General features: G+C 29.4%; 4 protein-coding genes, 1 long non-coding RNA gene, 1 other non-coding gene and 8 pseudogenes across 11 annotated transcripts in view; 5 read left to right on the forward strand and 9 right to left on the reverse strand.

Annotated features, from left to right (window-relative positions):
* Positions 1-542, reverse strand: part of LOC149878583 (uncharacterized) — a 4,499-nt pseudogene extending 3,957 nt beyond the window's left edge.
* A 4,078-nt stretch (positions 543-4,620) lies between these two features.
* LOC149878584 (uncharacterized) lies at positions 4,621-5,867 on the reverse strand (annotated as a pseudogene).
* A 2,309-nt stretch (positions 5,868-8,176) lies between these two features.
* LOC149878585 (uncharacterized) lies at positions 8,177-8,945 on the forward strand. Its single transcript, XR_016447611.1, has 3 exons — positions 8,177-8,282; positions 8,484-8,519; positions 8,813-8,945. It is a non-coding gene; the product is annotated as an uncharacterized LOC149878585 (long non-coding RNA).
* A 4,586-nt stretch (positions 8,946-13,531) lies between these two features.
* On the forward strand, positions 13,532-21,967 carry LOC149878586 (uncharacterized; annotated as a pseudogene).
* Positions 17,260-19,927, reverse strand: LOC149878587 (uncharacterized; annotated as a pseudogene).
* Positions 21,968-28,328: 6,361 nt separating the features above from the next.
* Positions 28,329-41,323, forward strand: LOC149878588 (uncharacterized). 2 transcript variants are annotated; one of them, XM_090072895.1, is made up of 11 exons: positions 28,329-28,527; positions 28,650-28,695; positions 33,734-34,234; positions 34,353-34,841; positions 39,079-39,139; positions 39,226-39,379; positions 39,628-39,847; positions 39,932-40,007; positions 40,668-40,717; positions 40,877-41,113; positions 41,201-41,323. In XM_090072895.1, exons 1-11 carry the CDS (start codon positions 28,525-28,527, stop codon positions 41,278-41,280), a joined length of 1,917 nt encoding a protein of 638 aa, XP_089929021.1. In that variant the 5' UTR covers positions 28,329-28,524; the 3' UTR covers positions 41,281-41,323. The 2 variants fall into 2 exon arrangements, with proteins under 2 accessions (XP_089929021.1, XP_089929022.1); XM_090072896.1 differs by lacking the exon at positions 41,201-41,323 and having other exon boundaries at positions 40,926-41,072.
* Positions 28,989-32,776, forward strand: LOC149878589 (uncharacterized; annotated as a pseudogene). Its single transcript, XR_016447606.1, has 2 exons — positions 28,989-32,484; positions 32,585-32,776. The product of XR_016447606.1 is annotated as an uncharacterized LOC149878589 (transcript).
* A 3,456-nt stretch (positions 41,324-44,779) lies between the features above and the next one.
* LOC149878590 (uncharacterized) lies at positions 44,780-48,872 on the reverse strand (annotated as a pseudogene).
* Positions 48,873-49,012: 140 nt separating this feature from the next.
* LOC149878591 (putative ATP-dependent RNA helicase DDX27) lies at positions 49,013-55,266 on the forward strand (annotated as a pseudogene). Its single transcript, XR_016447525.1, has 17 exons — positions 49,013-49,017; positions 49,391-49,452; positions 49,547-49,719; positions 49,805-49,865; positions 50,232-50,382; positions 50,573-50,674; positions 50,851-50,989; positions 51,363-51,499; positions 51,581-51,679; positions 51,804-51,886; positions 51,993-52,087; positions 52,430-52,515; positions 52,782-52,910; positions 54,608-54,634; positions 54,784-54,914; positions 54,995-55,133; positions 55,254-55,266. The product of XR_016447525.1 is annotated as a putative ATP-dependent RNA helicase DDX27 (transcript).
* Positions 54,652-54,729, reverse strand: Trnai-aau (transfer RNA isoleucine (anticodon AAU)). Its single transcript has one exon. It is a non-coding gene; the product is annotated as a tRNA-Ile (tRNA).
* A 2,384-nt stretch (positions 55,267-57,650) lies between the features above and the next one.
* On the reverse strand, positions 57,651-59,903 carry LOC149878593 (uncharacterized; annotated as a pseudogene). Its single transcript, XR_016447526.1, has 4 exons — positions 59,899-59,903; positions 58,382-58,431; positions 57,972-58,209; positions 57,651-57,884 (listed from the first exon to the last, which is right to left on the reverse strand). The product of XR_016447526.1 is annotated as an uncharacterized LOC149878593 (transcript).
* A 1,308-nt stretch (positions 59,904-61,211) lies between these two features.
* The window catches only part of LOC149878594 (uncharacterized), a 16,606-nt gene continuing 5,728 nt past the window's right edge, over positions 61,212-72,089 (reverse strand). The window contains exons 5-9 of one of the 2 annotated variants that reach the window (XM_090072901.1): positions 71,719-71,779; positions 71,478-71,631; positions 70,957-71,176; positions 70,804-70,879; positions 61,212-61,514 (exon numbers count right to left, since the gene is read on the reverse strand). In XM_090072901.1, coding sequence (XP_089929027.1) covers positions 61,466-61,514; positions 70,804-70,879; positions 70,957-71,176; positions 71,478-71,631; positions 71,719-71,779 — 560 coding nt within the window. In that variant the 3' untranslated portion in view covers positions 61,212-61,465. Of the gene's footprint in view, positions 61,515-70,803; positions 70,880-70,956; positions 71,177-71,477; positions 71,632-71,718; positions 71,780-72,089 lie in introns of those variants that run through there. The other variant, XR_016447605.1, reaches the window with a different exon arrangement.
* LOC145197970 (uncharacterized) lies at positions 63,661-65,542 on the reverse strand. The gene is made up of 2 exons (XM_080073978.2): positions 65,048-65,542; positions 63,661-64,934 (listed from the first exon to the last, which is right to left on the reverse strand). Exons 1-2 carry the CDS (start codon positions 65,196-65,198, stop codon positions 63,661-63,663), a joined length of 1,425 nt encoding a protein of 474 aa, XP_079930104.2. The 5' UTR covers positions 65,199-65,542.
* On the reverse strand, positions 65,980-68,975 carry LOC149878595 (uncharacterized). The gene has a single exon (XM_090073180.1). The coding sequence runs from the start codon at positions 68,428-68,430 to the stop codon at positions 65,980-65,982; it is 2,451 nt and encodes an 816-aa protein (XP_089929306.1). The 5' UTR covers positions 68,431-68,975.

The raw sequence follows: 72,089 nt of genomic DNA on the forward strand, positions 1-72,089 counted from the left end.
CCATAATAGCTTGAAATGAGATATGATTTACTTTCTTTCTTTTTGACTAAATTTCATTCACTCCAACTATAACAGAGAGAAGATGTAGACATCTTGAACTACTCTCCACTTACAATGCTTTCACGTTCCATTTTATGCTTTAACAAACCAGTTGCTACTTGTACTGCATGTTTATCTCCTAGTGATTCACTAGAAACTAAAACTAATAGTAAGTTAACAATCATGAGAAACTAAAAATAATAGTAAGAATTCTATAACAATTTTTGAAATAAGTAAAAACAATAAAAAATCTATTGAATCAAACTGTAAAATAACATAAAGAGAAAAAATGTTTTAACTAATCTTATTTTAACCTTATTTCTACATTATAAAATCATAGACAAAAACAATCTATACTAAGATTTAAATAGCTTAGTCCACAGATTTTTCAGCCACATTTAAAGTTTTTGACTCTGGCTCAACATTTGTCTGGATACATAGCAGTGAAGAGGTTTCCTAATACTCCTGTTTACCTGAAATATATTATTTTCTATCAAATACATTATTCTACCTGAAGTATATTATATAATATCAACATGTATGTATGTGTGTGCTATATATATATATATATATATATATATATATATATATATATATATATATATATATATATATATATATAAGTTATTCAAATTTAAAATTATCTTGCGAAATGCGGCCAGATATTTCATGTTTTCGTTTTTCATATTTCATATACATTTTCATTTATAAAAAATACATAATAACCCATTAGTTTTTGTCAAATAAAATTTAGTTTATATATAGCTGGTAAATCATATTATGTTAATATTAAGTACTTGGTAATTCTTGCAGCTCGCCATAAATTGGCTTTGATAAATTCTTTAAAACTGTGACAAATTATTTTTTCTTTCTTGTATTTATATTCATTTTATGTATAAGTTATTTATCCTTAACTGTATATATTTCTGTTGTTAAACATATATATATATATATATATATATATATATATATATATATATATATATATATATATATATTTTTTTTTTGTTCCGACAGACGTCTTGTTAAGAAGTCTTAAGTACGTCTTAAACTGGTTTTCGGAAGACGTCTTCATTAGGTGTGGAAAGGCTATCTTAAATACGTCTTCAACTAGTTTCAGATGTCTAGACGAGTTAAAGATAAGTTACATACGTCTTAAAGTCGTCTTATGTTGGGTGGGTATATTTTTGATCGTTTTTTGTTAATGCATGCTAACACACACACAAAAAAACTTTTATGAAAATTATTATTAAATATTCAAGTTGAGTATTCAATCTAGAATAAACGTTCAATCATACAACCAGTTTTTGAGCTAATTTAATGGACATTATACCTTAGCTAATTAACACCGTTCTCGTTTAAAATGTTTGTTTATTAATAATTACAACAATAGCCTCCCTGTAGTCATCCTATCTTGCATACAATCACTTTCTCCATAAATTCCAAGGAAGAATGCTTCAAAACTGATTTCAAATTCAAGACAAATATGACATTCATTATTTAATTTTTTTACTTAGTTGAAGACGCTGATATGCATAGTCCAGCGAAAAAATCAAAATTAAACTTTAGAACGAACAGACAAAATTTCCTTCATGTTTTTTTATATATTGTGATAAAATATGTAGCCTCATATAAAAGTACAAGATGTTAGTAATTTGAGGAGGGAAAATGAGAAAATTTATAAACATTATCCTTAAGTTTTACCCATTAGGTTTTATAATTATCTTTAAATTTTTTAAAATTTGTAAACACCTTTTAAGATGTTCGGGAAAACCGTAGGCCTTCCAAGTCTTAGTCCTTCCAAGTCTAAAAGAATTCTACATAAATCCAAAAGAAGTTCTTTAAGGTTCCAATAGATTACAAAACAGTTAAACTTCAATTATATGCCATTTACAACACCTAAAAGTTACTTTAATTTACATTATTATATTCAAAGTAATTATCTTGTTATACTATAATTGTTCTTGTACGGTCTAACAGAACTCCATTAGGAAATGACATTACCATAAAAATTTTTTTTGATGACAATAATAGCTTTCAAGATAATCAAAATATATGCCTTACTACCTTACAATTACTGCTGGAAGGTCTAACAAAAAAACCACCACCAAGATAAGATTAACGTAAAAATTATGATTAGTGACAATGATACCTTTCAAGATGTTCAACATGTTTATCTTATTAGCTTATAAACGCTGTTGGACGCAGGGCTGTGGAGTCGGTAAGCTGCTGTTCCGACTCCGACTCCGACTCCGACTCCTTGATTTTATCATGAACCGACTCCGACTCCGACTCCGACTCCCGACTCCGACTCCAACTCCGACTCCTTCATAAGTAACCAATTTGTAACAACAAATAGTTGTTTGTTTTACTACAGTTATTTGTTTGTAACAATAAATAACTGTAGTAAAATGTTAACATTGGCTATTTCATCACTATGATACAAACAATCCAACCACTTAGTGCTTTAAACAATATTTATAAGAAAACAATTTCTGAAGAAACAACTTTTCTGAACTCTTGTTATGCAATAAACTCTTATGCAGTCGCTAATAACATTATGAATTTGTCAAAATCATGTTTGAAATATTGTCAGTTGGACAATATTTCAAACATGAAAGAACTTGTTCTTCTTTAAGTTCATATTCTTTAAGAATCTTTTCTACTAAGACCTGGAGAAATTCGCTGGTGTGATTAGTTTTGGCGTCTTTTACTGCCAATGTCTTGGTAACTGCTTCATTTTTTTCAAAAAAGAATTAAACATTGATTGCAAAATAGTTCACTCTGTTAAGAAACACAAAGCGTCTCTTGAGAGATTCATTAAGTTCTTCTTTTTGTTTAACAGCTTCTTCAATCACTAATTTTCTAATATTCTCTCTCTCCAGAGAAACAAAGTTAATTGAATACTTACAGTCTTTTTGTTTGTGGAGCAACTCTTTGGTGCTTGGTGGTGGCACGCCTAGCTTTCTACTAAGAATATGTAGCACAGTGCCAGACAATTTAAGTCGGGAGTTAGGGGATCATGAAGTTATATAGTTTAAGGGAAGGTAGAGGAGAGCGCAAGGGAGGTGATATATGATTCTCAGTGATAAGCAGCAAAATACCCTATTGCTTATAAGAGTTTTAAAGGCCTAAAAATAACATGTCAAACTCCTTGTCTTCCAATTGTTGCAAACTACGATTCCCATTGTGTCTGGATATCCTACAGCTTTCAGACCATCCTGGGACTTGTAGTTTTGTAACATCTATAAAATCCTTATGAAAATTATGAAACTTTGAAAGATTTTTTTTAAACCGGAGTCGGAGTCGGTACAATTTTTCCGACTCCGACTCCGACTCCGACTCCAGCCAAAATGAGCTCCGACTCCGACTCCGACTCCACAACTCCGACTCCGACTCCACAGCCCTGGTTGGAGGGTCAAAAAAATCACCCACACCAAGAAATGATATAACAGAAAAATTTATCTTTGTTAAAAGTAATAGCTTTCTAGTTGTTTTTACGTCAGTGAAATTTGATTTTATTACGCACGGCTCGGAATAGACCTTTTCATAAATATCTGCGACGGAGAATGGAGATTTTTCAAAGCGAGGCAGTGTTTGTAACAATCAAAACAAACTTATCTTCTACCAAATATTTTGTAGGGTTTAGAGGTGATAAGTGGTGGTATTTTCTCTATTTAATTTCTAAAATTTAATTTTCATTTACTATGTTATTGTCTAAGGTTAACCCTCCATTTCTGGATTCTTTCCTTTTCTTGAGAGGCACTTTATGTATAGTATTAATGTTGTTGCCTAAAATTAGCCCTCCATTTTTGGATTCTTTCCTTTGCTTGTTAAGGCAGTTATGGAATAATTTTTAGTTTTTTATGTTTTTTTAAAATTTCTTAATAGATATAAGATAAACTTAAATATAAAATACACTAATATAGTCAAAATAAAAAGGTAGTTATTAAAGTAACATTAAGTAAAAAACACTAAATCAGACAAAGTATTTAAAACTCTTTCAACATCAGGAGTTATTTTTTGATATATAAGATATTTTTAAGTTTTTTCTCTCTGTTTTCTAAATTCTTAGCAAAATCGCTCTAAAGGTAGTATGCAGCATCTTTACATTTCTTCGCTTTACTTTACATGTCAGCTCTCTGGTCTTCCTATATATATATATATATATATATATATATATATATATATATATATATATATATATATATATATATATATATATAAGACTTTATTTAAGTATATTACAGTTATTAAAGATTTTTGATATACTTAACTGTGACAATTTTAAATGCTTTTAAATTAGCTTAGCTGTTCAATTTAATTTTTGATAATTGGATCTTGAAAATTTGACAGTAAAGCAGCTACTGAAATAATTTGATTTAAAGAACCCATTATATTCATAGGGATAACATAATCAAATATATGATAACACTTTAACCTCTGTATCATTCTCTCCACATGGATTCTTTCATTTGCAATTTGTTGACTTGAAACTGTTTCCTCAATAGTAAATTGTTCCCTACCCCTTAAAAATGATGGTAAAACAAGATTAGCACCAAGTGGTCTGAGGTATTCTGCTCATGTAAAGCCATGGTCACTCATTACACTTTCACCTGGATTCCATAATGGTTGACTTAAAAATCCACTTTTAATAACAATTTCTTTATCAGAAATACTCCCTGGGTAGGCATTTAAAATAAATGTAAATCCTCCCCCAGGTGCAATTTCTACTAAAACTTTAACTGCTGTGTGACTTTTGTAATCTGAATACATAATTGTGTGGATAAATAGTTTATATGGTGTTTCCACCTTAAACTCTACACAATCAATTATACACTTCACAGTTGGGAACTTTTCCTTCATTGATTGCAGCATTGTTTTCGTAATTTGCTCCATACTAGGCCATATGCAGATTGATCCAAGTCTTATATACATAAAATTTATCCATGTATTTACAGTATTCGAGACTGTTCCTTCTGAAATATTGTATAAAAACAATAAATGAGGAAGATCGAAATTCCTGTGTAAACAAGTCAATCTTAAAATAAATGCATCAAGTGGCTTTTATGCTTTTGGACGTCTGGTAGATGAACTTATTTTTGTTTTTTGGTTGTTGTATAAAATTATGTTTCTTCCATTTTCACCAGGATCTAAAAATTCTAAAACAACTTTTAAAATGTTAATTGATGGAAAACCAGTATAATGATTACAACTTTCATCATTTTCCATAATATGATCAGTGAAGCAAATGCAACGTACACCTAGAAATTCATTACTCCTTTCTAAATCAACCTTTAATGTGGTTCCCCTTTTCCATTTCATATATGAGCAATAAAGAAGAATCTACTTCTATAACTGGCATTAAAAATGATGTTGATAAAGAGGAATTTACTTCATTTAGCGGCGGTAACAATAATGTTGATGCAGACGAATCGTCATCGAAATTTTGAAGTTGAAGCCTGCATATTTTCTTTAAACATTGATTGAAAATTGGTGGTTTTCTAGATGTATCTGCTACTGAAAAGTTATTCCATGAGTGCAATATCGGCGTAGTACCTTTTATAAGCCTTATCCGTGTACCACCAGGGGTTCTATGGATCGTTTCTTGTAAGAAATGCTTTTGACATAATCAAGTAGATTTTGTTATTTTGAAATTATCTTTATTTTCTTGTCTTTATCAAGTTGCACCAAATATTCTTATCTCCAGTTTCGGCTGGAAATGTGAAAAAACTAATATTTGTTGGAACTCTAATTCCGTCTACAAAATCATAGCTATAAGAAAAACATTCGTAAGAAGCACATTGCAACCCAGATGATATTACCATTGTTAAATATCGTTGATTTGTTTTGATTGTTACAAACACTGCCTCGTTTGCACGGAATGCTTTATGAAAAGGTCTATTGTTCTATCACAAATAAAACTTGGTTTAGGGCCTGTTTATATGGACAAGGGCTAGCCCGTTTGCCGAGCTAGCCCGGAAAACGAGCCAGTTTTAAAATAGTGTTTATATGAATTTTTTGCCAAAAAAATAAAAAATGATATCGAGGTCAGCCTGGCTTTTTCTAGCAGGGCTGGCCTCTTTATCGGTAAAATAATAACTTTAAAGATGGCGGCTATTGACAAAAAAAAAGCATTGCATTTTAACAATATGTTTAACTGGTATTATAACACAAATAATGCTTCTTAAAAGCCTAATTGTGTTATATAAGCTTTACAAATTTAAATTTGATAATTTTTTAAATATTATTCTTTTACGAAAACGATCACAATCACTTCAAAAGATGAAACAAGCAAGAGAGAGATGCCTTAAAAGAAAAAATCGTTGTTGCTGGTTTAAAACTGGCAGAACTGATTTATGGTGGCATAATATAATAACTGGTGTAGCTCCCATTGATGTATGGAAAACAAATTTTAGCCTTTCACGGTTTCTTTTCATGAATTTGGCTTCAGAATTAAGCCCTTATTTATCTCCTGACCCTTTTTCGCCTAACTCTTGAGCTCTATCAGCAGATAAAAAAGTAGCTATTACTTTATATTACCTAAAAGATACTGGATCTTTGGTAAATGTAAAAGAAAAACTTTAAGTACACGGAAGTTGTCAGTTTTATTATTAAATTTATTATTTTACGCGGAAGCTTTCAAATTTAAAAAATCTAAGAGTTTATACGCATGCGTACAAATTTATATAAGAAAATAACCAGCTCGTTTGCCGAGATCTCGGCAAAAAATAGTGAGATCTCGCTATCCGGGCTAGCTCGTTTATTCATATAAACGCAAAATAAAATTAAGTTAAAATATTGATGACGTCGATATCTTGGCAAACGGGCTGGCTCGGCAATCGAGCCAGCCCGCTTTCCATATAAACAGGCCCTAAGGCATAGTCACAAGAATGTATAGTCTGGAAACAAAGGCCGTTTCCATTGTTCAACCGCTTTATGTTGAAACTTGTATCAACGACCCGGGGAAGGTGCACAAAACGAAAACTTTCACATTATTCTCCTTGTCATTCTAACTGAAAATTGGTTTTTGGATTTAATGTTAAGATCTTTTAAATAATTTTTATATACATAATTTCTCCGATATGTTAAGAAAGATTATCTAAGATTTAAAAACCTCTTTAAATAAATAGAATGCTTTATTTAAAGTTTATTTGACATAAATATTTACATATTTTTTGCTGATTCTTATTACTAATAACTGCTGTTTTGTACTGTTGTTGTAATGTACTTCTTGTGTTAGTGAATATGGTTGCATTTTAGTATATATATATATATATATATATATATATATATATATATATATATATATATATATATATATATATATATATATATATATATATTAGGTACGCGGAAATAGCGATTTACGGAACCGATTTTTATGCTAAAATTTTGGCTCTCACTTTTTTAACTTTTTTTTGAGGCAGACGTAGTTTTGTAAAGTTTCTTTTCAGAAACATATATACACATAGATACTTTTTGGAAAGAAGAAAGACTAATCTTCACTTTTTTAAAACTTTTATTATGGTTACTAAACTTTTTTATGTGATATTTTGCTCCTAAATATTACGTTGATGTTCTCTCTTGAATTTGGGGTCGAATAAATGTAGAGTCCGCTTTTTTTATTATTAAAATAGTTTCTTTCATGCATTTCCTACGCACATGCCAAATTTCAACGAAATATGAGGATAAGCAATTAGTTTAATTTGTGTTATACCAAGTATACCACTTTTTTCAGGTAGCTCTAGGCAAACGGTTTTTTGAGGTGGTTCTTTTTAGAAACATATGCAAACCTTGACAACTTTTGAAAAAAAGAAAGGTTAGGCTTGTTTTTTATATCACTATTGTGTATCGCTACCATACTTTTTTATGGAGTATTTTGCTGAGATTTTTGCATGAAAATTTGGTTGATGTTGTCACATGGACTTGTAGTCGAAGAAATGCAGAGTCCGCTTTTTTTATTATTAAAATAGTTTGCTTTATGCATTTTCTATGAACATGCCAAATTTCAACGAAAAATAAGGATAAGCAATTACTCTAATTAGTGTTGGACTTTAGGTACCTAATTTCGGTTTTTCTGTTATTTTTTTTTTAAGCGAAATCCGGGTGGGCCGAAATCTGGATAAGGGGGGGGGGGGATTCAAATGAAAATCTTACTTTGAATTATTTTGATTTATATTATTAGATTTAATTTAATATGGACAATGCCAACAAAAATCTTATGGCTACACTAGCAGATAGTAAGTTCAATTTTTTTTTTCTCATATCCAAAAATAATGATTAATGTAAAACCTTAATTGTTTTTTATGTAACATAAAAAAAGATTAATGTTTCAGATTAAAACTGTTGGCATTCAATAGGAACAGCTTTAATATTTTAATACACTAACATTAGTGTTTAAACCATTATACAAGCATGTCTAACATTTATTTCTTGTTTAGATCCTACCCAGCTTTTTGTAGATTTTTTAAGATTTCGTAAGTATAAGTCACATAAATATTGGGTTTATTAATTAAAAAAACATTTATATAATCACAAAGGGAAAATAGTTAAAATTAAGTAAATATCAATAAAACATTTATAATATCTTCCTATATATAGAAACACTTAAAAAACTTAAGTTAATGTTCTTTACTTATCGTATACTTATCTTTATCTGTGTTTATTGTTTACATAAGTTTATAACCATTCCTAATTTTAGCTTGTTGCTTATAAAAATGTCTTTATATTTGAATAGTTATATTTTCATTGTTTATTTTCATTTTTTTAGTATAGTTGTTGCACCTTAAGCAGAACAGCTTTAACGATTGTTACATTTGTAACTTGATGTTGACAATTTCAAATTATATTGTGTAAAATTTTTTTAACATTTTTAGTCGAATCTACACGGCCTACTACTGGTAAGTTTGTATCAGTTTTTATATGTTAATTATTATTGAATTAGTTTTTAATCTGTGAATAGATTTCAAAGAATACCAATTTCATAGTCATTATTTTGAAATATTTTTTATTACAAATTTTGAATTTTAGTTACATCCTCGTCTTCAACAAATGGTAAGTTTAATAACTATTACTATTTAATATGTGTATATATTTTTGACGATTGCAATATAAATTTTTTATTAAACAATTTTTAACCTTAGTTCCTTCTACATCTGCTATAAGTGGTATGTGTACAAATTTTTACCTTTCATTACGTTTATGCATATCTTGGCAATTACAGTATTTATTTTTAATTACAACTTTGATAACCTATAGTTACATCTTCATTGGCTACTACGACTAGTAAGTTTAAAAACTATTATTTGCAAATATGTACACACCTTTCCTCTAAATTGCAAACTTTTATAAAAACTTTTTTTATCTTTTGTTACATATGCACAACCTTCTGCTGGTAAATTTATGATTTAGAAATGTTTCTGAATAATTATTCAATTTATGTTTTTATTTATATACACTATTTAATGGATTAGTATTGTGTTATCCCTTAAAGTGCAGTAGAATGAAATGACCAATCTCATTAATATTTTTTGAGCTATCATTGATTAATATGCTGTTCATATTATTTATTCAGCCTATCACTTTCACAATTAATTTTTTTATGTTAAAATTTACATAATGCTTTTAAGTACTAATCCACTACAACGAGTAAGTTTAAAAACTATTATTTGCAAATATGGTACAGTAAGTTGTGTAGCTTGCAAAACATTTTTGATAGACAGCTCTGGCTTACCTTCACGTGGTGTCTATTGTTAAAAATGATTTATTTAGTTTCATAATTGGAATTTTAAATAATATCATTTACTAAAAACCAAGACATAAATTTGTTATATTTTGTATTTTAAAAATTTTTTAAATTTATTTTATCTTTGGCTTATTTTTAGGGTGGATACTCCAACTTGCATCTTGTAACGTGGTAAGATTTGTAAAGTTATATCTCTCTTTTTAAGTAAACACAATTTAAAAACATTTTCAAGCTTAAATAAGAATTAGAGGGGGGACTTTGGGCGTGGCACATGCCCCTTCCCTAACTAACATAGTAAATAATCTTGAATACTTATTTCTCTTTTTCCATAAACTCTATTTAAAACCTTTATTCATATATATATAAAAAATTTTTTTTAGGTTGGATAAGACTGGCCGGGGGGGGGGGGGGGCGGGGGCGGGGCGTTAAGCGTGGCACATGCCCCGCCCCTAATGTCAATTTATACACCACTTGTATATGATGTAAAGTAAGAAAATATAATTTAAACTTTTTAACACAAAATATAATAAGTGTTTTTTATGTTTAAATATGTTTAAGAATGTAACATTTCACTACGAGGGTGTTAAAACATAACAAAGACGTCCACCCTTTAACCTAAAAAAGACCACTAGTATTTGGAAATGGAATGGAAGCAAATTAGATTAACTTTTTGTGCATAAAGATAACATATATTATCAGAAAAACACTCTTTCGGTGAAAAACTTGTATTTTTTAAGGTTACTATGGTGTTCCAGTTCCCCCCTCCGGCCCTCTATACACCCCTTCTATCTATAGAGTTATGTTAACTTGTAGCCTACTCTTACATCTATCTTTTGATACCAAAGTTTAGGCATTTGGATAAGATTTGACAAAGTTATGACAATTTCAGTGAAAAAAAAATTTTTTTTGGAACCAATTTCTTCAATAAATCCATATATCGAAAATTTGCTACTAGAAACGTCATAACTTTTTTTTAAATTGTTTGTTTTTAATAATTTTTTCACCTTTAAAATACTGTATTGAAAGGCTTTCTAATGATATATAACATTTTAGTATATGCTCAGTTTTAAAAAATCAGTCCACGTACCTATATATATATATATATATATATATATATATATATATATATATATATATATATATATATATATATATATATATATATATATATATATATATATATATATATATACACATACATACATACAAGAATATGTATGTATGTATGTATGTATGTATGTATGTATGTATGTATGTATGTATGTATGTATGTATGTATGTATGTATGTATGTATGTATGTATGTATAACTAGTTATCTAGTATTAAACAATATAAAAGAAAAAGGTATGCCATGCAAAATAATATTTATAAAAGTTTTATTTTTTAAAGATATATATTGATAAGTTATTAAATATTATTTACTTTTACTTAAAGTATTTAATTTATCAAGTATTTATCAGTAGTTATCAGTAGATATCAAATATTACTAATTATCTTTTCTTACCTTTTCTTATTTTTAAAAGAAAAGCTTATTCAATATTTTTTTTTGCTTGGCATAAATATTTGTGTATATATACATATGTATATATATTATATAATATATGTACATTTATATTACATAATATATATATAAGTTTTAAATATTATATGCGCTATATGTGTTATGGACATTTTTCCATAATGTTACTTTCTAGTTTAAATATGACATTATTGAAGCTTAATGTCATATTTAAATAAGTAAATATGACATGGAAGTAGGAGCCATTTATTACAATCGTATGCCCTTCCTGATGTTAACTTGTTTTGCAGATAATATATAGTGATAATATAAAATATATTTTACTATTATAAAATAAATGTAACTTTTTTATTCTTTATCTTTGACTTACTAGCAAATTTACATTTTTTTCAAATTTAATGCTCTTAGAAATTTATTATAAGTAGTTTTTTTAACAAACAAAAAATACTTTTTTTTTTTAGATTAATAGCAGTTTTAAAACATTTTAGTTTACACAAGTTTATTGCTGCAGCTAAATTTCTTCATTTCAGTTTGCAGTGATCTTTTTTTGGAGTCTTACCTTGCAAATTTGTGTTTTTCACAATTAATTTTTGCAAATGAAAATGTTTGAACTCCTACAAACAAACTGATAATCTGCTCAAGCACTTTTGTTATGATTTTGTTTGTAACAGAAGTATTAGTTGATATAGAAAGATTGTTAAAATTAGATATAACTGTTATATTTGTAAGAATTTCTTTTGCAAAATCATTTACAGAAAACACTGATAAATGTTGAAGTTTTTTTTTCTAAATAATAGCTCACATTATACAAGTATATCAATAATTTTAGAATTCACTCTCCATATACCATCTCTATCATGAGTATTGTATAGTGTCAAATTCTACTTTACATGCTAGAATTAAAGAATATCATTGAGTGCTATAAAAAGAATAAGTTTTTTGAATAGTGTAACTTATTGAACAGTTAGTGAATGATATAAGCAGCTAAATATTGCTAACTTCTTTTCTTTATCCTTTATAGTCATGGTCGATTTTTCGCATTTCTCACCATTGAATTTATTTTTATCGGTAAGGTAGTTTAAAATATCATTTATTACGTCCTGCATTAGAGTATTAGAAAAAGTGAGTTCTTCAAAATAATTAGGCAGATTATCCAACAAGAGTCCAAAAAATGCTGAGTAATATTTCAAAGGGTCACCCTTAAACTTTTCAAAAAGACTCTTTAGCTTATGCCACAACTCATCTGCATTATTTGGGAAAATTGAAAATCTAAAAACATTACAAAAATTAGGGGAAAATTGAAAATTTAAGGACTTAAGCTATGCAGTTCTTTGTTTACTTGCGTTACTGTACACTTTCGGAAGAATAAGAACTAGTAATTTCTTGAACAATAACATAAAAAAAGCGCTTTTGTTTGTTTCCAGACTATATATTCTTGTGACTATGGTTTAGGATAGAGTAGTTAACCGGAATATTTCGTACAGTTCCGGAAAAATAAAATTCTTGCGAAAGGATATTGAGAATCAGGAATTTTTTTTTTCGTACCGAATTTTACGAAACAAAAAAAACCGTCGATGTTCATTTCGCAAATGCCACTTACGAAATGTCGCCTTTCGCAAGTTGAATTGCGAAATAAAACTATTTTGCTACATACGAAAGTAGCGCTTTCGGAAGTCGCACTTGCGGAACGAGCTCTTTCGCTAAACGACGTTTTGAAGTCTATAATAAATTTTTGTTGACCAAACGGATATTATTGTAAAAAATAAAATTTTTATATACCAAAATGTTTATAATAAAATTTTATATTTAGTATTGAAACATATGAACATTTTAAGGTTTTATTTTTTGAAATAATGATAAAAAACCAAATTTCTTTCGAAACGAAACTCTTTCGCACCGCAACTTACGAAACGGTTCTTAACTCTTTCCCTACCACAAGCCGCTGACAGCGGATTTTGTTTTTTAATTATTTTGACCACAAGCCGCTGGTAGCGGCTTTCTGATGTGCTTCGTTATTTATCATGTTTTGAACATCAGTACTAATTTATGACTTATTTTACTGATTTATTCAAAAAGTGTACTTAATTCTCTGCATTATTAAAAAAAAGTAATAATGTATAAATTATAGCAAGATATTTTATTACAAAGTTTGTGGTTTTTTTAAACCGCTATCAAAATGAAGTAGTCGAAAGTAACGTATAGTGCCAATGAAGCTTCTGAAATAATGCTTGAATGGTTAAATGAAGATCATGGTGAATCAGAAAGTGAGTCTGAAAGTAGTTCTAGCTCAGAAGATTTAGAATATTTAATTATGGAAGAAACTGTCTCGTCCCCTTTGATTATCAAAGGCGAGACTTCTTCCACAGAAACTGCTCCTATAAATAAAAGAAAAAAGAAAGTTTAACGCTGGTATATCTGATAATTGTGAAAATGTTGATTCATGGGTACTTTTTGGAGAAGATTACAACGATAGTTTAACACATTCGTTTAGATTTTGTCCTAATAATAAACCTGGAGTCAATGCAAATCTCAATGAAAACTCAACTATTTTAGACTGTTTGAAAGAACTCTTTAGTGACAAAATTCAAGATGAATCAGTTGGATTTTTAAATTCTTTTGCCTCTTACAAAATGCAGATAAATAGTCAGTGTTTAAGTTCATATTTTATTCTTGGACCCCAATTAATAAATATGATCTTGTTAAGTTTATTGGTGTCATGGTTGCAATGGGATTAGATAAAAGACCCTCAATTAAAGACTATTGGTCCCTAACTGATATATATCGCAGTCCTTGGTATAACTCTATGTTTCCAAGAAATAGATTTGAAGCAATATACCATACAATGCTTTATGTTGCTCCATCTCAAGAAAGCCATGCAAAAGAAAAAATTGAACCATTTATGAAAAATCTTATTGCAAATTATCAAAAAGCATTTTATCCATACAAAGATGTTTCTGTTGATGAAATGGAATATAACGGGGCATCAGAAAGTGTTCTTTACTTTGCTACATTTATATTATTATATTAGTATTAAATATTTTGTAATGTTTTATCACAAACTGTTTATACAGGTATCCAACCAGAAGAATATATTCTGCTGTTAGTTTAGCTGTTACATTAAAATATCCTTTTTTGACTGATTATGATGGAAGTAGTGTAATGCAATTAGCATTTTATATATTGTTGATTATACTTTTACTTGTCATCATCTTTTTAATAAGAAAATTATATTTTAAAATTTAATTTATGTCTATTTCACATTTTAAATGGGTATTTTAAGTTTAGAATACTATTAGAGTAGCTCTTCGAAGGAAATTTAAAAAATACAGACAGTTTCTTTGTAGCAAAAATTCAATTACTGTAGCAAGAGAAAAATTTGGAAGGCCTGGTGTTTCAGGTAGAAAATGAAAAAAAGATCAAGTTAAAATTGATCAATCTGACAACAGCACCCTCTCAAAAACAGCTCTAGTTAAAGTATGTAATAATTCATATAGATACTACTTGCTATAACCTCGTAAAATTATTGTAATGTGATGTTATTTAAATGTCAAAAATGTATATTTTTGTTACTCCTCACAAGTTGCAGCTGATTGATGTAAGATAATATACTTCTATAAGTACAGTTGTAACTACAAGTTCTTTTTATTAGTTGGCTAATGTGGTACAAGGTGAGGATCACATACGCATAAAAAAATGTCAAGATGCTTTAAAAAAAGAAATGAAAAAACAGACACCAAGCTTTGATATGATCAAAGATAAAGTGAAAAGAACTTGTGGGTACAGAAAACTTTTCTGCCATGCACACACAACTGCATGATGCGGTAATCAAAGTAGCAACCAAAAGATGCAAAAAGTATTGTGAATATTCAAGAATGATAAACAAACATTTAGAAGAAACATTGACAATGGTAAACGACAGGGTAATTTTTATTCATTAATATTTTATTTCCAACAACAATATAGACTAGTCATAGTAGGTAATAAGTTACATGAGTTTAGTAACTCTAGCAAATATTGATTAACTCAAAAATATTTTATCATTTTTTAATACATTACACATGTATGCTAATACTGCTATTTTATATTTACTAGTTTTATCAAATATATTAATATGAATGTATTTACAATTAAAGATATATATACTTTAAGATTGGAAGGTGATGTTTGTAACATTGCTGTTACCTTCATTATTTGGGGAGAAGGAAGAATTATTTTTTCCCTTACCAAAGCAGGTAGGACGTTTATTGGTACATTGTACATTATTTAGAAAATTGTTCTTGATCATATTTTTTTATAGTCCATTGTTTATAGTCCATTCCAAGTTCTTATAATTATTATATATTTAACCATAAAAACTATTTTATTTATTATATATTAAACTATAAAAACTAATATATTTACTATATATTTAACTGTATAAAGAAATACATATTTAATAAAAAGAAGATCTGAGAAATAGTAATAAATATTAAGAAGGAGATCTAAGGAAAGGTTAATTTCATGTCAATTTAGCCAGAAAATTTCAAAAATGTCACCATACATCTCAGATTTTGCTGATTTTTATACAGTTGAGAGTACTTAGTAAAACAAGAAATCCTAGAAAACTTTAGCTTCTAGCTCCAAGAGGATCCTGAAATATGATCATTTTACTTTCAACTGATCTTGCCCAGGCCTCTCTTGTCCTTCCAGAATTATGACCTTTGTTTAAAGGTTCCAAGTCACATAACTTTAAAAATATTTGATATTTTGACTTAAAAATTTGTACATGACTATTTTTAGGGTTGAAGAATCCAATGAAATAATCAAAAATATAAAAAAATATTTTTAAGTACCTGTAATTATCAATTTAAATAAATTTAGGCAATTTTTTATATACCTGATTTTGATGCTCAAGAAACCCGCGTGGCCTTGATGATATCAAAAAAACATATTTTACACATTATTCTAAATTTTATGATTTTTCAGGAAGTATAAGAATTTTGATCTGCAAGTATATGGATTTCCATATATGGATAACGGGGCACAGGCCCCACCTTTTTGTAGCAGAATCTTCCAATACATTTTCCACTACCTTTCAGACTAGCTAGAGCTATGAAAATTTCTGTGTTTATATAGTGTCAATAAACAAGCATTTTAAAATTAAAAAAGAGCCCAAGAAACTAGGGGAAGGGGCTGGGGGCATGTGCCCCACTTTTTTTGAGCAGAATCTTGAGATGGATTTTTCACTATCTTCCAGACAAGCTGCAGCTCTGAAACTTTCAGCATTTGTGTAGTCCTGATGAACATGCGTTAAAATTGTTTCAGGTCAGAAAACCAGATAGTCCATGGAGCTGGGGCACCTGGGACCATGCCCCACTTTTTTTCAAAAAAAATTTTTTTTTTTTCTACACTTATTTAAGATAACTTTAAAACTATTGCTTTCGAATTTTTTCTTTTAGATTTTAATTTTTAACAAAGTTAAATATTTCTTTGATAACATTGCTTCCCAAATTTTTGCGATTTATATTTGTTCCATTTGATTTTGATCATTCTATGTTCAATAATCTTTCTTAAAATGTTTTTTACTTAATGTTTGTAAGAATTTCGATTTGCATGCATAAGATTAAAAACAGTCTAAAGTAATGATTTTAACAGAATTTTATTTTGTGTAATTTAAAATTTGAATTAAAAAAGATTAATATATTTTGCTAATTCTAAAATTCAGCATTTGTGTAGTCCTGATGAACATGCGTTAAAATTGTTTCAGGTCAGAAAACCAGATAGTCCATGGAGCTGGGGCACCTGGGACCATGCCCCACTTTTTTTCAAAAAAATTTTTTTTTTTTTTTTAAACACATAAATGTGTTTTAAGTTTAAGTTAACTTTGAAAATATTTTATTCAAAAATATTTATTGCTTCATACTTGTTCCGTTTTACTTCATTAATTACAAAATAAAATACAAAAAAAGAAAGTCAAGATAATGTTGAGATTAGCTTAGATGCATCAACGGTCAAAATATAAAAACGTCCATTTGTTGTTACAGGTGCATCAATAATACAAGTTATGTTGGTAATTGGCACCCAATACTCATCTACTCTAGATGGCCAGAAAAGTTTATTAGACCATGCGGGTGCATAAATGTTACCATAACATCTTGCTCTATATTATCAATTTCATTGATCATACCAATCCAATCAAATGCATCATATATACACATAATGAATTCACTCAAGTTCAAGGCATCAATATTAATTTGCTTATCATTTTGAGAAATTTGAATACCAGAAAAAGAAAAAATGCCTGTTAAATGAATATTTTCACTTATTCGTTTAAAGCTAATAGTATCTACAGATTCTGGTTTAAACTAATGATAGCTCCTAGTTCCAGATATTGTTCTACTTAGCTCAAAACGTGTTTTCAAAGTGGTGCGCAATTCTGTCAGTCTTTCTTTTTCAATCGTGAAAAAAGTGATCCCTTTAATATTGTTAGTACAGTAGTCAAACATTTTGTTACAATTCAATATCTGGTCATTTATGGGCCTTTGTAGACTTGCATTTGTAGTTAATTGTTTTACAGTGCCACCAATACCATCACATGGTGACTTACCATGACTTGTAGCAAAAAATGTCCACTCTGCATCAATGTCAAAATCATTTTTATGGAGACAGATATTGTAAAGGTTTTTGTGATTTTTATACTGTGCAGCACAACAATCAGAAAAATAATAAATCTTTGAAATTTTCGGATGATATTCTTTTAAACAGTTAACTATTTGTGTTTGAACTTCATACACAAAACCAGTGTCATGTTCATTATCTTCTGACATGAAGCAAAACGATTTTTCTTCAAGTTGGTCATTTTCATTTAATAAATAGAGGGCAACGGGATGCAATGTGCATTGACTTTTGCACCAATCGTAACTTTGGATTTCATCTTGAATCACAAAGGTGAAGTTTTCTGCAAAGTCACCTAAGACAATACAGCAGTCTTTTGCTAAATTTTCCTTTTGTTGCTTTAGGTATCTTGCTTGACATTTTGCAATGTAGGAATGAGCTGTTAACTTGTTTATTGCCTCTGATAACATCAATTTGTATTCTTCCATTGTTGTTGTCTGATAGATCAATGTTGTTCTGTCTGTTTTCTGCCACTGATTGAATGACACCTCCTCGTCATTGTCAATTAGTTGTGCATCCAGAAACTTCTTTAAAGAAACTATACCTGGGCGGTTCGGACATCAATGAACCATGCACTCATTACTTGTCACATCACAAACAACTTTTGTCATCAGATCTTTGTAAGTACATTTTATTTGTATAGAATTGGTCAAGAGTATTGCATTTTGATGGAGGGTACATACACAAACGGAATGAGTGCCTGATGCTCCAACAGTTATGCACCATTTTGGTCTTAAACTGCAAAACTTAGAAAATCCAATAACTTCTTGAGGATATTTTGTTTTAAAAGAAACATAAAGTTCTTTAAAATTACATAAAATAAGACGCTTTTGCATGTGTTGTTTTCTACCAATACTTACGTTATCTTTTTTACCAGGCAATTGTCTAGTAAATTCGTCATCATGGTATACATTGTTGACTCTATTTAATGTTATTTCTGAAAATATTTTTATTTTCTTAGTGCCTGGAGCTGAAAAAATCCCACTTATTTTCTTTAGTTTGCGCGCTTCTTTAATTTGGTATATAGTGACATTGAAATATCTTGCAGCAAAATTTCTTGACCAAGACTCAGGTGTAAATGTTAACAACTGAATTTTATTTTTTGGTCAGAAACAATTATCTTTTCTTTTATTTCTGCTATTAGTTTGTCAAGATCATTGCATTTACTTTTGTCAATAATTTTCGTATGAGGAATTTTGTGCTTCAGTTCTTCTTCCCTAACATTATATACTTTTGAAATATGCTCTTCATACTTTGACATTGTTTTTATAACTTTTCTTTTAGCAACAGATAACCGTTGATGATTTGTAATGCCATGAAGTTTTATGGGGGATACACCTATTGCTTCCAAACTAACATTTAATGCCTCTCGTGACTTTTCAGAAGTTCCACATGAAATAGGTTCTTCAAGTTCACAATTATCTTGTTCATGAAATTTACTGATTATAGCATCAAAGCAGCTCCGACAAAGTTGATATCTAGGCGGAACATTTTGAAAATTAATTATGAATTGTTTTCCCTTGTCTAATGTTATTACATGACTCCCTGAAATAAAAAGAAAAATTTGATTTTAGTAATTACTTATCAATATGAAAATTAATTGTATTTATTTCAATATATAATGCATAACCAGAATTTAATTTCATTTTTTAATTTCATTATTCAAAAAAGATTTTACAATAATTTTTTATCAAAAATATTTACCTTTGATTGCTTTTCTTTTTGATTTATGCTTGTCCAATAAATTACAACATTTCGTGTGCTTCTTTTCAAAGTGTGTACCAAAAATCTTTGCATGATGAAGGCAGATTGTTAAAGTTTTATCATCTGTTATTTCAGATCTCCAAATAAATTCTCCTCTGGCATCTTCTCTATAGCAATCAAATTTCTTTAAATCAATCTTTCTACAATAACTTAGTTTATGACAAGTATCGTTTAACTTTTTTCCAAAACCACATGAATCCATTCTTACTGTAACACTAAAAACAATTTGAGATTAATTTAAAATGAGAAACCAATAGTGATTAATTTAATGAAAGCAACTTAAGCAATCACCATGGTAATACAAAACTAAACAGTGATTGATTTCTTTTATCTTACTTTGACAAAAAGAAAGTTTCCTTTTCACAAAGTTTAATTATACTCAATTTGTTAATGTTAAAAATGTTAATGATGACTTTAATAGGTAACAAATTTCTTTTATACTAGTGTAACGACAGGATGTTTTTTGTTTCTGTTAACAACTGGCTGTTACCATTTTAGAATTAGCAAAATATATTAATCTTTTTTAATTCAAATTTTAAATTACACAAAATAAAATTCTGTTAAAATCATTACTTTAGACTGTTTTTAATCTTATGCATGCAAATCGAAATTCTTACAAACATTAAGTAAAAAACATTTTAAGAAAGATTATTGAACATAGAATGATCAAAATCAAATGGAACAAATATAAATCGCAAAAATTTGGGAAGCAATGTTATCAAAGAAATATTTAACTTTGTTAAAAATTAAAATCTAAAAGAAAAAATTCGAAAGCAATAGTTTTAAAGTTATCTTAAATAAGTGTAGAAAAAAAAAAAATTTTTTTTGAAAAAAAGTGGGGCATGGTCCCAGGTGCCCCAGCTCCATGGACTATCTGGTTTTCTGACCTGAAACAATTTTAACGCATGTTCATCAGGACTACACAAATGCTGAAAGTTTCAGAGCTGCAGCTTGTCTGGAAGATAGTGAAAAATCCATCTCAAGATTCTGCTCAAAAAAAGTGGGGCACATGCCCCCAGCCCCTTCCCCTAGTTTCTTGGGCTCTTTTTTAATTTTAAAATGCTTGTTTATTGACACTATATAAACACAGAAATTTTCATAGCTCTAGCTAGTCTGAAAGGTAGTGGAAAATGTATTGGAAGATTCTGCTACAAAAAGGTGGGGCCTGTGCCCCGTTATCCATATATGGAAATCCATATACTTGCAGATCAAAATTCTTATACTTCCTGAAAAATCATAAAATTTAGAATAATGTGTAAAATATGTTTTTTTGATATCATCAAGGCCACGCGGGTTTCTTGAGCATCAAAATCAGGTATATAAAAAATTGCCTAAATTTATTTAAATTGATAATTACAGGTACTTAAAAATATTTTTTTATATTTTTGATTATTTCATTGGATTCTTCAACCCTAAAAATAGTCATGTACAAATTTTTAAGTCAAAATATCAAATATTTTTAAAGTTATGTGACTTGGAACCTTTAAACAAAGGTCATAATTCTGGAAGGACAAGAGAGGCCTGGGCAAGATCAGTTGAAAGTAAAATGATCATATTTCAGGATCCTCTTGGAGCTAGAAGCTAAAGTTTTCTAGGATTTCTTGTTTTACTAAGTACTCTCAACTGTATAAAAATCAGCAAAATCTGAGATGTATGGTGACATTTTTGAAATTTTCTGGCTAAATTGACATGGAATTACTCGAAATGCAAAAATATGCTGGTTTGAGGAAATAGTTTATTGAATATTTTAAGTCCGTATAAATACTCTCATACTAAGGACACAATTTAAAAAAGTTATGATGTCCTTTAGGTGAGGAGTCTGATAATTCCTATTATATTGAAATGTCTGCAGCTATTTCTATTATATTGAAAAAATTTTAAAATTGAATGGTTTTAAGAGCTTTGTATTAGAGGGATTTTAAGTTGTTCCAGGTTTGTTTTTTTTATTAAATGAATTTTTATATTTATTTCTTTATTTATGCAGGAAATACCACATAGTCCAGTCATGTTGCCACAAGATAACAAGTAGAATATATCAGTTGACTAGAAAGTTTTGTTTCCTAAAACTATTTGCACTTTTTCCAAGGCTTTTCAAGCATGGTTTACAGCATTTTGGATAATCAACATTGAATTCTCAAAAGGATTGACCAATACATGTCAATTTTTAGAAAAAGTGCTTCTTGGTGGAAAAGGAAAAGTGCCAAGTATTGTCAGCTAATGGGGTAACCACCTTTTGCACTGATATTTATGACTTTTGTTTTTTGTATGTTTTTGTTGTTAATCTTTGTAATTAATTTATGTTTTTTTTTGTCACTAAATTCGAATAAACTCATATTTTAATATTTGAACTATTTCTAAATTTTATTATATTTTGCGTTTCTAGGTGATTTCTTGATTTAATTTTTGAAAATAGATCTTAACGGTAAATAAGCCTCTTAACGTAGGTATAATAAATATATATAAATAGAAAAGTGCTTTTAACATAGTAATATAATAATTGTAATAGTTCAATTTGTAGCAGAAAGTTTGTATCAATTTGCTCATAATAGTTTCATATATGAAACTATTATGAACTATTATATATAATAGTTTTAACGTTATTTTCCAATTTGTTTCGTTATGTACAACTTGTTTGTTTTTGTACAGCATTTATGGACCTGTCTCTGGTTATTGTAAAGGTTTTTTTATTTAATGTAAACTTTGCTGTATATTACTTTGATGTTATAAGATTTTAGACATTATTACAGAATTTTCTTTATTGAGTTTCCATATTGCATGCAAAATTACAGTGGAGTTATAGAATCTAAACATTTGCATATAAGCAATACTACGTATAAATTAAATGTTTCAAATAAAGTGTAGGGGAAAGGTGCCTATGATGGCATAGCGCCTATGATGGCATACTGGTCATATTTCTAAAAATATTAGTTTTGGTGCATAAGTGATTAGACTCACATGTGTATATAAGTAAATCATTACTTCTGGTAAAAGTTCGTCCCTCAGACATAAATAATGCTTTTGTAATCAACAAACATAAATTTTCGCATGTGGTGTTGTAGTTTTAATGCTCTCATATATTTAGGATTACAATTTTATTGTACATCATACAGAAGTAAAATTTTCATGCATTTCATCTGCAGGCTTTGTGCATTTATTAGAATACTTATTTTAATGCTATGTGTAGAATAAGGTTGACACAGTTTATTTTAATAAATATGGTGACTCTTTCCTATGATAGCATACCGAGGAGTTGCCATCATAGGAAAGTCTGCAAAATGAATTGAAAAAAATGCCTGAAATAAATTTTAATGCGCATAAAAAGTTGATCAGGCTAAGAACAAAGATGAAATACAAGAGTTTGAGAAACCAATACATTTGGAAATGAGATCTCCCCCATCAGAAGCTTCCATATGCATTGGATCTTCTGTTTCAACGAAAGGATAAGATCTAGTATACTAAAGTTGTGTCCGGTGCCTTTAGCAACCCCCAAAATTGAATTGAAAAGGGGACGAAAACTGGACCTCTGAATACCACACCGGATATTCAAGAATTAAAAGATAAGGCAAAAGAAAAAGATAACAAAGAAAAGGAAATATTTGTTAGAAAAACAAAAAGAAAGACGACTGTTGAAGAAAAATCCTGCAGTGAGGAGATTGAAGGAAGTAATAATAAAATGAATTTCGGATCTGATACAGCATTTTTGTATTATTATGAACTTTATACGCTGTCTTGCTCTAAAGAACCATGGATTTGTTGTCAAAAATGCAGATCTTGGTGTCATTTTTTATGTTCAGGCAAAAAGAGAAGTAGAAAAAAAATTTATATTTGAACTATGCTTATAGACCAAATATTTATTTTTAATTTTGAATTTTTTGATAAGTTGTGTTTCCATTAATAAAAAGTACAAAAAATTCTTGTTTGTCTAATTTCTTTAAAGTGTGCCATCATAGGAGCAGTTAGTTGCCTATGATGGCATGCTTGCATTTTTTTTTTTAATGGTATAAACTTATAAAAAAGCCAAATAGTAAAAATTCTGAGGTTCATTATTATTCTGCATGCTAGAAGGAATACACCCATGTCAAAAATTTTTTTTTAAGTTTTCAGGTAATGATTCAGAGCAACGTTAAAGTTAAATATGCCATCATAGGCACCTTTCCCCTATATTCAATCTATCCTAAGTATAATATTACTGAACCAACTTTATACGTGCTTGAAATCGTTATTGCGTAATATGAAAAATTATTGAATAATTTATAATTAAAATTAAAAGCGTAAGTACAAGTTAAAAAAGGGTTTTCCAGTTTCGGATTACAGGTTTTTAAAAAAAGGGTTTTCTAGAAAATCCTTAAAGGGTTCCACCCTCATTAGAAAGTAAGAAACCTTTTAGAGCTGTTTAAAAAACCCTTTTTTTTTACAGAGCAGGTAATACATATTGGAATTATCTATGTTAAAAATATTCCTTTCAAGTTGCTTGAAGAGAACGTCAACCAGCTGAGATTAATAAGACTTTGCTATTGACGATTACGTAGACATACAGTGGCGAGCAAAATAATAGGTGCGAACCAAAAAATTAACAAATACGAAAATATCTTTGAAACAAATAAAATAAAAATTTGAATTTTTATTAGAACTTTTATTTTATTACATAGATAAACAGAAATTAACAAAAATTAAGTTGTTAAATATATATCATATATTTTAATTTTAAAAAAATAAATTCCACACCGAGCAAAATAATAGGTGTAAAATAAAAAATGAAGATGGAAGTCAATAGGGTTGCAAATTATTAACGTTTTGTTGCATACCCTTTATTTTTTAATACTTCCGTGCATCTTGACGGCATTGAATCCACTAGTTTTCTGCAAACTTCTACAGGAATGCTGTACCAAGCCTCCTGGAGCATCATCCACAGCTCATTTCTATTTTTTGGATTTTGTCCAGAAATTTTCAGTTTTAACTGCCTCCAGAAATTTTCAATAAGATTTAGATCCGGTGACTGAGGTGGCCATTCTAAAACTTTTACATTATTGGTCGTAAACCACTCTTTCGCAGCTTTGGATGTATGTTTTGGGTCGCTGTCCTGTTGGAAATGCCAAATTATCGGCATATTTTCTTCGAAAAATGGCAATATGACATTATTTAATGTGTCTACGTATGTATATTGGGTTATAATATCTTTGATCCAAAAAAGTGGCCCCACACCGTACCAGGAAAAGCAACCCCACACCATTATATTTCCTCCGCCGTGTTTCACTGTTTTCGCAGTGAAGCGAGGTGAAAGTTCTTGCTTTGATGGTCTTCTCACATACTGTTTTCCATCAGAATTAAATAAATTAATCTTAGTTTCATCACTCCACAAAATATTACGCCATTTTTTGGTCATATCTGGTCCCCGCCAAGCAATATGATTTTTTGAAAAAATTTTTCTTTTCATAATGTTCTTTCTACCAAGTAATGGTACTTTCCTCGGAGTTCGAGCTGGCAACTTACTTTCTAAAAGCCTTCTTCTAACTGTCAAACACTAATATTTTCATTAATTTCATTTAAAATTTTTGTTGCTGGCTTGAATGGATCTTTTTTTGAAATAATTGTAATGTGATCATCCGTACGCTGACACGTTTTGCGTGGTCTTCCTCTATTCTCACGTGATTTTTCTGGTTTTAAGGCATTTGTAACTTTATTTTGAGAACATCCCATCGTAACTGAAATTTCCTTGTAAGTTTTTCCTTGTTTTCTTAAATTTCTAATAAGTTTTCTTTCTATCGCTGCGCAATGTTTTCCTCGTCCCATTTTATATCTAATTCTAATTCAATACAAATATGATATGTTATTATTTTATATCTAATTATCTATTTTATATCTCGTCCCATTTTATATCTAATTCTAATTTAATACAAATATGATATGTTATTATTTTATATAAGTTGCATAAATATTGACCTTACCTTTATATCAACAACAAATAAAAATAATAAAATGTTTTTAATCCTACAGCAAACAGGTTAAAATAAACACACACCTATTATTTTGCTCCACCAAATTTGTAGATTAAATATATAAATAGGGTATTCCCCTCATAAATTTGTAAGAAATTGGAAATATACTGCTCTCTGTTATAATAAAATAAGCATAGTTTGTGTAGCAATCAGTTCCTAGATGTCACTTTATAAAATATACTGTAAAATGTCAATTTAAGTGAAATTTATTATTCACACCTATTATTTTGCTCGCCACTGTAGATTTTGAGATTTGTATAAGTGAAACAATTGCTATAACAGATCGAGCAATTCTGGATTCCAATTTAATCAACGGTTGTGCTGAGGTAGAAGAGTAGGTAACTGAATACTCAAACGATTTGCGTGCTGAAAAGCCAAAGTATCAGGGGTTGCACGTGCAATCGAGTTACTTGAATGCTGGTCTCTTTCTGAAAATAATGGCAAACCACTAGGCCTCATATCGAAATGTTTGACAATTACTCTTTAGAAACAAAAGTGTATTTAAATAGACAACTTTTTCAAAAGTTGTAAGGAATTAATTACTTTAAAAATAAAAAAGCAATCAAAAATAAAAAAATTTTTCAAAAATATGTAAAGACTTATTTTACAAGGAAAAGACTTAAGCAGCATCTTGTTCCTATAGTATTTTATCTTACTCTCTACTCATGTTAAAATTTGATAGTATTGTGAGGAGGGAGAACTAAAACAAAAACGACGATCGATACAAAAATATACAAAAGATGATTCACCAACTGTTCACATAAATAAGTGATAAAGCGTTAGAAGAAAAGTTAAATACAACTGTGGAAAAACGTCAACACGAAGACGCGTAAATGATAAAGAGATAATAAGAAAAGGTAAAAACAACGATCGGAAAAGACACATACAAGATGACTCGTCTACTCTTCACATAAATAAATGATAGACCAAAAAGAATTAAGTTAAAAACAATAACTGAGAAAAGACGTAAACGTGGAGACTCGTAAACGATAAAGCGACAATTAGAAAAGTCAAAAACAACTGAGAAAAGACGTAAACACGAAGACTCATCAACCTGCCATATAAATAAATGAAAAGATATCGCAACAGGAAAACAAGCAAAAACTATAAAAGCTCAAAAAAGAGAGTCTAACAGTTAAGAGAGAGAGATTATTGGAGAAGGATAAGAGTTAAGTGAAGTTAAGTTAAGAGATGGTTAAGGTAGAGTAAGAGATTTAAAAGAGAATTTTATAAGAAAAGAGTTTTAAAGAGATTTAAAAGCAGATTTTTATGAGAAAAGAGTTTTAAGAGATTTAAAGAGGATTTTAAAGAAGAGAAAGAATTTTGTGGTAAGAAGAGTATTTTGATGAATAAGCAGTTTAATAAGCAGTTGAATAAAAGAAGAAAAGAAGAAGATTTTAATATTGATTGTTGGAGAATAACCAGAAGACTTAATTAAAAAAGAGATATTTGTAATAAAAAAAGATATAAAAGAAAGAGGAGTAATTGAAATAAACAGTATTGAACACTGCAATAAGCATAAGAGAATATTATTTGTATTATATAAAAGTTATAAGAATAAGAGTGCTACCATTAAACATTAATAAAACATTTGTTGAGTTTTATTATATTATAGAATATACTGAGGACGGCGATTATAAGTTTAGCCCTTTTAGATTAAACCTTGCCCATTCCTAACCAAACTATCCCCAAACCTCGCCCTTACCTAACCAAATACTACCCAGACCACTAACCTCGTTCCCAACCTCCATATACCTAATCCAAACAAACCTTAACCAAAACCTTCCCCTTACTTTCGTTAGCTAAACTAAATAACAAACTAAACGTTAACCAAACATTAAAATTAAATTAAATAGATAAAGAAAGAAACATAATAACAATAAAAACGCCACCCTCACAGTATCTTCAAATAGGTGACTGTAAAGAGGATATTAGCTATTCAAAACTTCGCTTATATGAAGTAAATTCTTACACCCCAATGAGGTTCAAATAACCGGGCATTTAATGTATTTAGCAGTTTATATTTTATCGTAGTTTTGGATTTACAAATGCGTTTAGTCAAATCAAATAACATGAAGTAGTATTAAGATAAGCAGCTTTCACTTTGTAAAATTAGTAATAAGCAGTTTTTTATTCATTTTCATCTATTATTAATTTTAAAAGCGGATTGCAACTGAATTAATGAGCGATTGTTAAGAATAAAAATTAGCATGAATATATTTTAAACGAACGCATGAATGCGGGGGGAGGGGGGGGGGGAGGGGGGGATTTAAAAAAATCTAGCAAGAAATTTCAAATCTTCAATATTCATTTTACTTTGAATACAATTTAATTTCACTTATATTTTTTGTACTAACGACTGATTTCATAAGTAATTCAAAAAAATTCACTTATAAAATGAATATTTGTCAGTCTATCAAAATATTGTTTTATGATAGATTTTTAAGGAAAAAGTTTCTGGTAATTACTGATGTTTTAATTTAGAAAAAGTTATAAATAATACACTCCTATTCAAAACTTTGTAACACTAATTATAATTCAACAGCCAACAGGTTGTTAAAATATTTACTAAAGTCTATTATAAATTTGAACTATCTTCATTTTTTCATTATGATTTTTTTTGTGTGAATAAATCGCCTCATATTAGGATTTTAAAGTTTAAATCTGCAGAAAAAATAACACTTAAAAAACAAGTGAAAAACGATAAAGGTGAAATATCAAAAAACTCATTCAATTATGAACTAAAGTAATGGTTTTTTAAACACAAAAATCGTTTCGAAGTTGGTACCAGGAATCAAATTCAATGGTGTGGTACTTGCAGATTTTCAAAGTTAAATCAACCATTTTATATTTTAATCTCTTAACTATTTGGATGAAACTTTTTGCCATCACTATTTATTAAATAAAGAAAAATATTTTTTTTTGTAGATTGCATATATCTTTCTGCTCTTCTTATTTCATGAAGGGACATATTGTAAGTGAATACTTGGGATTTGTTTTCAATATTTTAGGAGTTGCTGATGCGCTTTTAAGTTATTACCAAGCTTAACTTTTTTCATTTTTCAATCTTATTGAAAAACATGTTGGGAATATCCGTTTTGCAGACAGCTTTACTTTTAAGTCCGTCTTGGATTCCGCATCCAATTATCAGTTGTTATTTGTTGAAAGCCTGAAATGAGAATTTAACCTTTAAAAGTATTTAGAAGAAAGTCACATTTTTCTTCAACACATTTTAGACAAAATCTTCAATTTTTGTTTTATGTAACATTCATGACATTCAATCCTTCCTTTTCTTGTTTTGCAAATAAATTTTTCAGTGAAAAAGCTGATGGAATAAATCATTATATAATCAATCATCAGACTTTTTACCAAAAGAAACGCTTAAAAAATCAAGATGTTCCATAAGTTTGTAACTGGTAAACAGCAGACTTTAAGTCTATTTACTCAAGAGAGAAATCCAGAACAAAAGCCATAAAAGGATTAGCGATACGGCAAAATTATAAACACAGAAGAGTCAGGCATCTGGAACATCTTTTTTGCGAATCAAATAAGTAGCTAATGTTTTGAGTGAAAACCCCTGTTATTGGGCGTGCACCGAAAAATGCATACAAGAATATCATACATTAATCCATTTAATAAATCTTATGGTATTGCTTTAGTATGTTAACCGATAACAAAAATAATAATTTAAAACATTTCATTTTTCGTTTACAAGATTGATGGGATTAATAAAAATGAAAACAAATATTTAAAAAATCCATTGATAACTTTAGGTTTTACGAGATTTTGATAAAATTATTTAAGTTTTTTTCTTCGTGAATTTGGTTCAGAGCAAGCAAAAGAGTCTTTTATTTTTTTATTTATTGATGTAAAGTTAATAAAATGTACCCTCTACGCACTTGCTTGAAAACGAATCATTTGTGAAACTTTCAGCTGCGTCAAACGAATTTGAAGATATTTCAAGAGACATGTATCAATAAAACTTCCGATCTATTGATCTTTAAAACCAATTCTAACAATTCAATCTGGCACAGAAATCGTGGTGGTTGTAATATCAACTACGGTAGAGAATGACAATATGACATTCGAACTATGAAACAGTAAAACACATGAGGTAGGGCAAAAAAATATATAGGGGAGAGAACTTGTACTGAAGAGGAAAATAAAAAGGAAAAAAAATCTGTGTTATAAACAAATTTGATTTTGAAATTTTAAGTTGTTTTGTACACTATCAATAGATTTACCAACTATTTTAACATTCCCAAGACTTTTTTAATAAGAAGAACTAACTAGTTCATTTTAAAAGTGTAAATAAGAAAATGTTTACAGGTTTTGGAGAAGTATACGAAAAGCTAATAATCTTTTTACCGTACATTGTTTACAAAAGTTGTTAGAATATTGTGCTTCAATGTGTAGAAGAAAGATGTTGCTTGGTTTACGACCCTTTCCACATGCATCGAATCTTACCACATGCATTTTTGACCATAATAAAGCAGGGTTGGCATTAAAAAACCCACCCAAAAAACCCACCCAAAAAATCCCAAAAAAACCCGGGTTTTATTAGGTTTTTTTAAAATATTATTTTATTTAATGGAATCTCTTTGCTTGGTTTTTTTCTGTGATTTATTTATTTCAGAAAACATTTAAACATAATTATGACTAATTAAAAGGTAATTATTATTGAAAAGAGGATATGGGTATGATCAGAATATAGTATTTAATAAGAATCAAAATTTTTAAAAGACATGATTTTTTTGAAATATTTCTGAAAAAATAGTTTTAGTATTTTTTACAATATACTTTCAGTGATCTCAGTGGCTTTCATCAACCATATCAAAGTCAGGCGTGTGTTCTATCTTACAAATTACTCAAGAAACTTTTATTCAAACAGTATTATTATTTGTGTAGAATTAAGTATATTTAACTTGCATATTTCGATGCAATGTGTATTTTTCAGAAAAAAATCTTTATAAGAATGCCATTCGGAAGTGGAAGGAAGAAAGGATGGGAGTGGAAGGAGGTCAGTGAGAAAGAAGGGGACAAAAATAGTGTTCAGTGTGACCATTGTTCAGAGAAGATTAGTGAAAAAATTGAAAGAGTTCGTATTCATTGTGAGAAGTGAGAGAAAGAAGGACACTGATGAACAAGAACCAGGACCTGGAAGCTCAATGAGCAATATTAGCCTCTTGTCAAATGAGTCAGATACTTCAATTTCCGAAGGATCTATTATGTCCAGCTCCACACCAGCAAAAAGGTTTAAAAGTAAAAACTTAAATAACTTTGTACTTAGAACATCAAGTTCTCAAAAAGATGCCATAGACTTGCAAGTTGCCCGGTTTTTTTTCAGCTCTAACATGTCTTTTAATTCAGTGGAAAATTGTGAGTTTCAGAAACTTTGCACTCTTTTTCGTCCTGGGTATGTCCCACCAAGCCGAAAGAAACTGGATGGAGATCTATTAAATGAAGTCTATGATGATCTGTCAGCTGGGATAAAGAACGAACTGGAAACCAAAGACACGTTGGTAATTTGTCAAGATGGATGGTCTAGTATTCAGAATGACCCAATAATTGCTCACTCATTTTATGATGGAAAAAAGAGTTATCTGTACAACTAGTTGACTCAGGATGAGAAAAAAAAACTGCAGAATACTGCTTCAAAATCATCAATGAAGCTATAGTTAGCATAAAAAATGATTATAATAAGTTTGTACTTGCTGTCTGCACTGACAATGAAGCTAAGATGAAGAAAATGAAAGAGCTGATCAAACAAGAGTATTCTGATATGTTAACATATGACTGTAATGCACACTATATGAATTTGCTACAGAAAGACATTTGCAATTCTTTTTCAACAATTCTAAAACAGGTTGTGGAAGTTCAGAAATATTTTAGAAATGTGCATATGGCCCATGGTTTGTTAAAGGAAAAAGGTGGATATATGCCTCAGCTGCCAAATGAAACACGCTGGAACTCTGAAGTTATCTGGATTGAGACATACCAGAAAACTTATAACTTCTACGTGGAGATCTATGGAGAGAAGATGGAAGATTTTCCAGCCAATATTAGAAGAATAATTGAGAATATAGCCATCAAACGTGAGGCAAGTCGACTTTTTAGTGAAATGAAAAAATTGGGGATTGCCTTAGACAAGATGCAGAGTGATTCTTGTCATCTCTCTGACGCAGCTCATAACTGGTATTCATTGATAAAGGATGAAGAGCTATCCATATACTGTAATGCAATAAAAAAGAGATTTCAAGATGCTGTACAATCCTTTCATATTTTGGCCTATATAACTGACCATCGCTATGTAGATGATTACAAAAGCTTCATTGATAATGATAATGAAAACATTGCAGAACATTGGTTAGAGGACAGGAACCCTGAGTTCTTGGGTTTACTTTATAAGTTTAACTTGAAGGACAGGGAGGTGTTCCCCAAGCAAATGTTCTCAGAATCATTGAAGGTTATCTCTCCATCAGAATGGTGGAACATCATGAAAGGAAAGGTTACTAGATCTTAAATCAGGGATAAGAGGTTTCTGCCAATTTCTGTAGCTTTCTAGCTTCTCTACACTCCTGTCCTGCTAGCTCAGCCTCAATTGAGAGATGATTTTCAACCTTTGGATTTGTCTGGTCGAAGATCAGGAATCGTCTTTGTGCAGATAAGGCAATGAAATTTGTGAAAATTTACAAATCATTTCACAACAGCTCAGCAGCTGACAGCAGTTCCTGTGATGATATCGAATCTGATCAATAAGTAGGTAAGTAGTAGGAAAAATTGTTTTTAACTTCAGAATAACCATCTAAGTTCTGAAAAAAATTCTATTTCTATTATTTAAGTGTAATTTATATTTGTTTTAGTTTATTCTTGATAATCCCAGAGGAAGTGTTTAACTGAAAATCTGCTAAAAACATCTGAAAAGCTGACAAGAATTGAAAATTATTGTAATAATCAAACAAAGTAAAATTATATAAGGAGAATTTCATTTACAGTTCTTCAATTTATTACACTTTCCTTGTAAAAGCTCTTTTCAATAAATATAACTATTACCATGTGTTTTTAATTATTATTTTGAAAAAATTAAATGTATAAAGATAGTTTAAATGCAAAATAGGTATTATGTCTTTCATTTTCTAAGCAAAAAAAGCTATTTTTAAAAAAAACCAAAAAAACCCAAAAAAACCCAGTGGGCTGGGTTGTTTTAAAAAAACCCGGGTTTTTTCCAACCCTGTAATAAAGTTATGAACATTTTATTAGTGAGAAACTTTCGAAAAAATGTTTCAATTGAAAAAATGCGTATTTTTTTAATAATGGTTTTACGAGCCATAAAATTGACATTGTTAATAATATCAAATTACCGGAACGAATTTGCAAAAATTAGATAACAAAAGAAAAACCCTAAAAACAAAAAATAATTTGCAGAAACTGTAGAAAAAGTTTGTGAAAAGGAAATGTTAGATCCGAATATTGGGGGGATCAGAACTTTAAGCCACCAAAATGTAAACTTTTCAATTATAACTTTAGTTTCATTCGTAAATTATGATGTAAAAGTTGATTGAAATATCAAAATTCACCATCTTTTAAAGTTTAACTGTACGCAAAAAAACCACTTATGTAACAAGCTCGGTATCTCAGGCTCTTTTTCAAAGTGTGGCATTACAAGAAAAAATATGCGCAGGTATTTTTTCATAGACCTTGGCCCTCAAAAATATTCCGCATCGGCTAATTTAAGAAAAAGTGATTCTTATTTAAGAGAATTAGAAAGAGATCAAAAATCCAAATAACTCATGGGCCTAAATTTCTTTTCATCTGTAAAGAAAAGTTTTAAAATGCAGTTCATATTTTGTAAAAAAGTTTGGTTACTTTGTGCTTTAAATAGTAACTAAATCTATTTCAGTAATATAACATATATATAAATATAAATATAATATAAATACAACATTTTTTAAACTTTTTGAAAAATATTTTCGCTGTTGAGAGGTTTATTTCATTAAATGTTTTTATTTTAGCTAAAACTGTAATAGAATCGTTTACCGTTACTCAAAATGTTTCATTGAAAAAAGATCAACTTGCTTCTATTCTGACTAGTCTTCCAAAGGAATACGAGTTATCATTTGAATTTATGCCGACTTCTTTTTTAAACAATTGGACGAATGTGATTCACTTAACAGTTGACGGTGATAACAGAAATTATAGCAACAGAACCCCAGGAGTATGGTTTCAACCAGACAACTATTTGTACTTTAATTCAGCATTAAACGATCTAAGTAGAAGTATTTCTATATCGGCAGTGAGAGTTCAGTTAATGGAGTGGACCAAAGTCAATATATCACAATTCTTTATTGATATGAAATACATTTTCTCGATTCAAGTTGCGGGAACTGAGGTTTTCACTTCACAAAACACATCTCCAAAAGAATTTCAGAACGTTAAAGTATATTTGAGCGATCCGTGGTACTATGCACAACCAGGATTTATTAGAAAACTTGTGATTTTAAACACTTGTGAAGGTAACTATTTAGTAAACTAAATTTTCTTGCAAAATTCTCAACAAACAGTTTTATTCTTATCGATTTAACTATATGCAATAAAGAAACACGGTAAAAGCAATGAAATGTTTTATTATAGAGTTCTTCAGCATGATCGAAGAGAAAGAGATAAAGAAAAATCAGATGATTACAATTCTAAATAACCTTCCTAAAGAATACGAGCTATCATTTGAAGTGAATCTTACTTCAGATGCGCACGTTGAATGGAGTAACATTATTCACTTAACTCAAGGAAGCAACATGAACACTTACGGCGATAGGACCCCTGCTATTTGGATACATTGGAGTAATCGTTTTCATTTTGCATTTGCATTAAATGGAAACCTTAATAATTATTTTGAGTCCAGTTTGCATATGAATTGGATGAAATGGACTAAAGTTAGAGTTTCGCAACTACTTGTTGAAGGAAAGTATGTTTTTGCAGTATGGCTGGAAGAAAGCAATATCTTTTACGAAGTCAATAATGATGCAAGAGAATTTCAAGAAGTTAAAGTTTACATCGGTAACCCGTGGGATGACGCACAACCAGGAAATGTTCGAAACTTAATCATAAAAAATGTCTATGTGGGTAAGAACTATTTGTGTATGTCAAACGGTAAGATGGGTCATCCACTCAAAATCTGAAAAACTCATGGAAGTTTTTCAAAACTTTATGAAAATCAAAACGTATTTGTTTAACCAAGTTTTCTAAACTTGCCCTCTCTATTCGATGTAAATTGTTTATTTGCCAGGTTTTAAATCTTGATTGGCTATTCCTCGTTTGCAACATTTATCTCCCATCTTTATTAGCTTTTATTCTTTCAGAAACTTTTTAATTAAACGTAGATATTTTTAAAATTAGGGCTGCTAGCTCGAACGTGTTCAAGTTCGAACGTTCGAACTTTACGCCAAAATTTTAATGTTCAGGTTCGAACTTTTTTCGCTTAAAAGTTCGAACTTTCAGAAGAAATGCCTAAAAAATTAAAACATTAATTAAAAATAAAACATGGCTTCTTTCAAAAACGTTAGCACATCCAGAAGCACATCAATTATGCATAAATGGATAGCATGATTGTAACAAATATGTTACAATCATGCTATCCATTTATGCGTAATTGATGTGCTTTTTAAAAAAAAAAAGTGCTGCACTACCAAACGATGATTTTGACAATGAACCTGTTGATACCATTGAAGTTGGTGATACCATTGAAGTTGGTAATAACAATGAAGTTAGTGATTAACTTTAGGTTATTAACTTTATCAAGTTCACCACCATAATCTTCATTCAATTGAAGATGTTAATGAAGATTATGGTGGTGAACTTGATAAAGTTAATAACCTTTGTGTTGCCCTAAAGCCGCTCAAACTAGCTATTGAAGCACTTTCCAAACGTGATGCTGGTTTATTGTCTTCTGAAATTATAATTCAATTCATCCGGAAAAAATTGAATGAAGCCAACACGCCAATTAGTCAACTTGTAAAACAGCAATTTGAAAAAAGAATTGTTGAAAGGAGAAACATAAAGTTAATACATCCAATGAAGTATTTATCAAACCCAGATGTTTTGAATCAAGATGATCAGTTTGGGAATAAAATAAAAGGAAACTCTATAGCAAATATTGCAACCTATCTTATTCAAAGATTATTCCAGTTTAGCGAGGAAGACTCTGATGCTGATGGAGAAGTCAATAACAGTGATATAACTGATGATATGAAAAATGCTGACATGAAATTGACTTTAGCTCAAGAACTTAAATGTTTCATTAAAACATCTGATTTTCAAATGACAGTAGACAAAGGTGAACTTGGATCTAACCTCATTAAAAAGGAAATGGCTCTTTTTGAAGCCAGCAAATCAAGACCCAAAAATTTAGAAATGCTTTTTAATGCTCTTAAAACTATTCCTCCGACATCTGTGGAGGCTGAAAGGGCTTTCTCTAGCCTAGGATTATTTGCTACAAAAATAAGGAGCTCATTACGGGATGATACATTAGATGCATTAACATTTTTAAAACAAACACTTAAAAATACTGAGTGATGTTGTTTATTCTAAAATAGACAATTTTTTCAAGTTAAATGTAGTGAAAATGAGAAGCGGGTCTCAATAATAAACAGTTTTGTTTTTATAAATAAACAGTTTTATGAATAGATAAATAAACGGTTTTGTTTTTAACTTGTACTCTTTTATTTTGAATACTTTATTACATTAAAAAAAGTTCGAAAATGTTCGAACTTTTTTCCCAAATAGTTCGAACATGTTCAAGTTCGAACTTCTAAAAAAAAGTTCGAATTGGCAGCCCTATTTAAAATAGTCTCTTAAATCTTTAATAAGAGGTATTTTATTGTAAATGCAATTTTAAACTATTTTTATATATGATACATTTCATGATAAATCAACTTAATGTGACGTCCTCTTAGATTTTCCATTGAAGTTAAAAACGTTTACTGTATTCAATGAAAACTCGTATTGAAAATTGATTCTTTCTCAATGTTTAATTGCTAAAAATATTTTAGAGCTCTTTAGTGTGACCTTTAGCATTCCATTTGATACGTGGCATTTTATACATTTTGTTAGATTTCCTAAAAACATTTATGCAACTTTCATATCCTTTTTTATCAAAACGTTTCGCAACATTTCTCATCTGGTCTGTTAACTAAAAAATACTTGAAATGCGCCAATAAAATTTGTCTGCTTGACCAGGGGATATTGGTGGTACCACGCAGTATTTAAGCACCAGCAAGTTTCAAAGTTCTGAGACTTTGCAAACTTCTTGAAGCTTATCAATAGCTAATAATTAATGATATATAAATTAGCCGAGGATGCACCATTAAATCATTTATTGAACTTTTACAATGCGCTTAAATACAAAGCAAATCCGATCATTTCTGCAATTACTGCTAGTGCGTTTAAAAATCATTTCACAGCCGTTTGCAGAGATAGTGCGTCTTGAACTATTCATTGCACCAATTATACCAATTATCAATCGACGTTAGCGTGGTGATTGCCTAAAAGGATTGCAGATGACCAAAAACTTTTATTATGCGGTAATAAGAATTGGAACTGACTTTGGAAAACCAAAAGTTTTTCAAGTAGTTATACTTTTAACTTGTTTAGTTGACATAACTGGAATAGATTAGAGCTTTACGTTCTACCTCCGAAACTTGGATTTACAATTTTTGATTGACGTCGTTGAAAATTGACAAAAAAGGTTTTCATATCATCATAATTGCTGAAATTTTGTACTCGGAAACTTAATGATGACTGTACTAAAATAGGAGTTAAGCTGATTTCAGATTTTATAGCAACAATAAAGATACATGTCGTTTATTAGAGTATACTGCAAATGGCTGAAAATGGCCATATGTAGAAGCCAAATTTGTTCCACAGACATAAAAAATCAGATAAACAAATGCGTTTTTAAGCGTTATCAACTCGAAAATGTATATCGTTACTTTTTATAAAGTAAAAATCTTATGCATCAAATGACCTCTGAGAAGTAACATTTAGAAGTAACAATAAGTATTGAACATTTGTTCGAACAGTGTTGTATTTTTAATGATTGTTAAACTTCGCAAAACATTAAATAGATGGTAAGAAGCAGAAAGAGCAACCAAACTTTAATAATCTTTCATTGTCCATCATTTCATTGTCCATATTTTACGAAATAGTATAGTGGAAGATGCAAACAAGCAACATGTTACTTTTTTTTTCAAAAACGTAATAACTGCTTATTAGAAACAATGCAGATCAATGGGCGAAACCCACAGAAAGTTCTGACTATAATGTAGGTGACGGGTGAAGGGCAAAAGGTTTAGAGTGTACAAAGTATTTTTTTGTTATTTGTTCGAAAATGGTTTATTGCGCGATAATGAAAAAACGTGGAGATGCTTGAAACTTTTTGTCAGTTGCGGTTAACAAAAGAAGTATTTTAAGTGGATATATATTTTGATTAAAAGGATAGATATTTGATTAAAAGGATAGGTGTTTGATATGTGATGTTCTGGTTGCAAACACTTTGGAAATGCTTAACATACAATTGATGATGTTACATAAATAGAGATAGAATGTCCTGCAATAATCAGATCATTCATTCAGTTTATGCCAAGCCTGATCTATAAAGCTATTTTAGGATTCAAGCATACTTTTATCTAATTAATGATGAGGCTCATTGAACTTTCCGTTGTATGAGTGCTATGGTATAAGTTTAATTCTTGATTCTTGCTTGAATTCTGATTTGATTAGTCCTTTGATGAGTTTGGGATCTTATCTATACCTGTTCTATAGTTATGCTGTCAACTTTAGTGGAGTAGACGTTTTCATCTAAGTTCAGAATTCTTGAATAGTTGTAACTGAAGTTTTATGCTGGAAAACCTGTAAAAAAGAAAATTTTATTACAAACTGAAATTAATATGAGAAGAAATAGAATTAGTCAGAGACATTATAAAAATCTTTTAAAACTTATAGAAGATCGATATATGTTTCGAAACTTACAAAAAAAATTTAGTATGATTTAGTAAAATTAAGTAAAATGTACACAATGTTATGCTAGAAGATCACTACCTGTTTCAAAATTAAGAAAAAAAAGTTTAGTAAACAATGTTATGCAAAATTGTTTTAAACAATAGTATTCAAAAACTGTTTTTGCAAGTTTTTGCATTATATTCTTTTATTATCGTACAATATCACCCTATTATCTATTATCCAAACACATCTTATTACATTATCCTCTTAAACTTTATTGATAAACCACACTATCATATCATCCTATTATTTGATTGATTGTATGTTTTTAATTTTAAGACTAAATAATAAACTTTTTTTTAAGTTGGAAGCAGAAGTTGCAAACCACTCATCAAAGTAAACATCAAAGGGCTGTTTACAAACAAGTAAATTATTTGAAAACGTATTTTCTTTCAGGTAACACCAACATTCTTTTTTAATACTTCCGATATTTAAAACCATATGTTTTCAGAGACCAAATGAGTTTGTCCAGTTCAATCGTTTATGCTTATGAGCCGGGTGTTATTGCTTACAACATTACATGGGAATACTTTTTACCCATTTTCTTGAAGATCTCTTCTGCAAGCGAAACAGTTAATTTTCATAAAAACATCTCTACATTTAAAGTATGTTGTTTTTTAAGATGTTTTTTAACTGTTCTATCTTTGTTCATTCATTTTAAAATGTGAATTTTCTTTGTTGGTGCATAGATTCAGCATTCAACGATTTTATGCTAATGGTTCAAGTATTGTTTCTTTGTTTTAAATTTTAATTCAGTTTAAGCTTTTTCTTGGAACCAAGGCTACAGAGTATGTAAATCTTAAATTTTATAAATTGTAATTTTTTACTATGCCACATAAATACACTCCATTAGATTCCTGGTGCTTTTAATACCACTGGCGTAAATCATAACCTCAATCTAAGTTCAGATATGACGAGCATTTTGGTACAAGAGCATTTTCCTGTCGAGATTCTGTTAAAACTGACTTTCCAAAACAGTGCAGGAATCTTATGGTATGAGTATAAAAGCTTCAAAATTAATTTAACTAACGATGCAAATCAGAAAATTCCGAGAAATGAAAACGCTCTTCCAGGTTCGTAAAATATTTTCGTTGAAATTATATCAAACTCTTTGGTCGTTGAACGAATGTTGAATAAATTTTTTATTTTACGAATAGAGAGCTATGGTCGAGGTGTATGCTGGGATGCAGCTGAAGGTCTTGTTTATGTTTGTATGAATCAATATGTCATTAGGTAATTGACAATTCTTAACAATCAATTTTGTGGCAAAATGAAGTTTGTCAGTACATTTAAAAAAAACCAAGCAGGATTACTTAATTCAGTAGCTTGATTTTAAGATTCTTTTGAAATGCGGTTTATTTGGCAATCGATAAACTAACAATTAGGTCGTTCATTGAATATTTGTTTTAAACGTGATTATTTCACAGCTTTAAAAGATTTACTAAGTAACTAATTAGTTTACCAAGTCGTCAATTTATAAATCTTTTGAAGCTGTCAAACAATCTTTTACATTGTTGTAAACTGATAATAGTAGTGGTGCCGAGAGGTGGTGAAAGGTGCGAACCTCTTCACATTTTTAACTGTTTTTATCGCATTTTACACAAATTTTTTGGTACTTTTTTCAAAATTTTATGTTTTCAACGCCATTTTTAAGTTTCATGCATTATAATAGATAAGCTAAGGTTGTTTTTGATACAACGGCTTCACTTTAACTTTTACCAATAATTAACTTGCTGAATTGAAATTTAATTTTTTTTTAAACATTACAATAAAATAAACTTTAAAATTTCTTAAATAGTTTTAATGGTATACCTTTAATATAATTTAAAACTCTTAGTAAAGAATTTCTTACAAGATTATCACAACTGTTTTTTACATAATTTGACTTTTTAGTCACGATGTGGCATGCTTTTATTCAAAAAGCGACGGTGAATTTTGGACAGGTATGAAACAGTTGTTTTTAAGAGAGAAATTGTTAGCCTATTCTCCCCATATATTTGTAGCATTATTGTTATTTAAACGTGATTACTAAAACGTTGTGTACCAGATTTAAAAAGCTACATGCAATATTATTTTAATTCGTCTTTTACCTCGGTTTAAAGGTTTAGATATGCGAGTAGGTTCTATACTGGGCCATCATTTTTATACTAGAGACTTGTATGCAATACACAGAAACCAAAAAAGTTATCTGATGTACCACAGTACTTTAAAAAAATGGCTTACAATTTCCAACCAAGAATATCTGAAAAGTGCGCCTTATCAAATAAACCAAATCGGATGCAAGAAATTAGAAGAGAATGATGAACAAGTTTACTCATTAGAAAATCAACAATGGATGGGTAATTTTTTTTTAAATACTTCAATTATATAGGAATATAAATAAATGCTTCAAACTGATGTTCAAAATAAATTACTTTTAATCTTAGGAAACGATGAAGGATTATATTTTCGAAAATCTATTAACGATTCTTGGATTCTGAGGATTAAATGGAGTGATTTTTTTTGACCAATTTTAAGTTTTGGATAACTTTTAAATATCATGTCGAAAAGATTCATGTTTATTTTTCTATTTTTTACTCGTAAAAAGAAATTAAAATTATGATAAAGAAACACATCACAAACTGAATTGTCTGAAAAAAGTGCTGTTCTCTAGTGTCTTTATGAAGGTGTGTTGGTTTGTTGATTGATTTCATTGCTATATGTATTAGTTTATATAATCAAAGTTGATTTTATGATTACCGCAATCTGCAAATGTCGTCTGTTTTTCTAACGGCCGCATAAACTTCAATTTTGTTATAAAGAAACATTTACAAGTGTATTTGAAGAAACATTTTTGTCATAGTGTCGTTTGTTTTCTTGCAAAAATTAGTATTGAAGGATTGATATTCTCTCCTGCTGACATAAAAATCATTGCTGTGGTAGATTTACAACGTTCACCCGAAGTTATACAAGCTTTTTCCAAAGTTTCTATTCTTGCTTTTGTAGAAGTTTTTTGATATTCGAAGTAGCAATAATGTTTCTCAAAAGACTCTTCTCTTTAAAGATATCCTTCGAACTCGTTCAGTTTACTTTTGGTTTTCAGAAGCATTCCTCGTTCATTAATGACTTCCATTGCTCGATGCTTATTATTAGAACGCCAGCTTTGTGTGTTCTTTTTTAAAGTTAACGCCGAGGCATTTAAACTGACAACTGGAATGTCAACTCAACCCATATTTCAGTAACAAGCACAATATAAATTTACGTAGGGAGAACAATGGTCTGATAAACAAAGATCGAAAAAAACTAAACTGGAATTTAAAGTAGCAATCTCAGATAAATTTTTTTCTTTTTAACTTTTACGTCCCAAAAAGCACCCTTTGTTCGAAAAGTATGATTATTATTTTAAGTCAATAATATCACCAAACCCTGGTGGTGCATAATGGCATGTAGAAAGTTGCACTTTTTTTTAGTTTATTGAAAATAATTATTTTCAAAGTTAACATGTTTAAAGGATAGTTTTACAATGTAGTATACGAGAAAAATCTGTATTCAGACACACTGCAATATATATTAATGTGGTGGCGTTGGAGCAATATCTGTTAATTTTTCTTTCAACTCTCTCATCATAAGCAAGGTTATCTTTTTTTATTTTAAACACTTTTTGAAGCCCTGTTTTAAGTGGCTTTATATTAGTGAGCATGCTAAAAGCATAAAAATAAACCTTACTTGGATTTGTTTCTCGAAATATCACAATTTCTCTGTAACAATCTCTGAAACTCCACTGTATCGTTCTCAGCAAACCAAAGCCACAAACAAATTTAGGATGGTGAATCGACTAAATTTTTGTTATGATCTTTTTCTTTTAATGAAAACACATATAAGTTTTTTGTTTGTCAACATTCTCTTTTTAAACTAGGGTTGTTCGCCGTAAACAAAAACTTAAAAAAATTTCGCATTTTTATCTTCCGTATTTCAAATTGCTATTGCGGAATTTGTTCTTGCGCAAATTCACCTTCCGTAATGCGATATATGAAAAAAATAAATAATAATTATTCTGTAATAACTCTTTACGAAAAGAAACTTGCGAAACAAAGCATTTCGAAAGAATACTTGCAAAACAGTTCCTTATGGAAGGATCGTTTCGGAATGTGCGCTTACGGAATAGACTCGAAAGAATTCATTAAACTGTTATACACAAAAATATTATTATTTATTATTTAAGTTTTATTGTTAAATGATTCTTCAATAGTTTTTACATATATATCTGTATACACACACACACACACACACACACACACACACACACACACACACACACACACACACACACACACACACACACACACACACACACACACACACATATATATATATATGTATATATATATATATATATATATATATATATATATATATATATATATATATATATATATACATACAGTGACCTAGAAAGATTAAGAAAGTTAGGACGGGGTAGGGGTGCTAAAACAGAATATAAGGGGGCCTAACGCAGCTAAAATTTTTAAATTTTAGTTGCGTTAGGCCCCGTTATATTCTATAATTAAATATATTAAATATATTATAATAATTAGTGTTTTAGTTACCTAGTTAATTATACGTATTTGATTCATAATAGGTAATTAAATATTTATAATTAGCCACGTTTCGTAAGTGTTTTTCTGTTAAGAACCGTTTCATAAGTTGCGGTGCGAAAGAGTTTCGTTTCGAAAGAAATTTGGTTTTTTATCATTATTTCAAAAAATAAAACCTTAAAATGCTCATGTGTTGCAATACTGAAAATAAAATCTTATTATAAACATTTTGGTATATAAAAATTTTATTTTTTACAATTATATCCGTTTGGCCAACAAAAATTTATTATAGACTTCAAAACGTCGTTTAGCGAAAGAGCTCGTTCCGCAAGTGCGACTTCCGTAAGCGCTACTTTCGTATGTAGCAAAATAGTTTTATTTCTTAATTCAACTTGCGAAAGGCGACATTTCGTAAGTGGTATTTGTGAAATGAACATCGATGGTTTTTTTTGTTTCGTAAAATTCGGTACGAAAAAAAAAAATTCCTGATTCTCAATATCCTCCCGCAAGAATTTTATTTTTCCGGAATTGTACGAAATATTCCGGTTTACAACTCTATTAAAGACATAATAGTTCTTAAACACAAGTATTATACAAACATTAAAGTATTAAAATTAAATAAAAGTATGCAGATACTCTCATAAATTCAATTCAATAGTGTTATTATTAAAAAAAAAAATGTATATAAAGTTAAAATACTATAACAAACCTATAGGTTTGTTTTTCAGAAATTGAAGAAGCAGAATGTGTACATATATGTACACATTCTGCTTCTTCAATTTCTGAAAAACTGCCGCTGCTTGTTGTTTCACCCCTTTCATTATTAACACTGATAACACTTGATAAAACTGCGGTATAGGTAGATTTAGAATTATCTAATGTTGCTGAAACAGATTTTTTTGTTGGTTTTAAAAGACAAATAAATCTTATCCAATCTTTTATTAAAGGTAAAAGCTCTGTTAGCATTTGCTCTGTAAGGTCACATAAATAGTAACCGGTTAATTCATGCCCTATTGCAAATAAACAATAAGAACAATCATTTTACTAAACATACATAATTTTCAAATAAACAAACTACATAAAGTAAACAAACTAAGTAAGTATTCAAATAATCATGTCCTTTAATTGAAGAGCAAGATGGATGCATAATGCTATATCTCATGCTCACATTCTGACAGTTGTTGAATTTAAAATAGTCATGCCGATTAAAACCAATAAAACATCCTGTTTAATCAACATTTATATCCCAAACATATATTTTATAAATATATGTTTGGGATATAAATGTTGATTAAAAATAATTTTGATTTGAATAGTTTTCCTTAAGAATTTGTAAAAAATTCAAAATTAGTTGTTTACTTTGAATTTAAATTTTTATATACATGTTTATTTAAAAAAATATTTTTCAGCGATTTTTCAAATACTGTTTGGCTCAGTAATTTTATTGGTATTCATGTTAGAAAAATAACAAGAGAATTTTTTTTTGTTTTTAAAGTAAATTAAGTTTTAAATATCAAAATGTTATAAACTTGCTACAAAAATATTTGTCAAACTTTCAAGATCTTGTTTACTACTATTTTTAGACATAAACTTTCTATTTGCCTCTTGAGTTTGTACAAATCCATCTCTCTTTTCATGAGTATACACTCTACTTGAAGCTTATGTAACTTGCTTCACACAACGTTCGATAGATTGCCCATGATATGGCCAATTCGACACCCACATAGGTTTTGATAAAAACTCATTGGCTTCAGAAGTTGTTAGAGAGGTAGTTAGGACTGATTTATAAACTGGTGACTCCCATGATATCAGGTCTACCAATATTTCAGCATTTAAGTTCAGAATAGGAGTCTTTCTTGGTGTGGGAGATGAATCACCTTTTTGTAGATCCTCATTTCCAGTACCTCTAATATCTTTTATCTTCTTAACAGCTACACTTCTATCCTCTTCAGTACTAGAACACAACAATGTTTGAATTATGCACTCACTGAAACAAAATCAAGCTGATCTTTGGATAGAGGGTAATACTATTTTAACATCTTCTTTTTGGAATTTGAGTTGTTGTAACTGGTAAAGTTCATATTTAGGACCTTCAATCCAAGAATGTTCAACTTTGATCTTAAACCAACAAGGAAAATAAACACCCACCATGAACTTGGTGATAGATCTTAAATTTTCTAAATCTTAACCTTAAATGCCATGTTTAGAGATCCATATTCTACATATTCTGTTAGCAATAGTTAACCATCTTGAATGTGAAACAGGCCCAATTTGTAAAAAATGAAGCTTTGGTGGTAAAATACCACTTCTAATGGCACAGACAACTTTATAACCATAAAATTATAACCATAATAAATTTTAAAAATCGTTTTTCGAACTCTAAACCGCTTCTTAAAGAAATGGCCACCTTAAATGTTTATCAACTGAATGTATTTAATGTTTTGTGTTTTATGTACAAATGTAAAGAAGTTATATCCCCCGATGTTTTTGTAAACCTTTACAAAATTAAACCACAAAATAAATATAACCTACGTAATAATAGCATTTTAGAAAAACCTTTTTGCAAAAATAAACAAGCTCAATTTTGTTATCGTGGACCTTTTCTATGGAACGAAATAGTACGGCCTAATTTTGTTTTTTCATCTGAACTGACCTATTCCTTTTTCAAGCAATCTATTAAAAAAATAATTTTTTCAACAAAAAATATTCTTGATTTTTTTTGATTTTTTTAAAAAAATACTTTCAGTTGCTATATACTACACCTTGATTTGTCATGTTTTTATTTTGAGTTTCACTTCTGAAATATGTAGAGTATTAAATTTATGATATATTTATGATATTAGTGATTATATATTCTCGGTATATATTTATTTTATATAGTATATAGATGTTTTTATTGAAGAAGAAAATAGATTTTTGTTAAGGGCTTTGTGATAAGGTCATTGCGATCTTCTTGAAGTTCTGCCCTTATAATATTATAAATCTTAACGTAAATAATATTATACGGCAAATAAATATACTAATACTAAAAAAAAATTGATCTGGAGATAAGTCATTTATTATTTTATCATCCAGAGAAATAAGTGGATCACCAATTTTAACAGTTTCCCTGATTTTATTTCTATATGTTTGATAACTCCACCCTCCCAACCAGTGTTAACATTTGAAGAGTCTCCACAAATAGCTTTCAAAGATTTGTCAATACCTCTCACAGTCAACCGTTCATTAATATTATTTGCTATTATCTCTGCATGCTTAACACTTTTTGTAGCTTTCTCAGGAGTAAAGTGAAATAAATACTTTCCTCCAGGTTCCATACAAACAGAGTAATGCTCTTCTTTCACAGTTACTGGAAATTTTCCATTTGAACCATCAAAATCAGTCATTTGTTTGGTTTGATCAATTCTCCCATCAAAAAATATGCACTTCACTTCTCCATTTTTTGCTATATTGTCAAAATCTTTATTAAGCTCAGGAACAACTTTTTCATGCGCTCTAAAACTTTACAATAGTCAAAAACTAAATTTTTATCATCAGATGTTATTAATCTTACATCAATAAGTGTTGTTATGGCGATTGCAGCTGTAGCACGTGAAGAAACCCCATATCTATGTGAGGAGAAGTTATATATAAATATATATAGCATAAACACATAGTTAATAAAAAAAATTATCTTAAAAATTTAAACATTATGCTATTTATAGTATGTGTGTAATATCTAAGGTATTGTAATACTTTTTATTTCCTTCTAATGGCTTCACTAGCTCTAGAGGTAATTCTCTATAAGTAATCTCATTACTTTCATCAATTGATATTGTTTCATTACTGAAATCGCTTTGGTTTTGATATTTTATCTCATCTGACTCAAGTTTTGTTTTTTTTATAAACATATCATTATTGTCTTTACTTTTAAAACATTTCTCTTGATTTTTTCTAAATAATCTTTTACAGTGTTTCCTGGTTTCAATTTTATCACATAATCCGATTTGAAGCCTGCTAACAGTTCCAACTTTAACTCTTTGAAAATATAAAAACTTAACCTCATTAGATGGTATCTTGTACTCTTTGATACATTTGCATTTATAATGAACTTCTTTATCACAATCATCAGAACAAATCAAAGCATGGCGCTACTGCACTTTCGCACCCCCCCCCCCTTTTTTTATTGCACATTATGATAGAAATTTTCATGCTGATTCAGAAAAATATAAAAACATGGACCTGAAAATCAACGGAAAGTACTCTAATTCGAAGTCAAAGTTGTAAAAGTTCCACTAAAAATCCCTAATATTCGCCATTTTTTAAAAATCTTTTTCAAAACGCTTTCAGTTTTAACGAAAGTTAATTACCGTTAGATTGCGCAACAAGCAGACCTGGTTTCGCTTAGCCTTAACATTATTATTTTAAAGTATTAGTGTTATAACGAAATGAAATTAATGGGAGATTTCAAATACAGGTTGAACGTAGAATGTGAGAATGTAGACAAATTATTGAATATTTATTATTGTATTCCCCTATCCTTGTCCCTATCCCTATCCCTATCCCTATCCCTATCCCTATCCCTATCCCTATCCCTATCCCTATCCCTATCCCTATCCCTATCCCTATCCCTATCCCTATCCCTATCCCTATCCCTATCCCTATCCCTATCCCTATCCCTATCCCTATCCCTATCCCTATCCCTAACCCTAACCCTAACCCTAACCCTAACCGCCTATACAAACCAGCTTTATTGTGAAATATAAATCGTAGTTATAATAAAATAATTGCGCATGCGTGTACAATATTGCGCTCTGAGTAGCTTATGGCTTTGTAGAGCGCATCGCGCTCCATGAAGAAACTTCGGAAAAACATACTTTAACGACTTTTTTAACGTAAAAACCATGCTATTAACGTATTGCTTTTGTAAGCTAAAAGTTCATTAACTTATTATTCTCAAAATGGCGAATATAAGGGTTTTTAGTGGGATTTTTTACAACTTTGACTTCGAATTAGAGCACTTTCCATTGATTTTCAAGTCCATGTTTTTATATTTTTCTGAATCAGCATAAAATTCTCTATCATAATCTGCAATAAAAAAAGGGGGATGCGAAAGTGCAGTAGCGCCTCAAAGCTTCACATTTCGCAATCAGACATTTGCATACTAATATATTAAAAAGTTTATCAAGTTTTGTCTCAAAGTTTAGTATTTGTTTGGCTTCCTTTTTTTCTCGGACAAGCAATTGCTGAATCCTCGTTCCACAATGTCACTATTTTATCACAAATCGTTTTGTCAGTAATTAATTTATGTGATGAAAGTTCCAAATTTTCACATGACCACTGATGTAATAAAGCTGGTAGTATATCTTTGGCAATCTCTTTTACGGATAACTTCTTTTTTTTTGTCATCGCAGTCCTCTCTCAATAAAATTCTTTATCTTATAACGTCCCTATTAGTAGGTAATTCTGAAACTAAAAACTGTTTTCCTGTACCAAATACAAGACTAACTTGTGTACTAGTATTTAATCTGGTTTTGGGTGGCATCATATCTCTAAGTTATAAAATACTTACAACAAATTTATATTGGTAAGGAATGAAAAAAGATTTTTAGAATATATTACAAGAACAATAGCAATTGTGTAAGAGTTCTTAAATTTTTACTTAACAATATACATTTAATACTTATGTAGTTAAGTAATTTACTGACCAAAATTAAGATTTTTTTTTTTTTCATTTTTATAAGCTCTTTTCAGAAATCAAAAACTATTTTGCATAAGTATTACACAAAATGAATTTAAAATTTGACTCATATTAAGTTAAATAATTTTTTTACAACCCAAATATAACTTTGTCACATCATTTGTAAGTGTGTTTTATTTTACCGGACAATATTGTCCGGTAACCTTTTCATTCCGTTTCAAAGAAAATGAAAACCGTTTATATTTCCAAAAAAAGCAAATATTTTTCTGATTTAAAAAATGAAATCAGATTAGGATTCTCCATAAAATTTCACAACTTTTACTTATTACCCAAATTTTACTTATCTATTTTTTAAAAAAAAGTCTAAAATCGACACACCGTTCTAAGTATTTAATAGACACATTTAGATATATCTTCAAACCAAGTTTTTAATGTTGAAAAACAGGATTGACCTATACAACCTAATTTAATTAAAACAAATAATGTTTTGGATTGAAATGTATAACTGTAATATAAAGAAACATTCCTTAGCAGCATTACTTATAAACCCATATTTGTATTTCATCAATATTATTCAGGAAAAACTGGTGCGTTTATGTTACCAATTCTGGAACGTTTGTTGTTTAAGCCAAAGCAAACTGCAGTTGTTCGTGTTCTTGTTCTTGTTCCAACAAGAGAATTAGCAGTTCAAGTAAGTTTGTTGTTAAGATATTAGTCATATTCTTTACATTTTCTTTTTAATGGTTAAAAAAAATTCAGTTTAATTTTATGTGTAGGTCTATTTTGTTAGTGAATCCTTAGCAAAGTATTCTAACATTCAACTTGGTCTTGCAACAGGTTTTTCTTTTAGATTTTTCTTTTAGAACAGACAAAATAATTACAAAATGTATGTATGTATGTATGTATGTATGTATGTATGTATGTATGTATGTATGTATGTATGTATGTATGTATGTATGTATGTATGTATGTATGTATGTATGTATGTATGTATGTATGTATGTATGTATGTATGTATGTATGTATGTATGTATGTATGTATGTATGTATGTATGTATGTATGTATGTATGTATGTATGTATGTATGTATGTATGTATGTATGTATGTATGTATGTATGTATGTATGTATGTATGTATGTATGTATGTATTATGTAAATGTATGGATGTATGTATGTATCAAAAATTTTGTTCTTATTGTAAGATGGCCTTGATTTCAAAACACAAGAGGCTATTCTTCGTAAAAACCCTGATATTGTTATTGCCACCCCTGGTTGTTTAATTGACCACTTACACAGTGCTACATCATTTAATCTTCAAACTATTGAAATACTTGTTTTAGATGAAGCAGACAGGTCTTAATCTTACTGTTTTTGTGTTTTTTCTATTCTTTTTAAAAGAAAAATGTCATTTCCATATGATTTATTTCTTTTTAAGAATGCAGCTATTATAAAAAAGTTGTTCGCAATATTTATTATATAAGGTGTATTAAAGTCTCAACTATTTTTGACCTGGTTGTCTATACTTCTTCTCTTAACTCTATAGAATGTTAGAGGAGCATTTTCAAGATCAAATGCAGGAAATTATACGTTTGTGTCCAAAGGGAAGGCAAACAATGTTGTTCTCTGCAACTATGGCAGATGAGGTAAATTATGAAACTATTTAAATATCATTTATATACTATTTAATTTTCATTTAAAAAACCATTAAGTTATAAATAATATTATAATAAAAATAAATAAATTAGTTTTTTTTGTACTAATGAGTAGGCAATAAGAGTCTTTTTATAAAATGTTAGGCTAAGACTTTGATGTCTGTGCTGATTCTCCTACAATGTCATTGTCATTAAATAATCCAGTGAAGTTATTTGTTGACCAAAATACTGATGTTGCTTTATTTTGCACCAAGAGTTTGCTAGAGTACGATCTATTAGAGAAGCTGATAAGTTAGCAGTTGTTGTAGGTAATAATGGTATTATAAGCAAGTTTTATTTTGGTTTCTTTTTTAGTCCATTTTTATTTACATTTAAAATTTGTTTTTTTATCTAGAGTCATGTTAGGTTTTTGCTAGATTTATACTAGATTCATGCTATATCCATGCTAAGATTCATGGCAGACTCATGATAGACTCTTATTAGATTCATCTTATTTTCATGCTGGGTTCATGCGAGATTCATGCTAAATTTGTACTAAATTCATCATAGATTCATACTAGATTTATACTAGATTTATACTAGATTCATACTAGTTTCATACTAGATTCATTCCATATTCATGCTAGATTCATGGTAAATTTATACTAAATTTTTTAATTGTTTGTTTATCATGATTTTTAGCTTTGTGCTGTCGTTCTTTTAATAAGCGAACCCTGGTTTTTCTTCAAACTAAAGTGCTTGCTCATAAACTGAGAATCATATTTGGTTTGTTTGGGTTAAAAGCAGCAGAGCTTCATGGGAATCTTACCCAGCTACTAGTAAGATTTTGATTTTTGATTTTCAATTATTTTTTTAAAAACAAGAAATACTTCGTTAGTTTAAGTTCTTTTTTCGTGTAGCGTCTTGAAGCATTGGAAAAGTTCAAAAACAATGATGTTGATATTCTTGTTGCTACAGATTTAGCTGCCCGTGGTTTAGATATTGCAGGAGTTACAACTGTAAATCACCAATTTTTTTTTATTTAGTTTTATTAAAATAAAACTTTACAAAATACAAACCTGTTATTTGTATCCTGATACATCTTTAGTAAACAATTTAATTGACTTATAATTGATAACTTAGGTGATATCTTTCAATATGCCAATCACAATAAAAAGTTATACTCATAGAGTTGGAAGAACAGCACAAGCTGGCAAAGCAAAAAGGTGAGCTATTTTTTTCTTTACATTATCTTTATCAAATGTTTTTTACAATCCATAATTGATCATTTCTTTACTTACATTTTTTTTTTTTAATTTATATTCGGTCTAGATCAGTTACTCTAGTGGGTGAGAAAGAGCGTAAAATGTTAAAAGAGGTTGTTAAAAATGCAAAGATACCTGTAAAAAACAGAATCATCCCAACAGGTGTAATATTATCATATAGTTAAAATAATGATAATGCTCATATGATTAAAAATCTTAGTATCATTTTTAAATTTGTAACTTGATAATTACTGTAATAAAATCATATTTGGATGCTACAATAAGTGATCTAGGCACAACTTTATTTAAGTAATCATCTGTAATCTATAGGGGAAATATGTGATGTCATAGGTTTAATAATAGTTTTGGTCATTTTTTCTGTCTAAAATAACCCTGGTTAAAAAGTATTATGAGAAATAAAACATTTAAATGCATACTAAACCAATTTTAAGTTTTTTTAAAAAAAATCTGAATGGTTTTGACTCTATACCAGATATCTTTTAGAGATTGTGGAAAAATTCAAGAACAAGCTTAAATGTTTTAAAAAAGATATCAAAGACATCCTTAAAGAGGAAGAAACTGCAAAGCAAGTAAGATTTTAAAGTTAATAATTAATGTTTTGTTTATAAATATGAGCAAGAAATGTTTTTAGTTGATTTCTTAAAGAATAAAGTTGCTTGCAGTGGATTAAAATTCCTTATTATTTTGCAGTGTTTCTTCAACTTCTTAGTTCTTTATTTCAATATGGTTAGCTTCATCCTCTCTTGCTTTTCATTTATATTTTCATTTTGTTAGCTAATGTGCTATTTCAAATTTTTGACTGATGGTTTCAAAATTATTTCTGTGTTATATGAAGCTGCGTGTTGCAGAAATGGAAGTGAATAAAGCAAATAATCTTATCATACATCATGATGAGATAATGAGTCGACCTGCAAAAACCTTTATTAAACCAGCAAAGCAATCAGCTGCCTTTAAATGAATTTTCGTAGGCTTTTCAATTTAATAATGTGTCAGGTTATTTTGTTTTATTTTATTTCGGTCATGTCTAATGTCATGTTTTCATTACAAGAAAAAATAAAAATACTTTTTATTCTTTTACTTTTAAGTTAGCATTTTGCTCCATTGTTTTTTGGGGTTTTTTTTAAACCTAAAGAATGCTTGTACTGCTCAAATGCCTCAGAAAACGTTCCGAGGCTAAAACAACTTTTCAAAATTTTTCAAATTTCATCTCGGCTGAATTCTTAGTAAATCAGCAACTCTAAAACAAGGGAAAGTCCTATCGAGAGATTTCAAGACAAGTAGGGTGCTCTGTTGAAATGGTCCAGAACGCTTTTAAGTTATAATAAAGTCTTGAAGTATGAAAGTACCAAGAAATGTACCTTTATTAAAAAAGCGACATGTTTTATGCTAGAAGTGTTTTTTCCATAAATATTTCGCATGGTCAAATAAGAGATGAGGTTTTGTGGACTGATGAATCAAAATTTTTTGGGTCAGATGGGTAACTAATCTTAGGCAGACAACCAAACATTAAATTTAACTTACGTTACACTAAAAAACAGCGAAATTTGGATGGGAAGCACTTAATAAGAGATTATAACAGCTGATACTTTTATCAACATAACTTGAAGAAATAATGCTTCTATTACACGTCATCGCTTTAGACGTTTCAGCAGGCAGCTTCTAAAGCAAATAAATGGTTCCAACATAATGATATTGGCCATAACAATCTCCAGATTTAAACCCTATAGAAACTTTATGGAAAATTGCGAAAGGTGATGCAGCAAAAACAACAAAAACGATCTGTGGAAGGTTGTAAAAATAGGATGGTATGCTTTTCCAGTATCAACATGCCAAAAATTGGGCAAGAACATGACCAAAAGGCTTTGCAGTTAAAAAATTAACGACATGCATCAAAATGATTTTTTTTCGCATTGTCAATCCGTTAACCATTTTGCATATAAGTAATAAATTTTCTGAATTTTTTGCCAAGTATAATATCAAATTAACATTTTCTTTCTTCACCATTTTTCTAGTAAATTTTCAATACCTTTTAAAAAATTATTATTTAGGTGATCATACAGAACTGTTTTTTCTATAGATATGATGTAAAACAATGTACCCAAAAAAAAAAAAATATCTCAATGATTCTCAAATACAGACATTTTTTTTTTCCGTCACTGTATATTCACTACATACACTATATACTATCCACTGCATAAACCTTTTACTACATACTATTAACTAACCTCTTACACTATTACACAGACTCTATACAGTACACAGTGGAGTGGAGAGAACAATTTTTTGTCACCAATTTGCATAAGTTAAAAAAAATGAGATGCTTCCATGCTTTACACCGAAATAAAGGGAATTTTGGGGTCAAAATTTCAAATTTATCAAAGGTAAAAGTTTCTCGCTGCATGTTAAAAGCTTAAATCAAATAAAATATCTCGCGTAAATTTATTTCTAAATTTGAACTCATTGGTTCAAAAACTATTATTGCCATTAATGGTGTTCGCATTTGATTGATAGTTTTGGCTGTTTTTTTTTTGCTCTGAGCATCTGTGCACTACAATAAAAATTATTTTAAGTGACATTAAAAAGTTTTGCTTTAGTATGATATAAAACATTATTCAGAAAGTTATATTTTTATAACGTCAATTTCACTTCAATTTCGCAAAGAAAAAAGACAATCAAAAGAAAAACAAGGTAAAATGTTACTTTACTGGCCAGTATGGGGATCGATCGAACCAACGACATTCGCGTTATTAGCACGACGCTCTAACCAACTGAGCTAACCGGCCAAGTATGTAAGGATGTTTAATTTTAACATTGATTTAAAAATTTACATTTTCTAGAATTTTACTGAGGAAGAGAAAAAAATTCTTCATGAGCAAATGTTTCATGCTCGCCAAATGAAACACGATAAAAAAACCGAAACGCCTTTGAGCTTTCGATGAAAACTCACATGAAACCAAAGGCCCTTGTGGTAAAAATTTTGATTTTTAGAAACTGAAAAAACATTTTTAATATCAAACTAAATTTTTTTTAAGATCTTCTGCCTTTTAGGGCCAAAACATGCGAAAATAGTTCCTTCTAAAGCATTCGATCGGGAGCTTACTGACACGAGTAAAAAGAGTTTGCAGGCTTTGCGTTGGAATACTAATCGAAAAAAGAAAAGTTCTACTGGTTTTAAGTCAAAGAAAAGGTAAGAGTTTCTAGATTCATTTTTATGCGACAAAAAGTTTAAACTTTGACTGAAAAAATTTAATTTTTGATTGCAAAGCGATGTTATCAAAAGAGTTTAGTTTTTAGTTTTTGTAATTAGTTTAGTATGGTAAATTCGGTAATAATAACTGAATAATTGTTACTTTCTTACTTCAGATACAAATGAAGGTAAACGTGGAAACGGTTACTCTAAATTTAAATAAAGTTTTTTCTGTTTATTAACAAAAGTATCGTGGTTGTTTTTGATGCAACCAACACCATTTTAAATTGAGTCATTTTGAAAATATGAGAAAAAAAAACCAAGGTTGATGTTTCTTTGAATTTTGAATATCCATGAATATTTAACAAGATTAACTCAAGCTTACACCAAATATATTTTGACGGTCCCAAAGAGATTTTCAGTTTAGGAATAATCTTTGAATGCATGATTTGCATTTGCAATGGAATCTTAAACTGAGAAAAATTTAAATGGAAGGGACTTACGTAAACGTTCGCGACACCAAAAGTAGGCGGGTTACTATCGTTACAAAAAGTAATGTGGAATCCTGACAGAAATAGCAGAAATAAGTCTCTTATTCGTTTAGACATATTTCGTTTAATTCTTCAATAATTTAGCTTTGCACCCTATTTGGTTCGTGTTAGTTTTCTCACGAGTATAGGAATCGATTTGAAAGAATCATTTCAATATTCACATTTTACTCATAAAATCCTGCAGTTTTAAAAATTAAATGCGCATCATTTAGCAAATAAAGTTGTAACTAATGTAAGAAAAATCTTATTTACACTAAAAATAAATTCGATGTTTCGTAGATTTGCTTGGCTCGGTACACATTCGTAATAACAGTAGAATCGAAATTTATGATTGATTATTAAATTATTGACAAAAGTTTTACTTTTAAATTTTTTTTTTTTATACAAGTTTTTAATTTTTTTAATATATTAAGTTCAATTAAAGTAATTTAGATATGATTAATTGTAAGCAATATGTACCAGCATAATTAAAGAAAACTAATTGTGCTGGTACACAATTAGTGTTAATTGTTATCATGTGTATCATTTCTGTTGCACAATTTAACTGGTAAACGATTGCACGCAGAAATAGACCTGTATTTATGTAAAGCCTTTGATAAACATTATGAGATAATCTTAAAGCATGTACAAATAGAAGTTTTATAAAAAGTATAAGTTTCAATTTAAACAAGTCAAATTTTTTGTTAAATATAAATCTTAAACTTTGTACTGGAATGTTAATAAATTACATTTTGAAAAATGTAATTTTCGTTCTCATTAAACGAACACAAGAACAACTTGGTTCTAAGTGACCAAACAGACTTTACGAACATCATCAACGCTAACGTTACTCTTTCCTCACTAATGCCTTAGCACTTTGATCCTGGAAAAATAATACATTGATTTTTTTTACTTTTTATCGCATTATGCAACTTGTTAAATAAAGATTTAAAAAATTTCGATTCTTCACGATTCTATTTCATGAAATTCGAACACAAAAATTTTATCAATAATTCGATGATATTAAGTTAACGAGCCTTTGATACAACAAAATTCAATTGTATACTTGATTACATTTACTTTCGAGAAATCCTTCAAGACTTTTAGGTTCTACTAAAATTAATGAAATTCGATTCTTGAATTGAATACCAAAAAGTAATCACATGCAATTACTCTTAAAAGCTAGCATGATAAACAACAGAGATTGTTTTCGAAGGTACTGTACTTATTAATGATTTTGTCGCAGTGTACTGACAGTTATTTTAAAAATGCTAAATTACTATGTTAAATAAAGAACCTGCTAAATAGAACAAAACCCCTTGAGGCTTTTATTTACATTTCCCCGAATCTTGCGGGTTCATCGGAAAAGTGACAAATGTTTTAATTTTCAACTTTCTATAAAAAGTTGTATAAAATCGCTTATCATGGCCGGTTTAATCAAATTTCCAATTTTTATTTTAAATTTTGAAATGATCTGAAAGTTAAGATAAACAAATGTGTTTAAAAATAGTAAGAAAAGTAACAAACCGTCAGACAATAGGTATGAAGAATGGCCCAAGGATCAGCAACATAAAGAAAAGGTGGTGGTTGCTAATTTTCAAAAGTTGCATCGGAAATACTCATTTCACACGTGATCTTACCAAACCTTCAATAAAACGTTAAAAATATGTTTCTTCAATTACAGTCAGAATCATTTTACTTAAGAAAGAAGTTGGTATATATGCTGCAGTTAGACTCACTAGATTGATGCATTGTGATGAGAAAATAATTTGTTTATGGAAAGTGGAGAAAAGTCTCGTGGTAAAAGTAAATTTAGAATTATTAAACAGAAAAGCAAAGCCCTTGTCAAATGGTTTAAAGTATAGTAATTTCATTGTCGTAACCAAGTTAGCTGTGGGAGTGTTGGTATTTTGGACTGCATTAATATTAACAGACTAGGATTGTGTAGCTTACATACAAGTGAAATCGACACATCTACAAAGAGACGTTTGAGAAATGCATGAATCCATTACCAGACACTGGTTATACAGTATAAAAAATACAATTTCTATTTTTATAATTAGATAATCTTTTTGTAAGAAAGAAATTAGAAAATAAATAAGATTCTTTTTGGCATGATGTATAAAACTTGTCAAAATCAATCAAAAAAAATTATTCCATTTTATCCTCTGAATCCAAGAATCGTTAATAGATTTTCGAAAATATAATCCATCGTCGTTTCCTAAGTATAAAAGAAATTTTGTACGTGTGTAAGTCTGAAGCATCAATCTATATTTCTAAACAAGTGTAGCATTTTAAAAAAATTTACCCATCCATTGTTGATTTTCTGAAGAGTAAACTTGCTTATCATTCTCTTCTAACTTCTTGCATCCATTTTGATTTATTTGAGAAAGTATATTTTTTCACATATTCGGCATTGGATATTGTTAGCCATTTTTTGAAAATTCTATTGTACATCAGATAACTTTTTTGGTTTCTATGTATTGCATACAAGTCTCTTGAATAAACGTTATGGCCCAGAACAGAACCAACTTGCATATCTAAACCTTTAAATCGGAGTAATTAACAAATAAAAATCTTCTATAAAGTATTTTAAATCTGATATACAATATTTTAGTAGTCACATTTAACATTAGCGCTATAAATATAAATTAACCCTATAAATATTTATGGGAAGACTTGGTTAACAAGTTCGTTCTTTAAAAAACTGTTAAATACCTGTCCAAAATTCACCGTCACTTTTTGAATAAAAACATGCCACATTTTGACTAAAAAATTAAAGTATGTAAGAAACAGTTGTGTATTTAAATTACATTTGAAGTGTATCCTTTAGCTATTTAATGAATTAGGTTTCAGTTCAGCATGTAAATCATAGTTAAAACTTAAAGTCAAATTGTTGTTCTGAAAATAAACTAAGTTTATCAATTTTGCAGCATGTAATTTTTCAAAAACTAACTATAAAATGATATAAATGGGACAAAAGAAAAGAGACCAAAAAAAAAAAACCTACAGCTAAAATACAGCAAAAACGAAAGCACATGATATTTGCGTCAAGCGCTAACTAATTATTACGATTTTTAAAGATGTGCCTAAAACGTATGAAAATTTCCAAGAACTCCAAAATCTAATTCAGATCAATGAGGTTGTTATTCGGATTTCGTATGATCTCAAAATAGCTAATCTCGCTTAAAGAAACATTTTGCTGGTATAATCATGCACACCATCTTTTGTACTCAAGTTCTTGATGTGTGGAACTCATCAAATATTGCAAAACCAAAGATCGTAGCAGTTATACCTTGTCTTCTGGACATTCAATTGGCGTTAGTAAATAATTGATTTCTCTAAGTGATGTGTAATTTTTATACGATAATCTAAACACAAGATGCTTTTTAAAGTCCATCTTGAACTGTTCTTAATATTTTCATCAATTTATGCTAGAATCTTCTCATTACCACACTAATGGATTCAACATCTTGTCTTGCATTTGAAGCGTAGTAAGCTCTATATATTCTCGATATTTTTTTAATTATTAAAATTTTTCCAGAAAGATCTTTCAAATTTGGTTTACCAATGTTAACAGGTAAACTAATTTGTTAAACTTAAGAACGCCATTATTATTAAGTTTTTATTTTTTCTCCAGGATCAGTACATTCAATTATTCTTGACAAGATTCATCGTGCAGTTTCATATAAAATTTGTTTTACTAGATAAAAAAAAGTGTTGTCTCAAACGTAGCATATAATAAATTTGGTTTTATGGAAACTATGCATTATAATATCTAGTAAATGTTTCACCTTGATCAAAAAATAACTAATATGGTGGAATAGTAATAGCCGCTTCATGTTACTCATTAATATCTACTTTGGATTTACTTAATTTCGTTTTGCTTATTAATTGTAAATATGGCGATGTATTTAATCTAATTAGACTTCTCGTTTGTAGTCTCAGTTTTCTAAAAATATGAACTATAATTGATTCAATGATTACTAAACAAACAACCTATCACAACTTCTCACAGCTTCATAGCTTCTCTTTAAAGTTAAGCAATATAATATCTTAATAGATTGAATCTTTCATAGCATTTTTAACAACCAGTTTTCATTCTCAAAGTGATTTAGTATTTGAAGATAATCTTATTCTCACGTCATGCATGTACTAGTTAATTACAAACCCTTACACGTCCTTTAAACTCAATCAATACATTCTTTTTCTTAACGTGTCATTTTTTTATTTACCTCATACGTAATCAGGTTTTATCAATATTAAATTACTAAGCAGAACGTTAGATTCTTGATATATAAAAAATAGAAAATAATTAAAAAGATTTTTTTTAAATATTTTCTTTTAGTGTTTTATCGAGGTAGTGCCATCCCTGGCCCTTAATAGTTTAATTAAACTACTTTGATTAATTAGATAGCCAGCCATTTTTTTAAAAAGCCCAAGGAAGTATGCAACTTGCGTCCGGACAAAAAAAATTCCTGGGGCCATTTTAGATTGAGTCCATTTTTTCTCTTCAAGCCATAATAATGGTAGTACGTTTAATCAATTTTTAACAATAACAAAAAAACAAAGTAATATATTTTTTTTACAAATGGTTTCTGCTAATTAAATGCCTAATGTCTGTACAAAATTTCCTTATTCGGGGGAGGTAATAAAATAGAGGGGCGCCGAAGGTGTTGGGAAGGATAAAAAAAAGGCCGTTGCTACTTGAAGCGCAATGCGCTCTATGCAGCCATATTCTACTTGGAGCGCAATACTTTGTACGCATGCGCTAAATCTTGTTGATGTTTTGAACCATTTTGATGTGATTTGCTTTTATTTTGCGATAATTTTTTTGTTCAAAATAATGTCGCTAAAAGTTCATGATACTTTCTTATCCTGGGATGAATTTTTTCGAGCGATTGAAATACACTGTAATGGAACATTCCAACCCATGGTTAAACATGGTTGCAAGCTAACGGTAACAACTAATGCTAAGACCAAGCTCGACCAAAGACCTTATCATGAAATGTTTAAATAGGTGTACTATAATTTAATTTGCACACATGGCGGATTCAATTCAAGCAAAGGCATTTTATTATAATATTTAAGATTATTACTGACAAACCATTATGGTATGCCAGCATTGATCTAAAATATTTATGTGCAAGAGTTTGGCATTTCAAACAGATTTTGCAATCGACGTAAATGTAAGCAAATATCTTTCATTAGTTTACCTAAAAAATTTTTTATCTCGTTCATATTAAATAAATAGGATGTATATTCTCTTATTTTTTACAAATATATATGTGTGTGTCATTTTATTTTAAGGCTATCAATTCGATCTAAATATAACATTATCTTTGATCGAAATATAATAAATATTATGCATTTTAAAGTCAAGCATGTGCAATTAAAAAATACTGTAAAGTGGCCAAATATAGTTGGTGAAAAAAGAGTAAATTGCAAATTCTATTTTGGTGCTTACTGTTGTTGGTTTTGAATGTAGGATTATTTGTAATGAAATAATTTTAAAGTTTGATTTTCTATTAATTATGATTCAAGAATTGATTATATTTAACTGTTAGTATGTGATAAGAGTAAATATTCATGTACATACATATCAATAAAGTTTTTTTAAAAGGATTTTTCCCTCCTTAGATATTGTTAGTCTTTGCAGATGTGTCCGAGTTTCTAGGATATGGTGTTAAAATCATTAGTTACAAAGTTGTGTGTGATGCAAAGTAAATATGAAGATTCAGTAAATGAGGTTCAGCTCATCAAATCAAATCCACATTATGTTTATGTGAGATTTCCTAGTGGTCATGAGATACAGTGTCTACTAAACATCTGGCTTCCATTGGAACGACTCCTATAATACAAACATCAAACAACAATTTAGAAGTAACAACCATCAATAACTATCCCCCAACCCCTAATGGTAGCAATGAAACTCTTTTAATCTCCAAAAAGAACTAGAAAACAAAATGAATCCTATAGAACAAATCAAAATTCTTCTCGTAGATCTTTACAAATTTCTAAGGCACCAGAAAAACTTAACTTGTAAATACATCTGAACACTTTTAAAAGGAGGGTAAATGTTGTGTTAATGTGATACATTTATGTATACATATACGCCTTGTTTTATACTATATATATATATTTTTTTTATTTTGTCATTTTGTTATAGACAAATATAATTATAGCTCTTTTGAGCCAACATAGTTAATTTGGTTATTATTTACATAACCTTGATACTGTAATTCCAATAATGCTAATTTCAAAACTAAATAGTGATAATGATATGTTCAGATCAAGTGCCTTTTTAAAGGAGATATGTTTAAATGGAAAAAGGACAGAGTTTATGATGTTAAAGTTATGAGAACAAGATTTATCGATGCCATAATTTAAGCAATCTACACCAAAATATTCAACTTATAGTTTTGTTGCAAATTATACCAACAAAATATTTACTAAAGTTAATTATTTATAATTATAATTATTACTTTTTATTTATATTATTGTAAGAAACTTTAATAAAATATACTAAAAATGTATTATTGCTATTATTATTACTACTAATAACTGTACTAAACTTAATATTTTCTAAAATTGTGTCATTGATAATCAAATTTGGTTGAAAGAAAAAACAAGATGAGCCATGTGGTTCATTATCTTGTTTTTTCTTTGGAAAATCATATTGTTATTATTTTAAAAAATAGTGAATTTATGTTTATTTCAAAACAAAAAATAAATACTTTATATACTTTATAATATAAAAAAATATTAATACACAAGTTTTTCTCCTATATATAAAAACAAGAACACATAAAATTACATGTAGATACCTATGATGTCTGCATGTAATCTAGAGACAACTATAAACTAAAAAGATTACCTTAGTTTACTTATGCATATGAACTAGAATGTTTTTCTCAAATGAATTCATGATTATTTTAGATAAATGCTGGCAAGCCATAATGGATTGCTTAGAACTTATCTAAAACATTTAATTCAAATAAACACTGCATTGAACTGATGAAATTATTGACTCTCCAAATAAATGTTATCGTTGTATTTTGATGGCGATAGAATGTTCTAATCTAAAACATTTACTTTATAAATTGCACAAAATGTTTCTTTAGTAAATAATTTTTGATTTCGATTTAACCGCCTACTCAACCAGCTTTATTGTGAAATATAAGGGTGGAATGCAAGAACCGAACTTGAGTCAAGTTCGACTTGAAATCTCAAGTTCGACTTTGTCAAGTCAGACTTGAAAAATTGACTTGAGCGAATGCGTAAACGAGACTTGAAAATTTCAAGTTCGTACTTGAGAAAGTCGAACTTGAAAAATAGTCGAGGGGTTGAATTTAGGGCGTTTATCGGAAAATGACTTCGCAACCAATAGCGGTAATGGCACTGTGTCACGAAATGACTTTTAATTCGAACCTCTTGTCCCGAGAAAATCCTTTGGAGGTTTGAGAGTACACATGTGTAGAATAACTTTAGAGTTGGTTTTGAAATCTTTCATCATCGTCCGAGAAAGAAAAATCAGTTTAAAGTTTTTAATTTTATTGCTCAGAATAAAAATTTTACAAAAAAATAATTTCTTTAAAAAAATCTTGTTCTCTATTATAACATATAAATTTCTTCAACATATAATGTGTTTGCAACTCTAAACAAAGCAAAACCAAAAAAAAATACATACAAACTATTCTTGAAAGACAAACAGTTTTCTACTTTCAGCTTTGAAATTCAAGCTGTGAAAAACATTAATGATTCTAGATACTTATACAAAATTATTCTACTCAATTGATTAAGAAGCAAGCCTTTATTAAACTCTTACATAGCATATGTAATAAATAACTGTAAATGTTTCCTCCACAAATAGAAATCAAAATAAATATTTACTGTTATACTCGATCAAACAGTTTCGAAGATTCCTGGGATAATCCCAATGGATGGCTGGCCTCTTGAAACGTTGCCAATTTAAGACTGAAGTTGTGGTGAAGTGACTATGTGGCTTGCTCAGAAAAGATGCCCAGAGAGTGGTTGTGGCGATTAATAAACTGTGTCACATGGAAGAAAACAGCATGTGCTTTGGGGGTAACACTTGTGTTTGGAAGGTTGAGATAGAAAGCTTTAAACTCTTCAATAAGCTCACAGTAGTTCTGTTGGAGTGTATTCCCAAAGCAGGCATGAACAACAGCATCAAATTTTCTGAGGGTTTCAATAAATGGAAATGCCAAAAAGCAAGCATGCTTCTTTGCAAGTTGTTGAAGTGAGTCAACATTTCTCAAAAGCTTTCTACTTTCATTGCCAGCAAATTGTCCTCCATGAAAAGGTTGTTGTTGAATGTTGATCATCTTTGGCCACTGATCTGCATTTTGCCAAACCTGACAGAGGTTCTTAAAGAGGTGGTTCACAACACCAATAAGAAGGTGAAGTTCCATAGGAGGAATAAAATCTAGGACAAGAGTATCATCAGAAAGTCTTATTATTGGCTGGTGACCAACATTTTGAAAGTCCCTTGCCTTTTTTGTTTGGGCACCGGCTGGTTGGAAGCCTTCAAAATCAGAGCGAATGGAGCCAAATGTTCGAAGCTCACCACTGTGATGAAGATTTTTTGACTCAATGTCACACCAGGTGCAAGGGTGTGCACTAGAGTGAGATTGCAAGCCACAAATTATGTTAGCAAGCTTCATGTCGCATGACAACACAAAAGACATTCTCTCTAAACACAGTTTATCCAGGATTTGTTTGACATTGTCATAGTTTTCAGAGACATTTTCTGCAGTGGCCACCAAAAGTTGACGCTTCACTCCTGAATCTTTGAAATTTTTAAAGAGAGGTTTCTTTGATGGAGGAGAAGTATCTGGTGTTTCTAAGCTCATAATACCAAAAGAAACTTTCACGAACCCGCCTCCACCATCTATCCCCACCTTAATAAGCTGGTCTGACTGAGGGCCTCTGAGTTCAGCAACAGTGTTTCTTAATGACTCCATTTCATTGCAGTACACCAATAAATGTTTAGACTCTTGGCTAGTGTTTTTGGATGTATCAGTAATTTCTGAGGTGACAAAGAGGTCAGAAAGTTGCTTTCCAAGAGATTCAAACTTTTCTCTGAAATTTTTCTCCACAACACGCTGTGGAACTACTTTGTTTAGAGTTGAAGCAAGCATATTCATTCCTCTATTTGAAAGACCAATCTGGTTTTGAACTTGTACTAGATGTTGTGCAGTCAAGGTGGGTGTAGATGAAGGAAATAATTCTCTTTGTCGCGATGGACCTGCAAACAATCACAGAAAGTTACCATTGTATCATTTCCGAAATTCATAGTGTATACTTTATTGCTATGCCCTTTGACAAAAGTTTTTTTTGTTTAAAAAGTACAGTTTTTACCTGGAGTTACTGGAAAGGGTCTTCCTACTCCTTGATTGAGACAGACAGTGCCATGGGGGGAAGGAACTTTGTTGGCAATTACAGAAACAGCCACTCTTTCTGCTGCTTTTTTGTCCTTTTCTGCAACTTCAAGTAAGTTCTGTCGTAACATTGCTTTAGTACAGACATGAGGGATGCCTCTTCCTATCAATGAAAAGCATGCTGAACATCTTTTCTCAACAATTGGCTGTTCTATAAGCTGACTGAAAGTGTTTGTTGCTCCACTTACTGAGGGCTTCTGAATTTTGCTTTTCCCACACTACAAATCAAGTAATCACATGCTGATTCTCTTGTTGCAGGACGGATCTTTATGTTTTGATAGTCTGGCAAGGAAGGAAGTTGGACATCTCTCCCTTCACCTTTTCTTCTGAGACTTACTCGACAGTTTTCACAGATTCCAATTGGTACTCTTTGGTCTTCAAAGTTGATTTTTTGGTCCAAAATTTCTTGACTGCGTTTAATCATAAAATCAGTCAGCTGCCTGTTAGCTTTGTTCATACAGAGAAAACAGACAGTTTTCCTTTTGTCTTCATGAGTTTTTGCTTGGTTAGGCATTTTTTTTTTTTTTTTTTTTTTTTTTTTTTCAGTTTTACATTTAATTAGTCGTAATATAATAAATTCTGTGATATATGCTCTCGTAATACAACAAAATCCATGACATGTTCTCGTAATACATCAAAATCCGAAATATATTATTTCGTGATGCAATTAAATCCGTGATATATAGACTAATTTAAATAAAAACTTGGTATCTGATAGAAGATCTAATGATCTTGTCGCCAGAACCATAAAAAGTTATAATAGAATATAACTTAAGCCATTAATAGATATAGACAAATAAAAATGATAAAAAACAAAAAACAAAAGAGCGTGTTTATACAAATTTCTTAATTTTAAAAGTATTTCAACATAATGTCATTAAAGAGAATGAATTTTTTTAATTTCTTTTTAAAGACTGGGAAGGTAATTGATAAATCAAAATTAGGTAAAACAATTTTGTTCCAGAGATTGGGTGCACGATAAGCTATACAGAACTGATTGAATTTTGTTCGACAAAAGGGTTCAAAGAGTGAGTTATCATTTCGTAGTGTATACTTATTTTTTGTTTTTAAGGTAATAAAATCTTTAAAAACGTGTAAGGACGGATTGATTTTACATTGAAACATAAAGCATAATATTTTATATACATTCACTTCATAAATGTTAAGTACTTTTATATTTTTGAATAAAAACTTTGAATGCGTAAGTCGATTTTCAAAACAAATTAAGCGTATTGCGTGTTTCTGACGACGGTAAAGAGTACGCAACTTACTTTTGCTTGTACTTCCCCAAGCAATATTTGCATAGTTAATATAACTATGTATAAGTGAGTAATAGAGTTGGGTTAAAATGGTTTTGTTTAAATAATTTCTTGACTTATAGAGGACTCCTATATTTTTAGAAACCTTTGAACAAATGTAGTCAATATGTGGTTTCCACGTAACATTCTCATCAAGATAAATCCCAAGAAAACTAGTAAAAGTTTCCTTTTTTATTTCTAGTTCATCAATAAGAATTTTTGGCATCGCTGTTGGTAAAAAACGTTTTTTAGATATAGGGTGAAATAGAATGTATTTTGTTTTATCAAGGTTTAAGGTCAATTTGTTACATTTAAACCACTCAGATACGCATTTAAGTTCTTTGTTCATATCAGAAAACAGCTCATTAATATTACTGTTTGATAAGAACAAATTTGTATCATCAGCAAACATAATACTCCGAAGATTAGCTGCTTTGCTAAAATCATTAATATAAATTAAAAACATAAGAGGACCAAGAATAGAGCCTTGTGGAACACCGCAGGTTATTTCAATATAGTCACTTTGAAGGCCATCATTATAGGTAAGAAATTGCTTTCTATTTGAAAAGTAACTATGAAACCATTTTAGCATGTTGTTTTTGATTCCATAGTATTCGAGCTTTTTAAGCAATATTTTATGGTCAACGGTATCGAAAGCCTTCGAAAGATCAATAAAGACTCCTAGGGTATATTGTTTTTTTTCGAAAGATTCTGAGATTTCCCTAACAAATTGAATAATTGCGTGCTCAGTTGAAACATTTTTTTTAAAGCCAAACTGTTTGGAATATAGTATATTATTTTGGTCAAAATATTTAAATATTCTATTATATATTATTCTTTCCAATAATTTTGAAAAAGTTGAAAGAATCGAAATCGGGCGATAGTTGTTGATATTTGTTTTATCGCCTTGTTTGTAAATTGGTATGACTTTCGCAATTTTCAATTGATCCGGGAAAACTCCTTGTTTTATAGATGCATTAAACACTTTACAAAGAATATCTTTCAGACTTTCATAGCATTCTGCAACTATATTACCACTTACTTCATCAGCACCAATAGCTTTATTTCTTTTTAAAGATTTAAAGGCTATATCGAGCTCGTCGTGGGATAATTCAGAAGAATACTCATTGTTATAATGAGATTTATTTATAGGACACAAGTAGTCTTCAAACGAATTTTCGGTCATAGGAATTTTTTTAGAGAGATTGGTTCCAATTTCAGTAAAAAATTTATTAAATATGTTTGCAATTTTGCTCGGTTCACATATATTTACATCTTCAAATTTTATAGTTTGTGGTAAAGAACTTAGGTGATTTTTTGATTTTCCTGTTATCTCTTTTATTATCTGCCAGGTGCGCGTTGAGTTGTTTTTAAACTTATTGATCAGATTAGTATAATAATTTTTTTTTAGATTTTTGCGAATTTTTTCAAATAAATATTTATAATTTTTATATATTTTTTCATTTGCAGAAGATTTAGTTTTTAAATATATAATATACAACTTCTGCTTTATTTTCGAAGATTTTTTTAAGCCTTTTGTAATCCAAGGACTATTGAAGGTTTTATGACTTATAACTTTTTTACATACTGGAAAGTTCGCGTCATATACTGAGTAGAATGTTTCAAAGAATTTATTATAAATAGTACTTGCATCTTCATTAAAGTTGATGTGCCCCCAATGAAGTAATGATAGTTGATGTTTAAAATCATTTATTTTTTTGTCGCTGTAAATTCGTTTTTTTACAGTTCTATTTTGTTTAATTTTATTTGATAATGTTGTGTTAAGGGTTAGGAAAATAGGAAAGTGGTCCGATATATCAGTTTTTACGATACCTTTTTGGATGGAGTTATTAAAGATGTCTGTAGTAAAGATATTATCAATGAGAGTAGTAGAATTTTTTGTTACTCTTGTTGGACGATTGATTAAAGAAATTACGCCAGCTAAAAAAGTTTCATCATAGAAACTTCTCACTTTTTTGTCTTTGTTATAAATAAGACAGTCCATATTAAAATCCCCAATTATAAAGTTTTTTTTTCTTTCGTTGTTACCAGCGTGAACTATATTATGTTGCAAATAAAAGCTAAAATTTTCGCACGCGCCTTCAGGTGGCCTATAGCAGCTGCTTATAAGTATGTTTTTTCCTTTGTTAATAATTAATTCAATGGTTGCGATCTCTTTATCTTTGTCAGAAACGCTCAAATCGCTTCTAACTTTATACGCAAAGTTTTCTTTAACGTATATAAGAACTCCTCCACCGCGTTTATTTGTTTGTCTTTCTAATGAGACTAATTCAAAATTCTTAAGATGAAAATTAGAATTATTTTCAAGTTCGATAGAAGGGCACCAAGTTTCCGTAACACATATAATATTAAAAATGTTTTCAGTTTCTTCTAGAAAATGTCGAAAGTTTTCATTATTTTTGTTTAAACTCCTTATATTTATGTGGAGGATTCTGATTCTTTCACTGTTTGTATCATTTACATTTTAAAAAAGAAATTCTTTAATGGTGCTAGGGTAATAATATAAACTGTCCGTGTACATATCACTAAAAAAATTTACATCTGGGTCTGCGTTTTCATCTGACGTAATGTATTTTTCATAAAAATTATAGGTTAGCTATTGAAAGTCATTCATTTTTGTAATTATTTTTTGAGCACATTTTAAAGAATTTCTTTTTGTTATCGTAATTATTAATCGCGCGTTATAAGTTTATTATAGACAACTTTTGCATACTTACCTGAGGATCTTAATTCTTTAGCTTTTGCAAAGAGTATTTTTCTTTTTTCAATCGTTCTTTCGCTATAGTCGTCGTTGAGATATATACGTTCATTCCAAAGCTTTAGTCGTTTATAATGCTGTAATATTTTTTCTTTGTCTTTATAGTTTAGGAACTTTACAACTATTGTTCGTCGCTTTTTATGTCCAGATTCTTTTTTTTTTCCAGTTCTGTGGGCTCTTTCTATTTGAATGTCGTGTTTTATATTTAATTTTTCTTTAATAAAATATTTTACTTGCGTGCGGTGTGCGTCATTTTGAAAAATGACGCACACCTTGTTCTTTTAAAACGGTTTCTAAACTGTTTGCAGGTTTTTCCCAAAATTTTTTAGTTAATTATTTTTTTGCTAAAATATTTTGTATGTACTATTTGTAAAACAAATAACCAAAATAGACAGTTTTTTTGAGAAAGAAAAAAAAACTCTTAGTTTATTGACCTTATTAAATAAACATAAAATTAGAAACTTTAAACTGATTTTTCTTTCTCGGACAATGATGAAAGATTTCAAAACCAACTCTAGTGTAATTCTACACATGTGTACTCTCAAACCTCCAAAGGGTTTTCTCGGGACAAGAGGTTCGAATTAATAGTCATTTCGTGACACAGTGATGGATTTTTTTACGGGAAAAACCTTTTACTGAAACAAATTCCGTGTAATGATATTTGTATAATATACGATTAAATAAAAAGTTAATAACAGTAAAAAAAAAAAAGTTCTTGCTATGTATTTTTTATCAGAAAAATAAATTCATCTTGGCACTTTCAGTTCCAAATCCTAAGTTGTTGGTAAACAACGGTTGGTCATATGTACCACTTAAGTAATCAAGACAATTTCTCTTGATTTCTCCATTTTAACAGATTCCATTTGAATTAAAATACATGGAAATGTTCTAGAAAATCCAGAATCTTATTTTGACGCTTTTTGGGGATGATACTATACTACAATGTATTTTTATTTATCTTTTTACTAATACCTTAATGAAAATAATGGTTTTTTTTTTAAAAATACTGAGAAAATTACTTTAAACAAAATTAGTTTTCTCAATACTAATACTACATAATACTATGTGTGTGTGTGTATATATATATATATATATATATATATATATATATATATATATATATATATATATATATATATATATATATATATATATATATATATATATATATTTATATATATATTTTTTTTTCGGTTTTCAAGTCTGACTTGAGTTGAAGTTCGCTTTGTGCATTCGCTCAAGTCGCACTTAAGGTTTGAAGTTCGACTTCAAATTTGAAGTTCGGTTCTTGCATTCCACCCTAAATCGCACTGTTTTAATAAAATAATTGCGCATGCGTGTACAATATTGCGCTCTGAGAAGGTTATGGCTACATAGAGCGCATTGCGCTCTACGAAGACACTTCGTAAAAAAAATCTAGAGTCGCCAATACCTTAATAATTATAAATTAATGTTTGCAAAATCAAAAATCAGATGTTAATAATGTAATGTAGAGAGCTCGTGAGAAACCGTCCAGAAAAGATGAAATTCGTTACCCAGTTACCCCCTGGCTGATTTTTAAATCCAAAACAAATCCACAAAAAGTAAACTAAGCAGTACCTAATAATATATTGATTCATACAAACATAAACCAGAGATTCAACTGCATCCCAGCATACACCTCGACCATAACTTTCTAATGATAAAGTAGTAAATTTATACAATTTCCATTCAAGAAGTTAAGTTTAATTACAACAAGAATACTTTACGAACCTGGAAGAGCATTTTTGTTTCTCAAAATTTTCAGATTTGCATCGCTAGTTGAATTGATTTTGAGGGTTTTATACTCATGATATAAGATTCCTGCACTGTTTTGAAAAGTAAGTTTTAAAAGGATCTCGACAGGAAAATGCTCTTGTACCAAAATACTTGTCATATCTGAACTTAGATTGAGGTTATGATATACGCCAGTGGTATTGAAAGCACCAGGAACCTAATCGAGTGAATATATGCGCTTTAATACTTCTTTATAATTTGTGAAATATAAGATAAACATATATAAATTATATATGCATATCTTATTTATATAATATAAGAAATAAAAGATATACATACTCTCTCAGCAATGTTTCAAGAAAAAGCTTAAATCAAAATAAAGTTTAAAATAAGAAAACACTAGTTTTAACCATTAGCATAACATCGCTGATGCAGAATCTAAGCCAAACAAAGAAAATTCACATTATAGAATTAGAGAACAAAGACAGAACAGCTATAAAACTCTTAAAATAACATACTGTAAATTTAGAACCATTTTTATGAAAGTTAACTGCTTCGCTTGCAGAAGAGATCTCCATGAAAACGGGTAAAAAGTATTCCCATGTAATGTTGTAAGCAAAAACACCCGGCTCATAGGCGTAAACAATTGAACAGGACAAACTCATATGGTTTCTAAAAACATATGGTTTTAAATATCACAAATGTTAAAAAAAGAATCTCAGTTTTACCTGAAAACGAATATGATTTCAAATAATTTACTTGTTTGTAAACAGCCCTTCGAAGTTTACTTTGATGAGTGGTTTGCAATGATTGCTTCCAACTGAAATGAAAACTTATTACTCAGCCTCAATTTTAAAAACGAAAACGAATCTGATATAAGTATTAATAAAAAGTTACAAATGATAGCACTCATACAACTGATGGTTCTGTGAGTGCTATAATTAACTAGATAATAGTATACTTATACCTTTCAATGCTTTAATAAACCTGGATTGGCATAAACTGGATGAAAGATATATTTAACGCAGCCATGGCTGCCGATAGGAGGGGTGGAGGGGGGTAGACGAGAAAGATTCCCGGGGCCCCGTGTGTGTACAAATAATTTTTAAAAATAACTTTTAAAAAATTTA

The sequence above is a fragment of the Hydra viridissima genome, unplaced genomic scaffold (assembly GCF_058129835.1).
Source record: "Hydra viridissima isolate aposymbiotic clone 2 unplaced genomic scaffold, HvirCarnegie_v1 scaffold_15, whole genome shotgun sequence".
NCBI classification, from domain to species: Eukaryota; Metazoa; Cnidaria; class Hydrozoa; order Anthoathecata; family Hydridae; genus Hydra; species Hydra viridissima.

Excerpts from the sequence above, each read along its gene's own strand:
- LOC149878588 (XM_090072895.1), top strand. Across the intron at positions 40,718-40,876 it reads CGACGGTGAATTTTGGACAG|GTTTAGATATGCGAGTAGGT; the intron begins GTATGAAACAGT and ends CTCGGTTTAAAG. Across the intron at positions 41,114-41,200 it reads AGAAAATCAACAATGGATGG|GAAACGATGAAGGATTATAT; the intron begins GTAATTTTTTTT and ends TTTTAATCTTAG.
- LOC145197970 (XM_080073978.2), bottom strand. The coding sequence starts at position 65,198 with ATGTTACGACAGAACTTACTTGAAGTTGCAGAAAAGGACAAAAAAGCA. Across the intron at positions 64,935-65,047 it reads ACCCTTTCCAGTAACTCCAG|GTCCATCGCGACAAAGAGAA; the intron begins GTAAAAACTGTA and ends GATTGTTTGCAG.
- LOC149878595 (XM_090073180.1), bottom strand. The coding sequence starts at position 68,430 with ATGGACTGTCTTATTTATAACAAAGACAAAAAAGTGAGAAGTTTCTAT.